We start from the raw sequence: 60948 nt of genomic DNA on the forward strand, positions 1-60948 counted from the left end.
ATTGTATCATATTTAATTGCTTAGAATATGTCTATATCTATCTCCATCAAACAATTGAAGTAATAAACATATCTTTCACCTCAAAAATTTTCCTTTTATAACTTTGTGCTTTGTTGTTGTTTATTTTCTTTATGGTAAGTATACTTACCAAGGACTATACTCAAAAAATCCATAGTCCATGATGCTGTTTTATTACCTATAAGCATAATTCTTTGCAGCAGATCTCTAGATGTTTCCATATGCATATCTAAATCATTATTCCCATTGAACAACTCCCCATAATTGCATATCCCCATAAGCTAATATCCCCATACTCTGGCACCTACCATTCCACTCTGCTTCTACAAGTTGGACTATCTTAGGTACTATATATATTGCACAGTATATGTATACAGTGAAATATTATTCAATCTTAATAGAGAAGGAAATCCTGCCATATATAACACCATAGATGAACCTGGAAGACATTATTTTAAGTGAAATAAGCCAATCACAAAAAATAAAAAAAAAACAATAATTTTCTTAAACATGTGGAGAAAGTATAAACACAGAAAAAGTATAACACAAACTCAAATGAACCAAAATAATCCTTGAGAACCCAGCTTGACTGGTCAAGAATAGCTAGCTTCAACAGGCTTCAAGTTTGTAGAATGCAAATTATGTAGATCAAAAGAACTTAGCCCCTTCCTCAGTCATTTTCATTATACTATGTATAAGTGTGCATCTGTGTGTGAATCTACAAAACCATCACATAGTCTAGACTAGAAAAACCCAAACAGACAATCCTCAGTAAATATTTAGCGTTAGTGCTGATATTACTTACGAGAAAAGTATTCTGTGGGTCTAGACAATGCAGTTCCAGCTAAGAAGAGATCAGTTGGGTGAATCAAGAGGGCTGTTCCAGGTCTGGCTCTTCCTCTGTGCTGTGGAGTAATGTGATTCCTGTCCCCCTCAACTGCTCACTATAGGGGGACAATTCTCTTTCCCTACCTACATTTGAATCACTGAGTCCAAAGCCCATATAAAAATAGCCTGAAAAGTCAGAATTTGCACTAAGAACTTGAAGAAACTCTGTGTTCCAAATCTTCTTTGTTGTGTCCTCTGATATGAGCCTGTCCTGCTTGGATGCTAGTTCTAGTCTGTTCCTACCTGCTTCCCTTGTGTCTATTTCTATTTCTATTTGATTCTTGGGAGACAAGGCTTGAGGTAGCTCATTAACACCCATAACTAGATATTACCTCTATATTCTACATATAGAAAAGTTATCTTACCTTCCACTTGTTTATGATCTTCTTCAGGGGTTGAATTCCTTATTTTTCTCATTTCTATGTTTTCCTTGTTTATATAACCTCATTATAACTATCCAAGTACCAAGTTTTAAAATTAGGCAGAAATTGCCTCTGAACCAATTATGAGATATTTCAAATAATGATGAAAAATGTGTATTATGAAAAACCATTTTGCATTTCAAATGTTTTATCACCAAAATAATCTTATTTTAATGCCATTTTCATTAACTTTTGAAGAGTGCTTACACATCAATATTAAAATTCCACTATGTCCTTTTCTTTTACATACAGCCATACTTGCATTGAGCTTATTAAAGATAGGTTTTAGGGGCCAGCTTGTGGTGCAGCCTGTTAAAGCCCTAGCCTGAAGCACTGGCATCCCATACAGGTGCTGTTTCGAGTCCTAGCTGCTCCACTTATGATCCAGCTCTCTGCTGTGCCCTGGGAAAGCAGTAAAAGATGGTCCAAGTCCTTAGGCTCCTGCATCCATGTGGGAGACCTAGAAGAAGCTCCTGGCTCCTGGCTTCAGATGGGCTCAGCTCCAGCTGTTGTGACCATTTGGGGAGTGAACCAGCAAATGAAGACCTCTCTCTCTCTCTCTCTCTCTCTCTCTCTCTCTCTCTTTCTCTATCCATCTCTACCTCTCTCTATAACTCTTTCAAATAAATAAAATTTAAAAATCTTATAAAAAATAAAATAGTAAATTTTGGGGGCTAGCACTGTGGCACAGATGATGTACTATCAACAAAAGTTCATATTAACTGATTCCCAATTGTAGCCAGCATATAATGAATGAATAAGAGTCATAGTAGTCCCCTAAACAAATAAATAGTTGATGTAAAGAGGGAAAAAATACTGTGGTTTACAGAAAATGAAAGAAAACTGAAGAACTTTTAAAATGGTTATTCCAAAAAGTAATGAAATACAAAATCTTAGTTACTGATCTATAAAATTTTTTCTAACACTAAATTGCATAGAAATACTTGCATGATTTTGTACATAGATGTACAGAAAAACAAGGGCATTAAGTGGAGTTTTCTTTTAGTGGCAATTGGAAGTAACAAATATCTTTCCTTTTGGAAATAATTAAATAAATTAGGATATATTTAAAGAAAGGGTATCTATTTAATAGCATGAAGTAGATCTCTATGTGCAATAATGATGAAAGGAGTCCATGAGCTAACAGGAATTTATTTTTCAAGCAAGTTGTTAACTTTAAATGACATGATTCTATTCTCTATATAATTCAGGTTTTTATACTCAGGAAAGTGCCTATGATTTTGAATTAATTAAAGATGAAGATGTTTTACAAAACAAAAGTAAAACATTCTTATATTTGGTGTAGGGTTAATGATTTTAACATTTCTTTAAATGTTGATATACATACACAGATTCTGAAGGCTATTCTTGAAAATGTTAAAAATGGATGTTCTAGGGAAAGTGGGAAGAAACTTAAGGAGATTTAATTTTCACTTTTTAAAACTCTAGTCCTCAAAGGCATTTCATTAAAAAGGAATACTGTAGATAAAGCAGCATTCTTTGAACACAGCTACAGTATCTCTCCCATCGATGACCTAGGAATACATTTCTCTTTATCTCTTTCTGCTTCATAGACCCTTTTTAATTCCTTGACTTATGAGACACACATAACAAGACAAGTAACTAGAATGCAATATATGTGTTACAGGACTGCAATTTGAATTCTAACTGTAGCTGGCATAGGACAAAATATAGCAAAATAATGCATTTCAGTTCTTTGTAGTTGCCTTCCATATGGTAGATAGAGATGTATAGGACACATGAGACTGCCAGATTTATGGCTGCAATGACTTAGACCCAAGCTTTGTCTGTCCCGGAAGAGTTGGTGTTATCCAAGTCACTTAGAGTCTATCAACATGGCTTAACAGCCTTGCGTTAAACCATTTCTATACAGAGCAGCTGTTTCTTCCAATTTGTCTCCCTTGATTCTAAATACATGTTCATATACACAGAGGTCCATGTGTTTTGACTTATCATTTAAGATGGACAAAGGTGTTGTACATATATAAAATATTATTTTCAAAAATTGTTTTAAGCTTAATACCTTGAACATGATTTAAACTGTAGATGCTTAGTGTTTTCAGTGGCTTAATGTGATAAAACCCACCTGTTATTTTTGGCTGCTTTATTTAGACCATCTGCTCCACAAAGAATGAAAAGCTCAACAGTGGATGGAGAATTGTCTATTCGTGATGTGTCAATAATTTATTTATTCTCTCTATCCAAGCCTTCAGGCCATTGCAAAACTGTTTATTCATTTTACAACACAAGGAAAAGCCAATACTTGGTGTTTGGCTTATTAAAAATCATCATAGGGAATTGTATTTTTTGTTAATTCATAGTTTCCTACTTTTGCCTATGTTCAAATAGCTTGCCAGATGCATTTATTTTAAGGACCCTGATTCACTGTTCCTTCTGTTTTAGGTTGGAATATCTGTTGAAGAGTTATTTTTGGTAATGCCAAAAAACTCACATATCATAAACAGCCCATGTGTTTAGAAGAGCATCACAGTTTCACTACTAAGTTAAAATGGAATCCTGAGTACAGATGGCAATTAGGAAACTCAGGTACTTTTGCCACCGACAACTTTTAATTGTTAAGATGATTTTGCAGTCTTTATCCTAATTTTTTGCAACGTAGGATACTGGAGGTTACCTCTTACCTTTTCTACTTCATAGCCACAACATTGCTCTCTTCAGGATTTCCTCTCACATTTTGACCATTTTTAACAATAATAATAACAACAGCTAGTATTTATCAAGTGCTCACTGTGATTCAGTAAGCCATTTAACACCTCTTTGTGGACAGTGGCTAACTGCATGTCTGGCTAGTAAACTTGAACTTGATTTCTAGCTCCTTGTTTCCAGTTCCCTGTGGGGTGTTTTAGGATTGCTTAAGTGGAAATGGATATAATATTTTTTAAAAAATTATTTATTTATTTGAAATACAAAGTTACAGAAAGAGGACACCCACCCCCCCCCCCACACACACACACCAGAGAAAGAGAAAGAGATAGAAAAGAGAGTAATCTTCCACTGGCATCACTTCCAAAAATGGCCACAATGGGCCAGGTCAAAGCCAGGAATCCAGAGCTCCAGCTGGGTCCACCTCATGCGTGGCAAGACTCCAACCAGTTGGGCCATCTTCTGCTGCTTTCTCAGGTGCATTAGCCTGGAGCTGGATAAGAGGTGGAGCAGCCGGGACTCTAACCAGTGCTCATATAGGATGTTGGTATCCCAGGCAGTGGCTTAAAACACCAGCCCCTGGAGCTAATACTTTTTGTGAGTACCTACTAAATGTCAGACACTTGTTGGGCATTTTACATGTTAGCTTGTAACAAATCCCCCCATAAACAACTTTATTCTCATTTTAGATTTAGAAAAACTTAGGTACAGTTAATGTAATAATTTTCTTAAGATATTTTTGGCAAGAAAAAAACTGGGATTACTTAAGTATAATTCTGGGACCCATACATTTTAGAAAATTTCATATAACTATCCAGTATAATTCTTTCTTCATATCATTGCCAAACTACATTTTCTAAGAATTTGAGGATATTATCCATGCATTGCCAGATCTTCCTTTTAATATGCCTCTACTTATCTCCTCTCCTCCACACTGCTGTGACACTTCCAAGTTCTTAGGAAACTCACCATCAGACCAGTCCAGTTATATCACTCCTTATTCTTCATTTCCAACAAAACCTACATTAAACTACCCAATTTGTCTATCTGAATATTTGTTTCCTAACTGTGATTTAGTAACAAAAGAATCTGTAGTATCATCCATGCTCTATCAACATCAAAGAATAGATTCAGAGTTTCTTCAACATGCTTCAAACTAACTATTCAAAAAAGATCATTATTTTGATAATTCATTTCAGTCACAATAATGCTTTGTGATTCCTTCACTCTGCCATTTGCAACTTCCTTTTTGCTTCCAGAAATCCCTTTCCTCTACTTCTTGGCCTATCTAACATTACTGTCATTTGAAATTGCCAATAAACTCCTTTCTTTCAATAAAACCATTTTATCTCTCTACAACCTAGTAGTATCTATTCTTCTGTGAGCTTCTGCAATATTTGCAGTATGTACTACCCCTTTTTTGCCTTGTATTTGACTTTTATAATTTCAGTTCCCACATATTAGATAGGTATTTTGAGGACAGAGGTCTCTGTGCTTTTTTTGGAGCTTGGCATATGTTCAATACACTAAGACTGGCATAACTTGTATACTCGAAGTGACAATAATTCTATCACAAGGAGCCCTTAGCTTCTCTGAAAACCTTGATTACATTCTATTTATCCCACAGGTGGATAGAACTCTCCAATTTTAATGTTGTAATTGTCCAACAGGGAACAAAAATTACTTTATTTAGCTTTTACCTATGTTTCATATCTCATATAGTCTCTTATGTAGAAAAAGAATCAGACTTATATGTTCCCAGCCTTCAAACCCTCACTATGATAACTTTGAAGATGGTAACACTTAATGGTTTAGCAAGAGAAAGCTGAGGTGAACCATAGTGTATCACTAGGTTTCTTATCTACAGTCACAATTCTTTTTTTTTTCTTTTTTTTGCTGAGGGCATGCTTACCAAATACTATTTTAAAAGCATGCTTTACTACTGAAATGTGATCTCTTATGAAACAGACTGGAAAGATTCTAAAGAGCAGAAAAGATATGATTTACTCCAAGTTCTTCTTGAGCTGAAACTAACACCTGAGGTATCTCCAAGATAGTGACCTCTACAGGGATATTTATTGCACTCTGATGAAGATGGATGATCTGACAATAAATAAGGAAACTCAGAGCTCAGATATCCTGATGACTCTTGAGTAGCAAATGATGCAGCTCAGCTAGTCTCCCTGTAATATGAGAACAAAGGACAGTGCCTCTGATGAGATTCAGCTCCTTAGCCAGAGTATGCATTGTTTGTGGGGAGAATAGGTTTACCCTTCCAATATTTTAAAACACCTTGGCGTCATTAGTGCAGGGCCATTTAAAGGTCTATAGAATTCCAATAGAAAAATCAATGACCAGTATAATCCAAAGGTGACATTAAAAAAGGCTATGAAGTGCTCAGATAATTCCTGGAGACTTGCTGTGTGATTTCAGTGGGGTATATAATAGAATGATTAAGTAGAATTAAAAACCAACAACAAGACTGTTGCTTTGTTTGTGCATTAAAATTAGGATTATGTTTTTGGTATGCCAAAGATATATTCTAAATTGGATAGAATCATGATGATACAAAATACATCTAAAAATTGGCCAAAATACTGCTTTAGAATTTGATCTTTTTTAATGCACTAATCAGTTTTGTGACATAGATATTTGTATTCTCATTTTACAGATAAGTGCATAATATTCTTGAAAGATTTCAATATTTTGCTCAAGGTCAAAGTGACTAAGGGACAGAGTTAATTCTCAATTAAGACTCAGAGCTCATTCACTACCCTCTCTTTCTTATTCAAAGTTTTGAGAAGTATTAGAGTAAATGAATCCATTCCACATAATTTAGAGGAAAGTGTGCTAAAGTCATTTAACCAGTGAGCACTGTTTTCCATGAAATGCTTTCTGAAAACTCAGGACACTAATGTTCCTCAACTCACACAAGGCAGATTGCTGCATTGGAAAGATGAGAAGTTTGACAGGAATATCACATCTCCCTAAACAGAAGAACTGTCAGGGTCACTGAGTTTAATACAGGACATGTCCAGACATGTGTGTACAAATCAGAGTGTGTGCCTTGGTGTAATGGATTCAAAAGAGGGACAAATATATTTTAGCATCTAAATCAGAATTTCAACATCTAGGCAAAAAGTAACCCTGCAGAAATTATTGGCCAAGTCAACAAATCAGTTTCTAGTCTCACCTAGGATCCTTATCAAATCAAGCAAGATAAATTGTGGGTGATACTTGCTTCTCTTGGTTAGTTGAGTCTAGACCTAATACTATTTGCAGTAGACAATAGCACTTGCTGGAAACCACAACTCTGGATAATTCCTACCAAACAGCCCAGATACTCAGTTGAAAGTTGCTTTTTTCTATTGAAGCCTATAAGTTTTAGGAAACTAAGAAAGTTTTCTGCTTACAATTTAATGTAGTTATTTATTTACATGTAGTTACATTGAAACAGTCATTTACAACATATTTGCATGCTTTAGTAACCAGCTATTACATTTTAATCTTTTTTTAAAAAGATTTATTTATTTATTTAAAAGTCAGAGTTACACAGAGAGAGGAGAGGCAGAGAGAGAGAGAGAGAGAGAGAGAGAGGTCTTCCATCTGATGGTTCACTCTCCAGATGGCCTCAACGGCCGGAGCTGCGCCGATCTAAAGCCAGGAGCCAGGAGCTTCTTCCAGGTCTCCCACGTGGGTGCAGGGGCCCAAGGACTTGGGCCATCTTCTGTATTCCCAGGCCATAGCAGAGAGCTGGATTGGAAGTGGAGCAGCTGGGACTCGAACCATATGGGATGCTGGCGCTTCAGGCCAGGGCGTTAACCTGCTGTGCCACAGCACCAGACCCATTTTAAGCTTTTAACAGTAAAAATAATTGCCATTCCCTCACTTTTGGCCCCATCTCATTTCTGAGTATGGAACAATGTGGAGTGGGAAGAGGATCAGAGGTTAGGATGGGTTTTATGGTGACCATTATTGCTACTTTGAGATAATCATTTCATATTTTGAAATAGCTGCATAACAAATGTCCTTCAAATCAAAATTCCCTTGATCATCAAAGTTTGGCTGGACAGATGTCTGGCCTAGCATTTAAGATAGCAGAGTGAAGGCCGGCGCCGCGGCTCACTAGGCTAATCCTCCGCCTAGCGGCGCCGGCACACCGGGTTCTAGTCCCGGTCGGGGCGCCGGATTCTGTCCCGGTTGCCCCTCTTCCAGGCCAGCCCTCTGCTGTGGCCCGGGAGTGCAGTGGAGGATGGCCCAGGTGCTTGGGCCCTGCACCCCATGGGAGACCAGGAAAAGCACCTGGCTCCTGGCTCCTGCCATCGGATCGGTGCGGTGCGCCGGCCGCAGCGCGCCGGCCGCGGCGGCCATTGGAGGGTGAACCAACGGCAAAGGAAGACCTTTCTCTCTGTCTCTCTCTCTCACTGTCCACTCTGCCTGTCAAAAAAAAAAAAAAAAAAAAAAAAAAAAAAAAAAAAAAGATAGCAGAGTGAAAACACTGGGGTAACTTGGTTCAGTTCCCTACTCTATCTCCTGATTTCAGCTTCCTGCTAGTACAGACCCTGGGAGGGAGCAGTGACGGTTCAAGTAGTTGGGTTCCTGCCACCAACATTGGAGATCCAGATTACATTTCTTTCTACCTTGCCCTCTCCCTAGCTGAGGTTTGGGAGTCATTGTGGGCATCTGGGGAGGGAGTCAGCTGATGCCTGGATAGGAGTGCCCTCTCTCCCAGCCTCTCAAATAATTTTTTGAAAAAGGAATGTCAAATCAATCAAGAAAATTTCACCACCTTTGGGATAATGACTGTATCTTGTTTATTCTGTGTTCCAAGGACCTAGCATGCTGCACCACACTATCTGGGAACAAGAAGGAAAGCTATTGCTGCATCCAGTAAAATCAAACCCTAAGCCTGATACCAGATCACTAGAGTCTTCTCTTGAAGGGGCAATAGAAACCAGTGTCCCCAACTCCAGTCCTCTGATCGACTTTTCCCTTGGGGAGCCCTCACTTTTTCTGCTATCAACACTCTGCTGGCCTCTGGGATCACAACTTCTTGAACTCTTCATTACAATTTTTTGTAGAAAACTGCGAAGAACCTGGATATTTAAAGAAGACTTTCACTGAAACACTTATTAATAATATCAAACTGATAAAAAAAAGAAACCCAGACATAAATTTACAATGACTTGGGAACACCTTCAGCGATTCTTGCTTCTCAGTTCTTAACCTGCTTCTACAATGTAGATGGCATCTTCCTTCACAACCTAGACAGCAACCTCAGCGTAGATTCATCAGAGACATTTCAGTTACCTTTCACAGCTGAAGGCTGCTTCACATGTTTTTAACAGCTGTCAGAAATATTGCTTCATTTCACAAAGACACTGGAAGAGCATAGCATGAACGGCAAGTACTCAGCACATGGGTCAGTCTGGCTCACAAATGTCCTTGGCTTAAACCACAAAAAGCTGCAAGTAGCAACTTAGCTGAAGACAATGAGTTCAACCTGGAGTTCAACTGCTCAGGAATGCTCGCCTCTGGCCTGCCTACAAAAGTATGCCTGAACATCTCCACCTCACTCTATTCTCTCTAACCATTCGTCTTCAGACTCTTGGGGGTGGCTTGTAAAGTTGCTTTAGTAGAAAACAGTAATAAACAACTTATGAGAAGATTTTTCTTTCACCTATAACTATAGTACTTTATCAGAAATAGTGTTCTGCAGTTTATGGTTTTCATAGACCGAGGGTACACAAGTATAAGGTTTTTACAAAAGTTTATAAAATAAACAGTATTTTAACAAACTCTTGTGTATTATTTATTCTTTCATCATATTAAAGTATGTAATTTTAAATTTTTATATTTTGAAAAATTTATTTGAAAGAGAGAGAGAGATTTCATCTGCTGGTTCATTCCCTAAATACTTACAATAGCCAGGCCTGCCAAACAGGAGCACAGAACTCAATCTGAGTCTTCCAAGTGGTTGGCAGGACCCCAACTACTTGAGCCGTCACCTGCTTTCTCCTAGAGTGCACATCAATAGGAAGCTGGAATTAGAAGTGGAGCCAGGATTCAAAACCAGGCCTCCCAATACGGAAAGCAGGCATCCTAGCAGCATCTTAACTGATGCCCCAAGTACCTGCCTCGAAGAGAATGGCCTCAAGTAATTATTGTCCATTGTTCAGTGGCTGTTAGTTTTTTATGTCAATTAATATTTAAAATATATACAATTCAGCTTTTTTAAATAATGAGAATATAAATGTATATATATATAGATGTACACATTTGTATATATACATATATAAACATTATTCATATGAAAAGCCAATATAGTGCCGGCGCCGCAGCTCAATAGGCTAATCCTCCACCTGCGGCGCTGGCATACTGGGTTCTAGTCCCAGTCGGGGCGCTGGATTCTGTCCCGGTCGCTCCTTTTCCTGTCCAGCTCTCCACTGTGGCCCGGGAGTGCAGTGGAGGATGGTCCAAGTGCTTGCGCCCTGCACCCGCGTGGGAGACCAGGAGAAGCACCTGGCTCCTGCCTTCGGATCAGCGTGGTGCGCTGGTCGCAGTGCACCGGCCACAGCAGCCTTTGGAGGGTGAACCAACGGAAAAGGAAGACCTTTCTCTCTGTCTCTCTCTCTCACCGTCTACTCTGCCTGTCAAAAAAAAAAAAAAAAAGAAGAAGAAGAAAGAAAAACCAATATAGTAAGTGTCATCATAGCTATCAAAATGTGCTCTATATCATAACTTCTTTTTATTTCTATTTAGTGATATGTTTGCTATATTTTATTAAAAATAGCTCTTTGAAGTTCAAAATCTCTTTTGGCAAGCTTCTGAGAAAGGACTTGGGGAAGGAAAGAATGAAGTTTTCTGGTAGAGAAATGAGATTTTTTTCAAGGAAGAGAATCGTTGGAGAAAGGTAGCGAATCATTCAGTAACACTGCCAAGGTCAATGTCAACTTCAGTTACCAAGTACATATTTTACAGTAAACACTGACTGTTCAAGTTAACACTGTCGGTGGTGGTTAAATGGAGGTACTAAATTATCCTCTTTCCTGGTTCATTTGGTAGAGATAACAAGAGAGAAGGCTGTGTATGAATCTGGCTCATTCCCCTTTCATCTTGCTCATGTTTTTTGTTTCCTTTCAGTCTTATTCCTGGAAACTAAAAGTCTATAAAACCATATCTGTGAGCTATTGCAAAAAGCCCCAAACTCCCCCTGTTTCTGCCACATTCACTCTTCTGTCACCCACACAAGATTTTCAGTATGAAATTTCCTCCTTGAGTTGTACCCCGCGGGCTCACTCCTGGCCTTTAAGCTCAGAACTACTCTTCTTGGATTGGTTTCAGCTGCCTGTATCAGCAGCAGTAGCTGACCCTGTGCATTCTGGAGGACTTGATAAGCCGTGGCTGACCACACCCATTTCCTGACACAGCTCTGAGGCTAGACTAGCTAAGAAGGCCTCCTTTGTTTATACGACCATTCCATATGGAAGAATTGTTGAAACTGTTGTTTCTTGGGGCCGGCGCTGTGGCACAGCAGATTAACGCCCTGGCCTGAAGTACTGACATCCTATATGGGTGCAGGTTCAAGACTCAGCTGCTCCACTTCTGATCCCACTCTCTGCTATGGCCTCGGAAAGCAATAGAAGATGGCCCAAGTCCTTGGGCCCTGCACCTGCATGGGACACCCAGAAGAAGCTCCTGGCTCCTGGCTTCAGATCAGCGCAGCTCCAGCCGTTGCGGCCAATTGGGGAGTGAACCAGCGGATGGAAGATCAATCCCTCCGTCCCTCCCTCCCTCTCTCCCTCTCTCTCTCTTTCTCTCTGCCTCTCCTCTCTCTGTATAACTCCGATTTTCAAATAAATAAATAAATCTTTTATAAAAAAAAAAAAAGAAACTGTTGTTTCTTTAGAGTTTGCTTTGGATTCGCCATTGGAAGTCTAGGATCACAGTGGTCCCAGTGGTCCAGGTGGGTCTGGAAAGAGGAATGCTGAGCAGGGAGTTATAAGACAAGAGATTGCAGGGAAAGGGGAAGGATGGATACTAGCTATGCTTTTGGTCATTTGTAAATGTCTGTCTTAAGCAGTTTAGGGTCTGGCCATCTCATGTTTCAGGATAACTTGTAGATAATGTTCAACCTATTTGAACAGCCTTAACAGACAGCTTTTTCATTTCTGGATTTCACTGGCTATCTCTCTTCTAGGTCACATCTCTGGGCTTACAGTCACGGGTACTAAAGGCCCCTGAAGTGACAGAGTCCTCTCCTTCATACTCACTTCCTTCTTTACTCCTTTTGTTGAGTTAAAATCTTGTATCTGGGATCCTGGTCTCCAGTTATCTATTGTGTTCTTTGGTAATGAAAAAGTCTTTTTTTTTTTTTAAGATTTATTTATTTACCTGAAAGTCAGAGTTACACAGAGAGAGGAAAAGCAGAGAGAGAGAGGTCTTCCATCCACTGGTTCACTCCCCAGTTGGCCACCACGGCCAGAGCTGTGCCAATCCAAAGCCGGGAGCCAGAGCTTCTTCTGGGTCTCCCACGTGGGTGCAGAGGCCCAAGGACTTGGGCCATCTTCTACTGCTTCCCCAGGCTATAGCAGAGAGATGGATGGGAAGTGGAGCTGCTGGGACTCAAACCAGCACCCATATGAGATGCCGGCACTGCAGGCGGTGGCTTTACCCACTATGCCACAGCACTTGCCCCATGAACGAGTCTTTTAACCCCTGCCCCTGTCATACCAGAATGCTGTAGTCCATACCTACTGATTCTGTTTATACGCTGAGCCCTACTGGGAAACACATTCATGTCAAGATCCCAAAAAATTCACACTCCATCCTGATCAGCAGATTCATTCTGTGTTACTTTAAACAAGGACAATTTTTTGGTTTAAAAATGTCAAAGGCTGGGCCAGTGCTGTGGCATAGCAGATAAAGACACCGCCTGCAATACTGGCATCCCATATGGGTGCCAGATCAAGTCCTGGCTGCTCTAATTCTGATCCAACTTTCTGCTATGGCCTGGGGAAGCAGTAGAAGATGGCTCAAGTCCTTGGGGCCCCACACCTATGTGGGAGACTGGAGGAAGTTCCTGGCTCCTGGCTTCAGATGGGCCATCACAGCCATTTGGGGAGAGAACCAGCAGATAGAAGACTCTCTCTCTCTCTCTCTCCCTCTCTCCCTCTCTCTCTCTTTCGATCGTTCTAGCTCTCTACTTCTGCCTCTCTGTAAATCTGCCTTTCAAATAAATAAATAAATCTTAAAAAACATTGTCAAGGGCCACTAGTTTGGTAGTTGAAAGAATTAGGGTTCCAATAACGGTGGGTATGAGTTCAAATCTAGTGTCAGATTGCAATATAGGATCTTTGGCTTTACAGTGTTGCCCAGAAGAGAAATACTATACCCCCATTTTCTTAATTGTCCATCATTCATCAAATATTTCATTGTCCAATGGGAACACAGAAGGATCAACAGCTTATGAAAAGATTCACAAAGGAAAAAATGCAAATTCTCTGTGTATGTGGATCACAGAAAGATTGATATTTCATGGAAGGAATACATACATAAGAAAGTACAGACAATGGGGAGTTTTTCATCATACATGCATAGAAAAATAGAGAGTAATCAATAATGCTATGTCATTATCGATCTGGGAACACTTGGCTAAAAGAAAATGCTCTTCTGATAAATGTAGCAAAGGAGTCAACCACCACAAATGAGAGATCTGACAAAAGAGCCCCATCTAGTTGTATCCATGTGTCTGAGCAGCTCAGAGGTGAAATGTGGCATGGACATGCTAAGCCAACCCTCCCCCTGAAGTCTACAGGCTCATGCTGTCCCACTTGATCATTCTTTTAACAATAATCTGCCCTCAGCTGCAGGAATGTGTCCCACCTTACAAATAGCTGAAATATTTTACTACCAGCTTCAAGAGAAGTGAAACCTCAGCTCCACGGAGAATCCACAGGAGTGGCACTGCACGAATTCATCAGAAGCTAGTCAGTCTCTTCCCCAACACCTTGAGCTCTCTTTCTTTCAGAGAAAGTTCCAAAGTTTTTGCCCCCTGGTAACCACAGTATTTCTCGTCTTCCACTTTGCTACTAAAACTGTCCAAATCAGGATTGCCTTGAGCTTGAGGGAGGGCATGATAAGTCTATAAAATGTGCTCTCTTTAGGTTCTATAATGGACTCAATATAACGGACAGGATATTTTTACCCAAAAAGAACATTCAATCTAGTAAGTTACCATATGTTTACCAGAGTGATGGCCCTTGGAGTGATCAGTGGTAGAATTCTCTGTGTATTTGCAGTTGTATGGTAGAGGGAAGGTTTGTGTTAAAGACTAATGACAAACTTGTGCTGCTCCTTCTTGCTGCTAAATAGCAGGTGTAACTAATAAAAGCACGAAATGACTAAATTCTGAGGTGGTGATGAAAGTTAAAAAATGTGCACCAAAAATCAATCCCCCAAGATTTCCTAGAGGCAGTGAGTTCTGAATCAGGTTTTAGAAAAAGATAATTTATGCTTTTGCTTAAAGATATAGCTCACTATGATATGCAAGGGACTATTCACATACCGTTAGGTAGAAATTTAATAGAAATACATAAACATGCCTTTTCAATCTTAGTCTTAAAATTGATTTTCAAATGTTTTTAAATCATTAGTTACATTAGCATAAAACTGAATAAGCTGTTAGTAGAAATGTATAAATTGCAAATTTAGGGACAGGAGAGACATGAAATTGGTAATGCCTTATTTTTGATTAAATATCTACTTTGCCTTTTTTGAGGAGGAAGAATAATGCAATGTTTGACTTAATGCAAACGATTTCTTTGAAATGTTACTGCATTTGATGTGGAGTACACATTTATAATGAGAGACAAAATAACATAATGTGGTAATTCAGAGAAAGTAAAAGTGTATTTCTATCAAGCTGTCTTGTCATTCAGTCTAACAAACCCATACAAAGTCTTAACACAGGAGAAAAAATGGGCAGGTCTTGGGACAATAAAAATTCTTATTCCAGATAATAAAACACTGGGTGAATTATAAAAAGCTTGGCCGAGTCTACAAAAAATACCTTAAATAAGCAAAAGATGCATGTTTGAATGACAGATAGGTGATAAATTTTATTTTTAAATCAAATACCTGCCCATATCAAGGATGAACTCACCCTCTAAGGCATGGTTTTTATTTCATCTTTAAATTCTCCTACTAAATCTGATCTAGAGTTTATATGAAATGTTCCAGTGACCACTGCATTCAGAATAAAATTCAAAGGTATTATCCTGCCCCACAAAAACTTTCCCAATATATGTCTTATTTAAATATTCAGCTTAATGTCCTGTTATAGTCACTAAGATGGCAATGTTTCATTAGAAAAGCTGACTTCACATTCTCTAATCTTGTTTATTTGGTCTACTCGGTCAAACTTGTCCTTGAATGTCTGCCTATAAAAATTTACCCTTTGTTCAAGACCAATTTCAAAATTCACCAACTTTAAATAGTCTTCACAAAGCTTCAAACTCAGGAGGAACTTCCTCTTTTCTCCCATTCCCCTAGCGGATCTTAGGTACTCTCCACTGCCAGTTAAGCTCTAAGTGCTATGATTTTTGCCTCTGAAAACATAGAACAATTGCTGGCATGGAGTGTGCATTCACTTAATATTTGAGTGACTAGCTCAGTAGTATTCAAGTTATGACTGTGACCATTCACAGTTATTCTTTGACCTAATCACAAAATTAGTCTGCTAATAGGCTACTTTGCCTTTAGTCTTATTTTCCACCATACCACTATCTTTATGATCTCTCTAAAACAGAAACTTGAATATGTCCCACTAAGTTGAAAGCTTCAAGTTAAATTCCACAGGCTTTATATACAAGGCTTTATATCCCACAGCATCAGGGAGATGCGTCTTATACAAATGACAAATTCCTGACTGCCCATGTAATTTAAAATTTGCATTACTTTAAATAAAATTCCCATGTTTATAGATCTAAACTTGGTGAGGCATTTTGGATCAGGTGAATTTTCCCTATGATAGGGTTTTTTTTTTTTTTTGTCTTTTGTATACTTCTACACAATCTTGCCTCTATTATTATTTCACACCATATATTGTCTCAGTTTTACAGAAAAACACATGATCATGGATTCTTGGATATCTCCATGGCATATTACTACATTTCAGCCTTGTTTTGAAGTCATGGTTCAGGTATCATCTCAGACCTGAATTTTAGAGTTAGCCCCAACAGCACTATTTAATGAAGACATCAATTATACTGTTATAGTATAATATATATATATATAATAGTATATATATAATAATATATATATAATAGTAAGATATAAGGAGAAATTAAAATTACAGAGTGGTGAATGCTAAAATCACAGCATGTAAGTATCCAAAAGTATTCTCAAAAGTTTGAATGCAAGTAAACAGTGGCCCAGATGCAATGAGTGGTGCTTCTATTTACAGCAAAAGTAGCCACATGGCAATAACAGAAACTGCTCTTCTCAGCAATGTTGAAATGAACCATCTTTTATATTTAGAGCTTTTTTAACTTTTTAATTTTTCTATATATGTCTACATAAATGATTAATACTTTTTAGATTTTATTACTTTAAATTTACACAACCGGATTTCTGTAAAATGAAATAACATCATGTCGACAGTTCTACAAACATGTTCAGTGGTTTCTTGTCATAGTGCTATTTACTACTACCTGGAATCTCATGTCTAGTTCCCTTTCCATTACACTCCATCCCACACAAATTTATTTACCTAATTCTTTCTATCATTCCAATCAGTTATCACTCCCATGCTAGGTCTGTTTGCTGTTCTTATATTTTATTGCCCTGTGCAAAACTTTGCCATTGGCCCTATTTACAACATGGACTAAGGATAGTTTTATTCACTCACTCTCTTGATCTCAGTAGTTAGTACACTGTTTTGTACATATATATTCAAGTAATATTTCAAAACAATGGAAGTCTCACATCATGGTTATTTTACACTTGCATTGGGGTTTCTGGAGAAAAGGAACTGTGTACTGCTCTACATATATAACAAAAAGCTTTGTACATAATCTATGTCCAATGGATGCTTCTGAAATTGAGTTAAATGTCATCTATCCTAAGAATTTGCTGTACTATCTCTATAAGATAATGTTCTATCTCTGATAGCTAATTTCTAATGTCTTATCTATGCCTTTATATAAACACCATTTTCCCTTAATTTCTTTTGACTATTTCATCATATTTTTCTGATCTGCCATTCAAGGCTGCACCTGAAAGTTTGCTAAAGCAATATTCAAATGTTATATGAAATTCAGTTATAAGGGCACATCCCCAGGAGCTACCTGCCATTCTTCAACAGCTTTATCCTTCCTTCTTGAACTGTGAGCACCTGCCTCTAAATCATTGATTTGATTTTCCTTTACTGGAACCAGGTGTCACTCCATGAACTTGCTCTTTATCTTTTCTATATTTTAAAGAAGTTCATACAAACCTTTCCAATTACACACTATAATTTTTCATTCAGTTCCATCCTACAGAGCTTCTTTATATTCATTATAACTGTCACCTCTGAACCTCTCTATGTTTTATAAAATCTAAGGCACTGTTTCTTAATGCAAGGGTATATAAGAATCATTGGGGTAGAATTTGATAAAAGAACCAACATTATTACTCTGGAAATTTGGGATAGTGTCCAGGAATTTTTATCTTAGCCAGTGAGATTGAAGATGCTGGTGCTAGTCCCTGTGGTCTGTAAACCTTAATCTGAAACTCTCCCCTCTAGGCTCTTGCAGGCTTACCATCTATTCTTTCTTTATTCCTGATCTACAATGCACAAAATTCTGTCCTTTAAAAACATTTTATTGAAGTATAGTATGCATACCAAGAAATGGGCATAGGTTTACATATAAATGAATTTTTGGTCATCTGATCACACTATAACTAACTACACAAATAAAGAACAAGGCATTTCTAGTATCCCAAGAGTCCTTACTCTTTCACCCATTTCTTTCAATATGTGTGGAATGAGTATATTGTTATTTACATGGTATGATTCAATGAAGCACTATTTATAACTAGATACTTAACAATATGACATCCACACAATTTATATACCCTCTCTTTATGTTAATTATCACAAATAAGAGGAAACATATGATATTTGTCTTTCTGAGTTTGGCTTATTTCATTTAGCATAAAGTTATCCAGTTACATCCATTTCTCTTTTTTAATATCCATAATGTATCTTTCAACTTTTTAACATTTACTCTCAATTTTGTCTGAAGTTGAAAATATCTATCTCAAATGTTTAATTTTTTTTGGTTGAGAATTTTCTCTATTTTATTGTTTTATGGCTGAGCAATGGCATGTTGAAAGGGTCTTGATTAATAACTTTATTATATTTTTAGGACATCCAAGTCTCTGAACAAACTGGTCATATCCTACTCTGCGACTACTCTATCCTACTCTATGACTGCAAAATAGTGTTTGAGATAGCCTCATGACCAGAAAAGTAACTTCGAATTTATATATCAGGAATTTCAAGTTCTCCCATGTACAAATCACCAGCTTTCTCTGGGGCCATTTCTATTCTGAATTATTATGATGTACATACAAATAAGTGACCCTCAATCCTGATAATTTTATGTGTTAGTTGTAAAAATTTTGTTCATAGATTACATTGTTCCAACTCATGCCTCTGTGATTGAAAATCCTGCTCATTCAAAATATTTAATTTTGTATAGACAGAGTATCCCTTATTTGAAGTGCTTGGGTCCAGGAATATTTTAGATTTAGGAAGTTTTTGCATTTTAGAATATTCACATGAATACAATGAGGTATCCAGGGAATGGGACTAAATTCTAAACACCAAACCCATTTTTGTTTGAAATAGATCTTATACACATAGCCTAATGGTAATTTTATAGACTATTCTAGTGGACCTCCATTTTGACTGCAACTCATCACGTAAGGTCAGTATGGAGTTTTCCACTTGTGGCTCATCCCAGTACTCAAAAAGAGGCAGATTTTTGGAATATTTTGGGTTTCAGATTTTTTTTTTTTTGACTAGTGTTCCTTAACCTGTATTAATCAAAATACTTAACACTTTTTTTTTTTAATTTGACAGGTAGAGTTATGGACAATGAGAGAGAGAGACAGAAAGAAAGGTCTTCCTTCCGTTGGTTCACCCCCTAAATGGCCACTATGGCCGGCGCTGCGCCAATCCGAAGCCGGGAGCCAGGTACTTCTTCCTGGTCTCCCATGCAGGTGCAGGAGCCCAAGCACTTGGGCCATCCTCCACTGCCTTCCTGGGCCACAGCAGAGAGCTGGACTGTAAGAGTAGCAACCGGGACTAGAACCCAGTGCCTATATGGAATGCTAGCGCTGCAGGTGGAGGATTAACCAAGTGAGCCACGGCGCTGGCCCCAACACTTATTTCTTAATGTGTTGAAAAGGAAGAGGTAGAGGCCATCGCCATGGCTCAATAGGCTAATTCTCCACCTGCGGCACCAGCATACCGGGTTCTAGTCCCGGTCAGGGCGCTGGATTCTGTCCCGGTTGCCCCTCTTCTAGGCCAGCTCTCTGCTGTGGCCAGGGAGTGCAGTGGAGGATGGCCAAGTCCTTGGGCCCTGCACCCCATGGGAGACCAGGAGAAGCACCTGGCTCCTGCCTTCGGATCAGCACGATGCGCCAGCTGCAGCGGCCATTGGAGGGTGAACCAACAGCAAAAGGAAGACCTTTCTCTCTCTGTCTCTCTCTCTCACTGTCCACTCTGCCTGTCAAAAAATAATAATAAAAAAAATAAAAATAAGAGAAGGGATCTCTCTCTCCAAAAAAAAAAAAAAGAAAGAAAAAAGAAAAGAAAAGGATGAGGTAGAGAAGTGGCAGAAAGTGCAACTGTATTCTCAATTGATATCTTTAATCATGTATCATCTAACATATGTATAGATCAATTTTGTTTTCCTTTTTTTTTTCTTATAGAAACTACAGGAATCTCCCTATATGGAAGCAAATGCTATGATTGCTATATTTGCACTTTAATACAATTTTTTTTTCACATTTGATACATTCTCCCAAATTTTGGGGACTTTTCATGCCTTCTGTACTATAAGTGCTATTTCTGAATTCATTTATTATTATCTGACAAAAAATCATGGTTTTCACTATAGCTAGAGGCACATATATCAGGAATTGTACTAGGCTACACTACATTTATTTTGTTATTAAATTTATATACATATATATTCCACATGCCTATGAATCTTTTGATTTAAACCAGTGACATTTAACCTTACATTTGTGTTCCCCCAAGTAATACTTACATCTCTAGAAGGAATCTAACAAGTAAAATATTTCACTTTATTTGATAAAATCTGTCTACATTTGTGTGCTTCTTTGTGGTTGCAAATGTTTTTGACCTATTCATCCTTGCTTGAATACCTGAATATTTGCCAGAATTTCTTAAAATGTAAAATCTTAGTTTAAGTATTATGCAGTAGGTTTCAAAATAGAGTATTTATTCAAAGAATTCTGATTCAAATTGAAGAATATCCAGTGATACTAATCCAAGTTCAAGGAAGCATCATTGTTACCATAAGATTAAGTAGAAGTCTAAAAGGTAACAGTTTACATAGATAAGTGAATGTTCTATTCATGTTCTTACTCTGTTACTAGGAAACACCTAGACATGGATTGCTCTAATTTTCCTCTCCTGGAAAACAGAACTGGAAGAACTGACTAGTAGTTTCCAAATGTGGCTGTCTCCAAATGACCTATGTGACTTAAAGTTCTACTCCATTATCAATGTTATGGGATGAATTTTCCACCTTCAACTCCCCCCGCCCCCCACCAAATATTGAGTGTGTGTGTGTGTGTTCCAGTCCTAACCACTAATTCCTGAGTGTGAGAACTTACTTGGAAATACAGTCTTCACAGATATAATTTAAGATAAGGTCACACTGGAGCAGAGTGGATCCTTGATCCAATTTAACTAGTATCTTCATAAGAAGAAGAAGGTATAAACATACATACACAAACACACAAACAAAGAAAAGCCATGTGAAGAGAGAGGCAAAGATTGGAGTGACGTGGCTACAGTCCAAAGAATATCACTGATAGCCAGAATCCTCTAGAATTGAAGAAGAGAAAATATGTTCTTGTTGTTTCAAGCCTAATTTATATGACTTTGTTATGGCAGCTTCTGGAAATGAATGTAACTACTAACTCTGGAAATAAGACAAGGAAATCTGTGTTTTGGAAGTTCCACTTTCCCTAGTGATTCTGCTATAAGCAAGGTTCAGGACCAATGGGTCTGTGAGGTTCTGTGAATCTCAGATTCTGTGACTCAAGGATATACACATGTTGCAAGCAATAAATCTACATATATTTGTATATCTCAGTGATAAAGTAAGATAGTAAGATTGAAAATGGCTAGCACTTCATGACAAAGTCAAGTTTCTCTCCTATTTATGATGATAAAGCCCTAAATGATGCTGTCTGTAGTTGCTACCCTAGAAGTACAAGGCACTTGAAGGTCAATCCAATTTTGTTTTGACAAACACATCTATTTGAACTTATTTGCTCTTAGAGATATGATGTTTATTCAGTTTTCGGTCGGTAAGTGTTGGGGTATTGTTTGTGATAAATTTGCCTCATAATGGCTAATATATCTTCTGTGTATGAACATCTAGTTCTTTTGCAATTGTCTGTAATGATTGATATTAAACTATCATTTCTTGGTCTGTGGCATCAAGTGCAAACTTATCTTTCATATTGCCAACTCCAGACATTCCTCTTTCCTGCCTGGGTGTGCCCTTGAGACACAATAATGTGTGGTGCAAGGCATTGCAGCAGCATCAGAGATTCACACTATGCCCAGAGCTGACAAAATGCCCTGAGTGATGGTGGCAGCCTTTCCAATACACGAGCAGGGCCTCCATCTATGGCTGCACCAGATGACAATGACCCCTACCTCCACAATACATCTTGTTCATCATCATTCATATAAGCTCTTCTTTTGCCTTTTTATCTTTATTGCATGTCTTCACTATGGACTACCAATGGGATTCTTGTAGGAAATCAACTCTATGAGGAAAAAAATGCAGAGGAAAAGAAGAAAAGCTCTTTAGCATTTTTCTCTGCTATAATATATTAGTGAACTGAATGGGATTAGAAATTAATCAAAATGATCGGGCACTGGGAAAACAGAAAAGGAAGCTGTCTTTCATAGTGCTCTCCACTGGAGCAGTTCTCAACACACCATGGGTGCCATCTGACTTCAGTCCTCATTAGCCACTCATATATATATATTTGATATATATTTGTGTTTGGGCTTATTATCCACATTCTTGTGTGATCTTTATTTAGCCTAACAGTAATTCTCACATGAAAGTTCTCCGTTATGGTCATGTAATAGCTATTCTTTCTCAATCCCTTGCCTGACAAATGAATAAGCTTGCTTATTTTTAGATCACTGTGGCATCTATATTACCTTCTATCTCCCCTACTGGAATTGACGTGTTTAGTGAATGTTGAGTTTTCATTACAGTATTAAAATAGTTTTATCAATATGTCACCTGCAGTATGTTGTAAGGCTTCCAAGTTTAAGATTAATTTCTAAAAGTATATTTGTTCTTCCATTCTTTAGCTGTGTACCTTGCAAAAACAGGAACTTAATTTTTGTTACTTGAATTTTTTCTTTGTAGGGATACTTATTCTGGCTTTCAAAAGTTGAGTGAAGGAGGAGCATACAAAATCCTGTGCCACAGTGGTACTCAATCCAAAGTAATTGGGAATAAATTTTCAGTTGGGGGTTCAATCACACATCATGCTTGTGTATAGAACTAGAACTTTGTAGATAAAGTATGAGTGTTCTGGATAGCTGAGTCTAAGAGGAACAGAAAGGGAGTCAAAATTGTTCCACACATATATAAAGGCATAGAACCACTGGAGAAAACTTGAGAGTGAACAAGACTATATAAGAAGCTGAAATATGAGCAAATAATTGAGTTGAAATTTAAATTAGGTGAAAGCATATTATAGCCAAACTCAAGGATCAGAGTAGATCTAAACAGGATTGGACAAGAGGAAGTTAGGAAACCCATTCCTTTTTCTTTCCCCAGATAAGGAAACTGAAAATCATGACTTGTTATTTTGAGTGGCAAAAAATAGATGATTTTTTTTCTCTAAAAGAGAAAAGTAAAGCATAGACTATTCTTTGTTTTTATGCACACATAATTTCCTTGAAATAATTCCAAGTTTCACATATTTACTAAAATGACTAACCATTGTATGAAAAAACAAAAGCTAAGGTTCATATTTAGTACCTGAATTGCTAGACTGTGTTGAAACAAAAAAATTATTCATTTGATTGCATTTATACCTGAGCTTTAACAGAACTCACATACCTTTTTAATTTAAACAATGCTTATTGAATATGCTGACATTTCTGCTGTAAGAAAAAGAATAAATACTATTATAACAGCTGTTAGTAGTATACCTACTCATGTCCATTAAATCTCTTGGTACACAGAGGGACAGTTATTACAATGAACAATATGGTTCCATATCAATGTGAAAATTACCACTGTGGTGTCTTAAATATTAAAAATCCAATCTTTATTGAATGGTAAGCAGTCCTTGGATCTGGAAATGAGCCACACGGCATATTTAACACATGCAAAAATCTGATGGATTCAGTGTTCATTTGACTAACTATTAGAAAATGCTAGGTAGAACAATTACTTGGTCACATAATATATGCTTATAAAAGCAAAAGGCTATTGAAAGCAACATTAAGATGAATGATTATGATATTAGTAGGCTTTATTGGAGTATAATTTTTATACAGTAAAATGTCAAATCTCAAATGGTCAACACAGTGATGTTTTTCATGTATATACCTCCATGAAACTACTACTTATTTTAAAATATAGAATATTTCCACTCCCTCAGAAAATTTTTTATCTTATGGTAACCAGTAGCAGGAGGAATTAAAGAGAGTCAATGGGGAAATATAATTCATCTTATAAGCATTTGAATTACTTTTAATTTTCAAAAATGTTTTTAATATTATAATGATGGTCTCCCACATACCTCAAAGTTACTGAAATACTATTTTCACTATAATTCATTGAAATACTTTTAAGATATTTTTGTGATTTTAAACAATGAAATGTTAATTGTTCCACTGTTGCTCAAATGCCTATATTTCTGTCAGTTGGCCTCAATTCTTTGAAAGTATGGATAATTGTAGTTGAGAGTATACTAGTGACACCTAGTGCTTATCCACTAAAAATGTCTGCATTAAAGAGAACATTTATTCTCTCTTATTTAGCTAATGTTAATCAAGTTTGTGTTTATGTGCAGAAAATGACAATGATAATATAAGTGCTGTTTCATGCTGTTTAAGACTAAATGGATAACCTTCCAACATAACCTCTTAGCATAATTAAAGCAAACAAATTTGACATTAACATTGCGCATTAAGAACAAGAGCAGAGAATGAAAAGATCACAGAAGAAGAAGACATATGTTTGAATTGCATTTTTATTATTCATAAGCAGATACGAATGCCAACAAGTAGTGGTACATTGGCTTAGTCCATTTGTTAGGACCTAGTAGGTGACATGGAGGACAAAAGTGGGACCTCTGATCACAATGAAAAGAATATATATCTAAGCCTCTTTGTTATTAATGAGCTGGCTCTGCAGAGATTTTCCATACTTTAGGTAGACCTTGAAATACAATAGAGCCCGGCAGGCAAACATAGCAAGATTTGTACTGCAAGACTTGTTGCTTATATTAGGAAGACAAGGCTCAGCATCTTCTCTGCTTAGAAAGAAAAATCTCAGCTGTCAGGCCAACTCTATATAGACCATTACCTTTGTGGAGTAATGAGAATAGAGCCAAGGAACTTCCAACACCCAGCCAAAATATTTTCCCATCTGCCTGTCATGCCTCTCATACTCCTGTTAAAGATTCCGTTCCCTTAATCTATCAAAACCATGCTGTGTTGTTATAAGATAAACTACACTATGGATGAATTAGCTGTTAATCTCTGATTAATGGTGGTAGACCAAAGTGACTCCAGGAGAGAGAAGGAAAATACTGAAGTCAAAGAGATAGAATGCTGAAGGAAAACAAAATCTTTATTGCACAACTTTGACAAAATTAGATCATGACATTACATTGTTGCTTTCTCTCAGAATTTCCACTATCAACAAATGTTATTAAATATCAAGGATGTTCAGGGTGTTGTGCTGGGTGATAAAACATTACATACATAATTTGCACCCTGCTACCAGCAGCTTCTGCTTTGCAGAGCTTCAGTCTCAGGAGGTTTCCACTTGCCAACATAGACTGAGAATATTAGAAAAAAATGGATATTTATTGAAAATGAAAAGGTTTCTTGCCCTCTTCCCTGTCTACTAAGCAATACAATATAATGATTATTTACATAGAACTGATTTTTTTTTAGTTAATGTAAGAATTTAGAGATGACTTAAAAGTGCACAGAAACATGGCATAAAGGATATGCAAAGACTATGTTATGTTATGGAAGGGTCTATGCAATTATGTGGATTTTGTTAGCTTTGAGAATGTACTGAAACTACTTCCCTGTGGGCACTGAGGTACCACTGTGTATAAAATACTACAATAGGATATATATTTTATATTATCTCCCATGCTAGGTTCTAGATTCAGGAGTTCTGAAGCAGGATAGATAATGTGTCTTTCCTTATGGAACATATGTACAAGCACAACACACAGAACTACTGTAATAACAAATATAATTTAGATAATGATAAGTACTAAAAAGAAGAAAAGAAGGTGAGATAACATGATGGTGATGAGAGAAGAGTAGGCTAGGGACAATGTCTGTGAGGAAGGGATACTTGGATTAAGACCAAAATGATACAGAATATGAAGACATGGGTAAATAGTAGACGAAACAAGTACAAAGGCCAAGATATAGAAATATTCTTGTCTTTTAAGTAACAGGAAAAGGACCAGTGTTCCAGGAGCTGGGTGTCCACTAACATGGAAGGAAAGTTGTAGATCAGGTCTTAGGCAAAGGCTGCAGTGAAATCTTACAGTGAAATAATAAACTTATTATGGGCTGCATTTAAAAAGAAAACTTACTTATTTGAAAGACAGAGTTATAGAAAGAGAGGCAGAGGGGAAGAGAGAGAGAGAGAGCAAGCTTCCATTTGCTGGTTCACTCCCCAGATGGCTGCAATGGCTGGGGCTCAGCAAGTAAGAAGCCAGGAGGCTGGAACTCCATGTGGGTCTCCCACATGGGTGGCAGGGGTCCAAGCACTTGGGCCATCCTCTGCTGCCCTCTCAGGTGCATTAGCAGGGAACTGCATTGGAAGCAGAGCAGCTGTAACTAGAACTGGTGCTGAAATGGGATGCCTGTATTATCTGTGTCAGTTTAAATGGCTGCTGTACAGTGCAGACCCTGGGATGCATTTTTGTTCCTCTGAAAATTCATGTATTGTCCTAGCTTCTAGCAATGATATTTGGAGATAGGGCCTTTGGTAGGTGATCAGATTTAAGTGAGGACATGAAGGTAAGGACCTCAGGGCTATTGTCGTGGCACAGCAGGTGAAACTGCCACCAGTGATGCCAGCATCTCATATTAGTGCTTGGTCAAATCTTGGCTGCTCCACTTCCAATCCAGCTCCCATCTGGGAAAGCAGCAGAAAGTGGCCAAAGTATTTGGGCCCCTACTGCCCATATGGAAGGCCTGGATGTAGTTCTATCCTCCTGGCTTCTGGCTTTGGCTTGGCACATTCCAAAGCTATTACAGTCATGTGGGAAGTGAACCAGTGGATGGAAGAATTCTCTCTCTCCCTTTCACATGTGTGTGCACACGCTCTCACTCTTACTCTCTCCTCATCACTCAGTCTTTCAAATAAATAATTTTTTTAAAAATCGGACCCTCATGATGGTACTCAGTGCAGTGACCTTATTCATGTTATACTAAATACATATGTTTATTTAAGAGCACCATGGCTACCATGTAGATAATATATAATGGACAAAGGGAGCAAAGAATAGGAGCAAGATGACTTCAGGCCCATGGTTATCTATTTGTGAAGGTGGGACAAATAGATAACAAAAGTTAATAATCATAAACAGTATAGCTTAATGATGTACAAACATTATTCCATATTCTTGATACTAATAGAGATTTTCCAGTAGGTGCATGGATTGCAAATGTAGAATGTCTTTAAGAAGGGGACCATGATATGTTAGTGGGCTTGTAAAAGCTATATCCTGTATTTATACTGTTTTGGGAGAATTTACACCTTTCAACTGCTTGCGGTCTCATATATCAAGTCACTTGAAGTGTCACCTTACATGATTTAAGGCTGCAAAAGACAAACCCACTCCCTCTTTCTAAACACCACATATTGGATGTTTGAAGGGCAGGCCAATAGTTGTTTATTTATCTGAATATCTCCATGACCAGAGACATATGAGAAATACCCCTAGAAACTCTTTGGAAAAACTAACAAAAACTCCCATGCAGCATCAAAACTGGCTTTCTAGAATTTTTGTACTTTTATGTCTCAAATTGAACTTTACATAAGAACACAGAATCTAGTTTTTGTTTTTGTTACAGCTTTTGTTTTCATATAATGTATCATTTTGCAATGTTTAGGAACATAATCATGCCTTCTCATTGTTCAGTTTAAATTTAGTATTTCAATGATTACTGCTGCTTTCTAAACAAGCACATGCACTGTTATAGGTATGCAGGTTCCAACAGCACCTCACTGTTTTGTCATGTACTAGCTCATCTTTATTTTTACTCTATCTAATTAAATGTGAACCCACTGATGTTACATAATAAGGTTTAAAATGAGAAAGTAGTTATAAACTTCCATTCAGAATTCTAGATAGCAAGATCTATAACTCTTTTTGATTATTTACTCAACATTGAGTGCTCAACGTGCGATAGATATTTCACTTTGCATGGATGACAAAACCTGATATAGCACAATCATCATTCAGATGGTGTGTTGTCATGGAAAAGCTTACTAAGACTTGGTTCAGCTATCCCCTTACCTACATACAGAAGGTGTATGAGGGTATAAACAGTGGTGATGAGGTGTTTAAGGATATTTAAATAGGAGTTGTATGCATGAAAAAGGACTGGGATAGGCTAAAACCAGGAGCCTGGAATTCAAAGCAGGTTTCCTACATGGATAGTAGGGACCCACATACTTGGGCCATCATCTGCTGCCTCCCAGGGTCATCATTAGTTGGAAATTGAACGGTAAGTGGAGTAGCTAGGACTGGAGCTATATGGGATATGAGTGCCCCAAGTGGCGACTTAACTGCTGCACAAGCAGCCACTCTCAAGGACTTTCTCTGAATATTTACATCCTCCTATATTATGACATACTTGAAACCAAGGATGTTGCTTTCTTCCTTTCTCCACACCACAAAACTGGATATGAAGCACAATCAATACGAGTATGTGTAACATTTCTTAAGTGAAACACAGACTTCTAATAGGAGTCAGTATCCAGGAAGATATATGAATGATACTTCCAACGATCTGATTTCCTAGTAATAGCAAAGAATTTATTTGTTCAAATAGTGGCTTGATACATTATTTTGAATTATTTAATAAATATTTATATGAATCTTACTATATACTGTTCAACACACTGTAGAATACCAGATTAGTTAAGGCCCACTAAGATCCAATGATACCAGTTTAATCATGTCTTCCATCAGCAGGTGATACTAGGAATGGAGAGGTTAGGAAGATTCTGCATGGTCACATAACTGATCAGAGCAGAGTCCAGTTTTGAATCTAGTCGATCTGATTCCAAAGCCTATGTTCTTGACCACCATGTTATACATGTTGAGCTTCTTCTTTTCTTTGACTCTTGAGTCCACATAGTCATGCATTTGCTCAACAAGTGTAGCCTTGTCTATACACAGTGCCACCATCCTGGTCAAGCTCGCCACTTCACAGATTCACATTTATGGAACAGTCTCCTCTTCCTTCCTTCCAGCCTTTAATTGTACGTGGTCCTCAGCTTTTACTGGTTTACATTGTTTCACTTGGAGATATCCTTCCTTCTTTCTACCTACAACTCTCATATTATTATTTACTTGATTGCTTTCTCTCCAAAGTGCCCCATCTTTTGGTTCAAACTATCTTTGTGGGGTAAGCATTGTGGCATAGCAGACTAAACCACCACTTGTGATGTCCACATTTTATATTAGAGTGCCAGTTTAAGTCCTCACTACTCTGCTTCCAATCCACCTTCCTGCTAATGGATCCTGGGAAGCAGCAGAAGACAGCTCAACTACTTGAGTCCCGTCACTGCCACCAATGTGGAAGACCTCGATGGTGTTTCTGATTCCTAACTTCAGCCTGGCTCAACCCTGGCTTTGGCGAGCATTTAAGGTGTGATTCAGGGAGGAAATACCCTCCCACCCAATGTGTGTGTGTGTGTGTGTGTGTGTGTGTGAGAGAGAGAGAGAGAGAGAGATTCTGCCTTTCAAGCAGATGAAAATAAATTAATTAAAACTTAAAAGATATCTTCTCAACCTCCTGTCTCAGCTTCTCTTTTCAAATATTCTGTTTCAAACATGCATTGCAAACAAGGCCTGGTCCTCGCTCACCTGGACTCTGTTCTTGTTTCTGCTGTAACTAAGCCACTGCCTCCACTGTCCACCTATGAAAATGCTAACTTTATCTCTAGGGACATGGAACAACCTCCAAGAAAGCCTTTCCAGCACCTCCCTGCCCATGGTCACTTCTCCCTCTCTCCCTTAGATGTTGCCTGTAATTAACTATATACTTCAATACCCCTTATCTGGTGTCATGGCAGTACCTTAAAATAATTAAGAAAACAAACTGAAATTAAGCTGTTGGACTCATATCCTAGCTTTGAAGCCTATTTGTTGTAAACTCCAACAAATTATTATGCTTCATCAACAAAATAGGAATAGTAACAGAAAATTCATGAAATAGACACTAGTATTATTAAACTAACTAATGCCTTAATAGTTTAGGCCATGATTAAGATCAGAAACTTTCTGGCACATAGGATTTAGCATATTAGCTACTCCTATTAATTAATCACACACAGAAACTTGTAACTTCTCTGCTGATGATATTTAACTCCTATGCTGTTTCCTATTTCACTCCTCATACCTTTACATCCTATTCTGTGACCACATAGCTCTTACTAGTTTTTCTCTCTGTGTTGGAATTTCCTGATCCTAATACTAGAACCAGATCTGAAATTGAACCTGAAAGATTATAGACTTCCTATCTGGCTTTCCTGAGGTTTTTGCTTGTGCTACGTTCAAACTAGATCTGTTTCTCTGTACTTTTCCATTCATACAACTCATTCTTTTTCCCTGGAATGACCCCTAACAAGCTCTTCTCTATCATATCATATCCTGGCATCTATCCAACTAGATGTTAAGTACATTAAAAAGGGAAACTACAAGTTGCATTCCACACAGCATTAAGCACATAGCAGATGCTCCAAAAATGTTTATTGAATAAATTAATTACATGGAAGTACAGATAGTCACGGTTTATTATTATTTTTAGTTTATAAGAAAAGGCGATTTATATCAGTGAAATCTAACACATATCTGTGAGAGTTGTGTTGTGGGTTCAAAGAGATAATCAGAACATTTCAGTTGGCTTGATGAATAACTAAGAATTTTCCCTCCTACAGCAGTAACACTTAAAAGACCCTCTATTTCATTAGTGAGGTTTATTCGTTTATGGCTCCTGGAAGACAGGGATTTGATATTTATTCTCAGGCAATTGGAAAATTGATTTGACCCATTTAGGAGTTTAACAATGGATTCATAATAACTCTTCTCAAAGAATACAAAGGAACAAGTACATCAATTGATCAATAGTACATTTAAGAAGAAAAAGAACTCAAGATCAAGGGACTATAAAGACATCACTGAAGAGCTCCTTCTATTCAGAAAATTAAATCATAAAATATTGCAGAGGGTACAAAACAAATAAATTTGGAAGTATTTCCTTAAATTAGAGACACCAAGTGCAGGGAAGAGGGGCTTCAAACTCCTTTGTGTCAGTGCAAAATCAATGTGACCATCTCACTGAAGACCTGTGGTTCATTGAAAATGTTTAATTTAACCCTGTGGTCAGTCTCTGATGTCTTTTTCAAGCCACTCTGAGATCCCACAAAGTCTGCGCTCTTACTCTTCTCTTGGGAACAACAAGATTCACAGATGGATGGACAAACCCCAGGAAAGCCCTCATGGAAAGGCTTTTGAAAGGAAGAGGTTGAGCGGCTGCTGTTCTCTATGAGCTGCCCAGGGAAAATGCCTGCCTTCTGCTTTCCTGCAGAAGAAACATAAGCAGCCTGGGAGAATATCTTTTGCATCATTCATTTTTGTGACTTCCCTCTGATCAATAGGCAGAAAATGCTAATTATTCTAACAGTTTGGGTTTTGATTTTTTTTCCCAAGCTTCTTGGCTTCATTTTCTTTCTTTAATCACTCTAGCCCCTAGGATGTAGTCACCTTTGTGCTGTGAGGTGTGCACCTATGCACCCTGCAGTTCTGCTCCCTTAAGAGCCATCATTTCCCTATACCACCTGCTCTGACGCCAGACCCGGATGACTGGAACCGTGAGAGTATTGTCTGCTTGACAAGACTAGGCACTAATGGTCAGAGCAGCCCTGTGCCTGTGTAATAAGCATTGTCTCCAGCTAGGCTGGAGAGGGCAACACACACTGAGACCACCTCTGTTCAAATGGCCACGGCCCCTGCTGCTGCCCCTTGGCCAGGACACTTCAAGGATGTTGCTTACTACTTACTACCATCTCAAAGAGGGCCTCAAGTCCTTTTCTTTGCCTTAATAAGAAACCCTGAAGTCTCAATTTGAGAATAAGCCTTGACAAATAGCACCTCTCTTGTGGGCCTCCTTCCCCCTCAAAGTGTTTCCCTCTCACAGTGAATGCTAGGAAATATGGTGTTGTTAATATAAAACTAAATACGGCCAGTGCTGCGGCTCAATAGGCTAATCCTCTGCCTGCGGCGCCGGCACACCGGGTTCTAGTCCCGGTCGGGGCACCGGATTCTGTCCCAGTTGCCCCTCATCCAGTCCAGTTCTCTGCTGTGGCCTGGGAGTGCAGTGAGGGATGGCCAAAGTCCTTGGGCCCTGCACCCGCATGGGAGACCAGGAGAAGCACCTGGCTCCTGGCTTCGGATCAGCGTGGTGCACAGGCCGCAGCAGCCATTGTGGGGTGAATCAACGGGAAAAAAAGAAAGACCTTTCTCTCTGTCTCTCTCTCTCACTGTCCACTCTGCCTGTCAAAAAAAGTATATAAAACTAAATACTAGAGTCAAGCACTATAGATTTAGCTCTAGCATAGAGTTAAACTCTCTAAGTTTCATTTTGTTCTCTGAAGAATGAGGATAACGGTATCACCATCCTCTCAAGGGGTGTGAGATTTAAAGTCCAACTTCTTCATGGTCTTCTATCTCTGGGAAATGAAGATATGGAACAGCAGATCTCTGTGACTACCCTGGTGGGCAAGACCACTGCCCTGGAGGTCTAACCCAGTGATTCCACAAGAAGGATATCCGGCCTGACCCAGGGTCTGATTTTTGCAGGCAGACAACTGGGGGATGACCACCTTTTTGTAAATGCCCAGAAAGAGTCCATAAGTCCTTGGTTCTTTTCTGTGGGGCTAGGTACAGTATTCCTTCTGCCAGCTTACTCAGAGGTACACCCATGCCAAATGATACGTGCATGCCTTTCGTCTCACTCCCCATGCCCTGAGGGGCAGCTTCCTTCTTAAACTCCATCTCCATGGAACTTCAATACTGTTTCCTTTTCCTTGACTGGGAAAAAAAAAGTTGCTCTTGTGTAGGAGTTATCACATGGTCTGCTCATGGTAGGACCCACATAAATGATTGTGGTGATGATGATAGTAATGATGTTGATGTTGATGGTGGTGGGGAACCTTTCCAGATGTTTTCCCAGAGATGAACACACTTATATTTATCATGACTGAACTCTCCACTGATGTGGGGGCATAGCCATGACAACATACTCCTTCTAGTCTTGTGAAGCCTTGATTCTCAATGTGTTCCAAACAGAAAGGTCCTTTATGCTGTGTTATACCACTGGTCACTTATTTATGTGTTGCATTATTTCCACAGGCTCTGCTAACCATTTTCTGACTATTACTAAGAATTCAGTGAGATAGATAGATAATGTAGTTCCCCATAGCAAAATCCTGCACCACAAGGATACATTTGTTAAAATTAAGGAGTCTATATTAACATATTATTATCATCCAAATTATGCCCAGATTCTTATCTTTCTTTTTCTTATGGTAACCAAATGTTTAGCCACAGATTAGCCATGAATAATAAAGATTATGTTTTTCCAGCCTCTCTTGCTGCTAGGTATGTTCAAATGACTCAAACATGACCACAAAATAGAAAATAATGTGACTTGCACTCAGATTCCAAGGCCCTCCCTCAAGAGACAGATTCAAGGTGCCCTTAATGTTTTCCTTCTTTAGCCTATATTTTTTCTCACTTTTTGGGACCATCTTAGTCCCCAAGGTCAAGGCCATGAGTAATAAAACAACAGTATAAAAATAACTTGTATCTTGGAAGGCTTTATACAGCATAGCTACAATTCTAAACATGTTTAGGAAAAAATAACAGTAATTTTTTATCTTATTTAAACTCCTGTTATTTGGGATATTTTGATACCCACAACCACAATTGTTATGAACTCATATAAGACAGCAAAGGTCTAGCCCATGTGTGCATCATACTTCCAATCTACTACAGGAAGTAAGATACAGAAATGAATGAGCGGGCTATAAAAGTGGTGGAAATTGAGTGTTAGAGAGTACAGAAGAGGGAAAAATAATTTATTGTGGTGAAATAGGGGAACCTTACAAACAGAGGAATGTGAAGTTTGTGTCAACAGGTGGTATGAGGAGGGGAAGAATTTAATATTTGGGGAACAGATTGAATTCACATGAACAATAGAAGGACATTTGAGAAAACAGATTGTGTCCTGGTTTGACTAGAGAGACATGAGAGGCAAAAGAAACCTGGGCAAATAGACTGGGGTTCTTTTTGAAAATAATCTCAGGCAAACAATGATGACTTCAGCTGAGAGGAAATAGGATTCATTGAAATCTTACATAAGGAAAATTAACTTGGCTCTAATATCTGAAGAGGTAAGATAAGAAGGCTGTGAAAGAAGTGGAGGAAGGATAGTGTTTCTGTCCCTGCAGTTAGAGTGAAGGCATCAAAAGAGACGGAGACGAATGTTTAGGAAAGTGTTGAAAATGCACAATCTTTCAGACCAGACAACTGAATATCAAATGTGAAGGGAGCAGAGAGATGCATTAAAAAAGTCTGAGTTTTAAACTAGTTGATAGCTCAAGGAATAGTCCATTAACTGAAGAAGGGTAGTTAGAAGCAGGAAGCTGTTTGATGGAGTGGATATGATAAGAAAGGTTGGCTGGCGGCATGCCGTGTGTGAGGTGCTGTAAGGAGGGCACGTTCATCAAGCCATTAGAAATATGCTTAAGGCAGGAGAAAGTTTCAGCCTAAAATACAGACACTGTAATCATTCCCAAAGAGGTGAAAGTTATAATACATTGATAACATGAGAGGTGGGAGGGAAACAAGCCCAGACAGGAGCTTGATGTTTAATGCCTTCCTAGGTGGAAGGAGAAGAGGTATCTCAGTCACACGAGGGTCTCTTAGGAAGTGTGAAGAGAGAAGAAACTTCTGAATCAAAAGTGGTGTTGATCTGCATCAAATGCTCTTGGGTGGTAAAAGGTGGGAGTGCTAATGAAAGCCATTCAATGTGATGGCGGGAAGCTAATTACTAAGTGGCAAGAGCATTTTTCATGGTTATGAAAACAAATGCAGTATTTCAGGAGGTGGTTAATGAGTGGTGCAGGAGCAGAAGGATATGTATTGTCTGCTTAGCCGTAATAGACAGCAAGTTGTTAGGAGATAGATATGGATGGATACAGGCTTCCTGGGAGTAGGAGAGAAAATAAATTCAGAAGGGTAAGCTGTTGCTCACACTCTGATTGCCCGCTTGACTTAGGAAATTTAGCCATCTTTCACGGGGAATATTCTAGGATTTTGCATCAGAATCTGAGAGGATCAAATGATACCTTTTAGGAAGTTGGCTAAGGCCAGGATGAGGGACATGGGGAAAGTGAATGCTAGTGTTTAGGGAGGTTCTTTTCTTTCTTCCTTTTTCTTTCTTCTCCTTCTTTTTTTTTTTTTTTTTTAGGTTGAGAAAATAATAAAGTATGCTGGTATCTTGGACATTTTGGATAACAGTAGCCAAAAAATACGAACACACTGGGGTTGAGGTGACAGAGGCTGTTAGGTCGTCTTGGTCCTGTTACACATAGGACTGGGTGGTGACAGCTGCCCCTCCCCTCCGTGTCAGGAGGGCACAGGAGTCGTCGCCAGGGGGCGCAGGGCTGCTCTGCACAGGCTGCCGTGGAAACCAGGGGGACGGGTCCAGGCTGGTAGGAGCTGCTCTGATTCTGTGGAGGCTTGCGACTATCTGGTGTCATGAACGTCGCTGGTGATGCAGCCTTCGGCCTGTGCCTTGTCAGGGAGCACACTTCGATTTCACGGAGTGGGATTGGCAGCAAGCTATTCGGCCTGCGGGTGTCTGGCCGCAGCTGTGCAGTTTGGTAAATAGGCACTCTGCAGCAGGGATGTGCCATCGTAGGGGGCCAGAGGAGCACGGGGCCAGTCTGTGGACAGATGTTCTAAAATTAGCCGGTGTGGAAATTGTACAACTTGGTGAATACAACAACTGTTGAATTACTCACTCTAAGGGGTAAATGTTACCATGAATTATGTTTTAATAAAACTCTTTTTAGAACAAAATATGTGTTGGCATTAAAATAGCTTTAAGTAAATTACGGGACATATAAACACTCTCATCTCAAAACGCAGCACAATTATCCTTGTGTCCCACTGGACTTGCCTCTAAACACCAGCGTAACAGTTCTCTTGGAACCTCTGGCTATCCCCTCAGAGACTTGATTCAATTTTCAGTGTCTTACTTTTATTCTCTTGCTCATTTGTTTTCCTTTCATAGATTTATTAAATGTTACTAATTCCAACAAGTCATTTAAAGTTGACTTAGTATTTTTGATCCAAAAGAATCTTTGTTGTGAAAATTCCTGCAGTTCTGGGGACACTGGTGAGCAGCCTTTCAGCACACAGCTCTGAAGTAGCGTCAAAACAAACAAATGAGAATGACAAAAAGAGCGGCCAGTGCTGGTGCAGCAGGTTAAAGGCCCAGCCTGCAGTGCGGGCATCCCATGTGGGCTCCAGTTCTAGTCCTGGCTTGTTCCCCTTCCTATCCAGCTCTCTGCTATGACCTGGGAATACAGAAGATGGCCCAAGTCCTTGGGCTCCTACATCCCCGTGGGAGACCCGGAAGAAGCTCCTGGCTCCTGGCTTCAGCTCAGCTCAGCTCTGGCCATGGCGGTCACTTGGGGAGTGAACCAGCAGATGGAAGACCACCCCCCCTCTGGCTTTACCTCTCTCTGTTACTCTGTCCTTCAAACAAATAAAATAAATATTAAAAAAAGAATGACAAAAACAAAAGTGAATTTAGCACTGATGTACTGGTAACAATAAAGCTTTCTAACAGTTCAGTGGCTTCATTAGTTTCTATGGAATGAGAAAGCTATCAAAAAAAAAAAAAAAAACTAAGATCACTCCTACAAGTAATAGAAAGCAGGATGGGTAGAGGAGTTTTTTTTATGTGTATTTTTTTTTATTATTATTTAAGACCTTTATTAGCAGGTGCTTGCAGTTTGTTGACTTTTTTGAAAAAATCAAGTTGTAAACTTTTATTACAAATTAAAAATGAAGTTCTTAAAAATCTCAACTTGACCAGATATGAAACAATTTAAAAACCTTTAAAGGTGTATTGAGAAAAACCAGGCTTTTTTAAAAAACACATTTGTCGTTACCAAAAAGAGACATCTTTAGGTAAAAATAATAAAAACCCCATGCTGCATAGATAATGCAGATAGTTCTAGTAATCTGGTCAACGGGCAAAAAGCAAGCACTTAAGGTCTTCAGCTCCAATCTTTTGTTCATTTCTTATTGCTGGAATTTCATATTCATTTCTTCTTGTTGGATGACTAAACCGGATGATGGTAGAGATGTTAAGCCGGCATTTACTCAGCCCCGCCCTGCTCAGCCTCGGGAGCGGACGAATTCTCAGCTGGTGGATCGGCTGCTTTTGTCTCTTTGCCATCTTGTGGTTTAGGGTTATCTGGGCGTCTGCGTCGGTTGTTGAAGTTGCGGCGGTACCGACGCTGAGGTGGCTGCTGACCCTGGGTCTCATCTCCTTGGTTTTCCTTGTCTTCTTCATTGCCGTCCTCTCTAGGCTGTCTTTGGTGAGGAGGACCTCTGCGGAATCGTGGTCTATAACCCCGATACATATTCTGTCTCACTGGTCTACCTTGTTCTCCTGCACCCTGGTTGTCAGCACCTTCCATCACTTCTCCCTGCACAGGAGGGTTGGAATACTGTGGTCGACGCCCATAGGGTCTCCGCATGTAGTAAGGTGGGAACCTTCGCCTGCGGTAGGGCCGGCGTTGTTGGGCCTGGCCTTCGGGAGCGCTCTCCGATCCCTCATTCTTTTCCCCACTCTCACTATTCTGGTAATTCTGCTGGTAATTGCGTGGAGGACCCCTACGACGTGGGTAGCGTCTATAATGGTTACGGTCTGCTGCATATTTACTGCCTTGCACTGGAACTCCACCAGGACCTGTAACATTTGCTGCCTCCGCACCCTTTTCTCCTTCAACAACATCAAACTCCACAGTCTCTCCATCTCCTACACTGCGAAGGTACTTCCTGGGGTTATTCTTCTTTATGGCAGTCTGGTGTACAAATACATCTTCCTTGGTGTCATTCCTGTTGATGAAACCATATCCGTTCCTTACATTGAACCACTTTACTGTTCCCAAAACCTTCGTTGCGATGACCTTCTTGTCCCCGCCGGCGGGTGCCGCCGATGTGAGGCCGCCCGGGCCACCGCTCCCTGCGCCGCTGCGCGTGGTGCCGGGCTTGGTTTCGGCGGCGCTGAGGGCGGGGGCACCAGGGGGGGGCGGCGGGCGGCTGCTGGGTCTCGGCCTCGCTGCTCATAGTTGCGGTGATGGTGATTGGGGCCAGCTGCGGCAGCTGCGGCTCCTCCCGGGGTGTGATGGTAACTAGGCCGGTGGCGGCGGTGGGGCTGCTCAGGGCTCTCTGGGGTCCGCTCTCCGCTCCCGCTACCGATCGAACTGTATTATGTGTATTTATAACGAAGTTCTGGAATGGATAGTTAAAATTAAAGTTAGCATAACACTGATTGTGTTAATAGCTTTAAAGATTAGAATGAACATATCTTGTTTTTTCCTGAAACATATCTGTAATATCTTTTTGGACTGAGAACTAGAACCATCTTAGAAAGGAAAAGGAAAATGTGGGCCGGCGCCACGGCTCACTAGGCTAATCCTCCACCTAGCGGCGCCGGCACACTGGGTTCTAGTCCCAGTCAGGGCGCCGGATTCTGTCCCGGTTGCCCCTCTTCCAGGCCAGCTCTCTGCTGTGGCCAGGGAGTGCAGTGGAGGATGGCCCAAGTCCTTGGGCCCTGCACCCCATGGGAGACCAGGAGAAGTACCTGACTCCTGCCATCGGATCAGCGCGGTGTGCCAGCCGCGGCGGCCATTGGAGGGTGAACCAACGGCAAAAGGAAGACCTTTCTGTCTCTCTCTCTCTCACTGTCCACTCTGCCTGTCAAAAAAAAAAAAAAAAAAAAAAGGAAAACGTGAGTGTGACATTTTAGTCATTCAGAATGATGTGTGTATATGTGTGTGTGTGTGTTAGCAAATATTCCTTGTTATCCAATACAATCCTGCCTCTTGAATATGTCCCTGCCAACATTAGAATTAAACTGTATCTTTGAACTCCCATAGACTATAAAACATCTTTGGGACTTTGATGAACCTATTCACAGTTGTACCTCCTTCTTGAGTTTGGAAATTTTCTTATTTTTTTTTTCTCCAAAATTCACTCCTAAGCCCTCTTCTACTTGATTCTCTCTCCTTAAGTAATCATAACTACTCCCAGGGCTTCAATCACCATCCAAGCATCAACAAAGCCAAGCATCTACATTCCAGTCCTGATGTCCTGTCTGTTATTCAAAAGAGTACTCAGCATCTCCACTTAGATTTCTCAAAGACCCCAAAAACTCAACATGTAAAAACAACTGAATCCATGACTTGTGTACTAAACTTTTTCTTGATTGATATTTCCCCATCTCAGCACGTGATCCAGGGCTTGCAGTTATTCTTGATCCTTCCTACTTTTTGCTCCCCAAATCCCATGGCTTCTACTTTCCAAATATCTTTAGAACCCATCTCTTGTCTCCATCTCCCTGCAACATCCCTTGTGCCATCCACCATCATCCAACACTAAGCACACTCAAAGACACTCTTAAATTGTTTACCCTCACCCATTATCAACTTATTCCAGTTCAGTCTCCATAATGTAGCTTCATTTTAGAGAGCAAGAGCTTGTCATGTCTTCTCGTTAAATAGTTTTCAGTGATTTCTCATTTCTCTTACGAAAGGAAAGACACAGCCCATGATCTTTAATATGTCCCTTGAAAGCCTGCATAAACAGGCTGCCTTCCACCTCTTCTGCCTTAGCTTGCTCTTCTCTACACTCCTGCATTATTGGTCTTGAGAAAAATTTACTCTGATGGGCCATTCTCTTTCTTGTACCAGGGCCCATATATATGCTGTCAAATAATTTTTCTGTCTCTCCTACTTACTCAGCCTTTCCTTATCTAATGCCTCCTTTATGGCCAACACAAATTTCGCTTCCTTAGAGAAGTATTTCTGGACTCTACAGTACAATTTCCTCTCATATGCTTCCACAAAACATTTCTCCTACACAGAACTCAATAAAATTGCTTGATGACTCTGTTCCTTACCAGGCTGCAATCTGTCTTGCTCAATGTTATGCAGCCAGCAACCAGCACATTTTCAGGAACAAAAAGTTGAATGAATGAATACATGTTTTTGGTGAAACTACTGCAGGCTTGAGTTAAAATTCCTAATTTATTCTTTTCTGTTGGTGGAGCAGCAATTATCATCAAATACCAGCTCAGCTCAAACTTGTTTATCAAATTAACAGAAAGAATAACACTAGAGATGATATATTTGTGTGTGTGTGTGTGTGTGTGTGTAGCAGAGTGAGAAGTAAATATTAGAAACTGAAGACACTATCCTGGAGGGCTGGCTTCATGGAATAGTAGCTTAAGCCTCTGCCTGTGGTGCTGGCTTCCCATATGGGCACTGGTTCGAGTTCCAGCTGCTCCACTTTTGATCCAGATCCCTGCTAATGGCCTGGGAAATCAGTGGAAGATGGGCCTAAGTGCTTGGGCCCCTGCACCCACATGGGTATTAGGAAGAAGCTTCTGGCTCCTAGCTTTGGATCAGCCCAGCTCCAGCCGTTGTGGCCATTTGGGGAGTTAACCAGCAGATGGAAGACCTCTCCCTCTATTTCTCCTTCTGTCTATAGCTCTGCCTCTCAAATGAATAAATAGATAAATCTTTAAAAAACAAAACATAACAAAAAACATTTGGCATGATTGAAAAAAAAAAAAAAAGACACTCTGCTGGGAGGAAACTAGTGGATTCAATCAAGCCTAGACAGAAAATATCTGGAAGGGTGAAAAAGTGTGCCTGTGCACTGAACATGAACAGACTTTTTTCTTGCCATTATTCCCTAAATAATAGTATAGTGTTCAGGGAATTTAAATTTAACATTAGGGAATTTAAATCTAACATTAAATTTAAATTTAAACACCATTTAGATAGTGTTTATATTGTGATAGGCGTTCTAAATTGTCTAGAGATGATTTGAAGTATATGATAGGTAGTAGAAGGGCTATATGCAAATACTATGCCATTTCATTACAGGAGTTGACTCTTCATAGTGGTGGGTATTCACAGGGGTTGTGGAAACAATCCTCTACAAATACTGAGGGATGACTGTATATTTGATGTATACATCAACAGTTACTAGAGGATTGTCACTAATCTAATAACAGTGAATACTTATTTGGGATAAGGAGTGGAAATAAGACGAAATTCTTTCTCTGTTTATAGCTCATTAATGTTGAAGTCATTTACACACCAATGCCATGTCTTTCAAGCTTGTTTTATTTCCATCATTCTATGAAATACAGTGCGATGGGAAACCAAGACATAGTGGCGAAAACAGTTCTGCATGAAAGATCTCTGTGAGTGAGACCCCAATGGAATGAATAGGCCATCCAAGAAGGATCTACTTTTCTCTGAAGGGAGGAGAGAACTTCTACTTTGCATATGGCCCTGCTAAAAACCGAGTTTTTGGACTCAGAAGGCTTCCATAGCCTTGGAAGCTCATGTCAAGAACCTTTGGTGATTATTGACATCATAAATAAGAGTGTCAGTTGTTAATTCAACAACAGGAGTCACTCTGCACTTGCTCCTCAAGTTGGACCTCTATACTTAATGAATATACTACGAGAATTAATGGTAAAACTTGGCTTCAAACTGTACTTTATACTTTGTGTGTCTGTGTGGGTGCAAATAGTTAAAATCCCTACTTAATATAGAGTTGGTCTCCTGCATATGAAGTCAATTAGAAATGAATTTTAATGGAAAATGGAACGAGAGAAGGAGTAGGAGGTGAGATCGGAGTGGAGATGGGACGGCGAATGGGGGGAAGAAACACTATATCCTTAAAAGCATACATGTGGCCGGTGCTGCGGCTCACTTGGCTAATCCTCCACCTGCGGAGCTGGCATACTGGGTTCTAGTCCTGGTTGGGGCGCCAGATTCTGTCCCAGTTGCTCCTCTTACAGTCCAGCTCTCTGCTGTGGCCCAGGAAGGCAGTGGAGGATGGCCCAAGTGCTTGGGCCCTTCACCCGCATGGGAGACCAGGAGGAAGCACCTGGCTCCTGGCTTCGGATCAGTACAGCGCAGCGCACTGGCCGTAGTGGCCATTTGGGGGGTGAACCAACGGAAAGAAGACCTTTCTCTCTGTCTCTCTCTCTCTCTCACTGTCTAACTCTGCCTGTCAAAAAAAAAAAAAAAAAAAAAAAAAAACAACCTGTACATGTAAAAATTGCATTCATTAAATAAAAACCAAAAAATAAAATACTGTCTGAAGCACAAAGATTGAAACTGCTATTATGTGTAAGTGCTCCTACGTCAGTCTGATGATGTTTTGCCTTCATAGGACTCTTCTGTTGGTGGTAGAATCTGTTTGGTAACAGGGCTCTATTGAATCCCATTCCATTACCGTCTTTGCCATTTGTGCCCAGCACTTGCCTGTTTCACTGGGATCCAGTCCCAGCTTTTCCTCTCTGTGTTTGCAGTCTCAGAGGTCTGAGTCTGCAGCCAGCACTTCACAGGAACTGCTGCCCACCGTGCTGCAGGTGGGCTGTGCCCATAGAAGCTACTGGAAGGAGATTTGGAGGAGGAGAAATAAAGACATCAGGTTGATGTCTTCCCCTTCTCTCTGCTCTGAAGTACTCTTGAGTGGACACCAATGCTTTCCTCTTGGCATCCTCTCCCTCCATGGTCCATAGTGAATCCATGTGATTCACTAGCAACTTTGTTCCAGGGTTCAAGTGTCTCTCTGATTCTCCAGCATGAGGGCCGAGAGCAACTTCCTATCTCTGCTAGTGTTTTCGCTGTCTCTTCTTCTCTGTTTACACAGTCAACCCTCACTATTTGGGGGCGGTTGGTTCCAAGACTTCAGTGGATATCAAAATCTGCCAGTGCTCAAATTCCTCCCATAAAAGAATGAAGCATTTTCACATAACCTGTAGATGTCTTCCTGTATACCTTATTCCTTAAATTTAATTTAATTGAGAGGCAGAGAGCTCTTATCCACTGGTTCATTCCCATAATGTTCACAATGGCAAGGGATGGTCAGCCTCAAGACAGGAGCCAGCAACCCAATCCAGATCTCCACCTGGAGGAGTGGGGAGCAGGGACTCAAATACTTGAGCCATCTCTGGGTACCTCCCAGGATGCACATTAGCAAGAAGCTTGACTTGGTAACAGAGCAAAGACTCAACAGAATCTAGACATTGTGATCTGGAATGTGGGATATGGGCATCCTAAGCAGCATCATAACACCTAGGCCAAATAGTTACCACTCCTTTATACATTAAACAATCTCTAGATGACTTTTAATGCGGAATAAAACATAAATGCTATGTAAGTAGTTGTTATATTGAATTGTTTAGGGAAGAGTGACAAGAAAAGAATACCAGTGTACATTCAGTAAAGATGCAGGCCTCAGTGTATGGTCCAGGAACAAGATGTGAAGCAAATGAACAAGGCTCAAACAACAGTGCTGCAGAGGGCCTGGGGAGCTGTGAGCTGGAAGGAGGACATAGCATGGTGTGCCCACACATGACTTCACTGGAGTGGATTCAGTGTAATGTTCAATGTGTGGCAAATTCAAGTTTTGGTTTAGGAACTTTCTGGAATCTGAAAACATTTTCCATTTTAAAATATAGTTTTGTCATCTTCACATATCATATATACAATTTTGTCTGATTACTTTTAATAACTGCAGAGTATCCTACTGTACACTTAGATTATAATTCACTTAACCAATTCCCTATTGGGAGTCACTTGCAGTGTTTCTAATTTTTTTCTACCATAAATAAGGTTGAAACAAATTGTTTGTATAAATACCTGCAGGGTAAAGTTCTAAAAGTGGAATTGCTGGGTCAGAGAGTAAGATGTCATAAATTTTAATATGTATTACTAAGAGGCATTCTGAAATGAGTCACAATTTACATTGTTATCATGAGTGGATGGAGAATTTTTTTCATATATCATTGGCAACACAGTATTTTGTGCCATCTGAAACACACATACATATAAAAAAACCCACTTCACCTTGTATTATTTTTCTTCTGCAAACTTCTAACCCATATCCTATGCATTTTTTTGTTAGATGATTTTTAAAATCTGCTTACTACTTTATAAAATATAATAATAATAAATTATATTCTATGTTGTTTAGTGTTATAAAGTTTTAATTATTTGTCTTCAGTACTCTGAATACCTATGTTTTTTGCCATGTAGAAACTCACTACTTGCAAACAGTAGAGACTACGGCAAGTAAATTAGATTTAATTAGCCTCTAATTCATTCATCTGAAAAAGAAATAATATGCTCTCCTCATTCATGTTTGTTTTGAGGATCTCTGAGATTGCATGTACAATTTTTCTTTGCTTAGACCATAGATAGCTATTTTTTTGCTATATTTTCTGTCATGCCACATCACCACAGTTGAACTATGCGATAATTTCTGAAGTGGGTAGGTCAGGCCTTAATAAGCTCTTTTTAAAGATTAAAAAGCTGAGATTGTGGGTGCGCATTTGGCCTGACTATTAGGACACTACCATCCTCTACGGGGGTTCCTGGGTTTGCATCCCAACTCTGGTACCCAGTTCCAGCTTCCCATTCATGCAGACCCAGGCATCCACATGGTAGACCTGGATTGAGTTCTGGGCTGCAGTTCCTGGTTCCAGGCTTCTGCCTGGCTTAGCTCTGGGGTGTTTCAGACATTTGAGGAGTGAACCAACAAATGGGAGCTCTCCCCCACCCCAGTTTGCCATCCCCTTTCCTCTTTATCTCTCTCTGTCTATCATTGCTCTCTCTTTCTGTCTCTCTGCCTCTGACATTAAAAAAGCTATGCTCAGAAAGTTTTCCTGAATTTATTGCAGACACCTGTAATGATTTAAGATTCAACTCTTGATCTCTATAAAAAATAAATGCACTTACCACTTTATTATTCTGCTTCCTAGTGGTTCCTAGTTTGTTGAGAACAAAACCAGAGAGTTTCTTCTATGAATGAAAAGGAAAGACTCTAGCAGAACTAAATTAATAGGTAGTTCAGATGGACTCAAAGCAGACTTTGTGGGATATTCTGCAAATTTGTTTCAAATTAACATATCAACTAAGGGACAAAAAGGTATAAGTGTGGTGAGAGAAGGGAGGTGTGCTTATGAGCTATTTTTAAAATCATTTTATAGCATAATTTTTTCAGCTTCAAAACAATAGCCCAGTCCTCAAATATACAAAAAGATATTTATTGTGCATAAATCTATTCAGACAAACAATGCATAAATGCAACTCTATAAAACAGAATATTTAAATACAAAGAAAAAAAGATACTTTCCAGAAATATCATATTGCAATATGCAATAGTATATTCACAGCTTTTCATCTACTATTCTTGGAAAGAAACTTGTGACATGAAAGAAAATGCAGCAATGAAAGATGATCACAGAGAAAAAGTAAACATATAAATAAAAATGGAAATATCCAGCACACAGAACATAATCAGTAGGCCAGATGAAAGTTTAAACATTTCAAATATCCTGGGGACTTCATTTGTTCTAATAAAATGGAAATAATTCCAGCCAAATGCTTAGAGATATTTGCAAGGTTTATATAGATGCAAAGCATTTTAGTTTTAGAGGCAAGAATGGGAGCCTAAGTCCGAGAAGACTAATAGCACGTTCACCACTTCTGAAACCTAGCACAGGCACTCCATATTTTTCACAATATTAGAAGGTCAGCCCTGTGGCTTTTTACTGAACAGAGACGCTGCTATATGAGTATCTGAATGGTAGGCAATGCATGGCACAAGCCATTAAAAGGAGGAGCCAGCGGCAGCAGGCACAAGATGTTTCCCAGAACATCTTTGGAGGCCATGGCACAAATCTATTACAGTCTAGTACACTAACTCTTCCAAAGAAGCACCACTCAGGAATACCACTCTGAGAGGTAGACTTTACCACTATTGCTAGAGACTAGAAATGTATATTTGATTGGAAATAAATTTTAAACAGTAAAATACATGCAGTCCTTCAGTCAAGAATGCACTAATATATTTCAGAAGTACATTTCTCCGACCAAACATTACATTGAGTTTGCCAAGAGGCAGGGATAGCTTAAGGCGGGGTAAGCGTAGGTGCTTCAGCTTTGACCTGGCCCACAGAAATATACAGCTGATTCTATTCAGTCTACACGGGGGCAGACCCCAGGAGCTTTTGCTTCAATGCCACCGCCATACCACTTGAGGATATAGTTAATGTACTGAGCTGCTAGATAGAGTGTTATTCGCAAAAGATAAAACAAAACACAGACTCTCAGCCTTAAAGAGGGATCACTTCTTGGATGTCAAGCTGTCAAAGACGAGTGGGGACTCCCCTTCGATGTCAAGGGAAGCCACGTGTAGCCCGGCACTTTGGTAACCAATTGAGGTTTCCTTATCCAAAATGCTTGGAAGCAAAAGCGTTGCAGATTTCATGGGGCTGGTATTGTACTGCAGTGGGTAAAGCTGCTGTTTGTGATGCTAGCATCCCACATGGGCACCAGTTCATGTTCCATCTGCTCTGCTTCCAGGCCAGCTCCCTGCTAATGGCCTGGGAAAAGCAACAGAAGATGGCTCAAGTGCTTGGGCCCCAGCCACTGAAATGGGAGACCTGTGAAGCTCTTGGCTCCTGGCTCCTGGCTTCAGCCTGGCCCTACCATGGCCGTTGTACCTATCCAGGGGAGTGAATGAGTAGATGGAAGATCTCTCACTCTCGGTCTCTCTCTTTCTCTCTATCTGTCTCTTCTTCTCTCTCTGCAACTCTGACTTTTAAATAAATAAATAATTTTTTAAGTGGTACAGATTTTTTTTCATGTTTTGAAATATTCATATATACAAAGTTAGCTATCTTGGGGTTGGGATCCAAGTCTAAACATGAAATTCATTTCATATGTGAGTACTTCAAAAGGTTTGTGAAAAAATGGAATTAAAAGACAAGTTTATTTAGGTGCAAAAGATAAAATCTATGAATAGTTTTTTTTCATAATATGCATTCTCCATGAACTTTTGAAGAACACTTATATGCATAGACTTCATTTTTTGCTCAAATTACCTTTTTAATTCAATTTTCCATGAAAATTTTGAAGTTCCTCAAACACTTTATACTCATATTCTGAAGTAATTTTATACAACATTTTTAGGGCACTTGTATTTTGACTGCAACCTGTCAATCACATGAGGTCAAGTGTGGAATTTTGCACTTGTGGGGTCATGTTGGTGCTCAGATTGTGGTTCATTGTCAATTGCAGATTTTTGAATTAGGGATGCACAACCTGTACAAAATCCACTTAACTGCCTTCAATATAATGTGATGACTTTTGGTGATTTGTTGGTTTCTGTGTTGCTTTGGCGAACTGTTGAGGACTGTGCTTCTCAGGTGCAGAGAGACACTTCCCAGATTTTGATGCTCTTCCTGTCACTTGATCACTCAGATCTCTTTGTCTAGTCCTACAAAGTTTGGGGAGTGTCTGGCCCATGTGTTGTATGAGGCCCTCAAAATCATTTGATCTGGTCCTGTCAAGGCAACTACACAACTACAGGCAGGACTCAATTAAATAAATGTATAGCAGGCTATTTTTAAATTGATGATTTTGTACAGCCCACAAATGATGTTATAAATATCTAAATGGCATTTGGCAGGCAAAAGGGTCCCTTCCTCATTGACCTGTGCTCACAACTTGGTCTTCTGTGTTGTATATTCTACCTCTGGACTCCCCATGTAGAAGAGTCCTGTTCAGGCTAACCAGGATCTTCAGCTATCCAAAAATCTGTCCCTTATGTCCTCACCTACTCACTGTATCTAAAAGGCAAGAATTTGATAGCTTGTTTTTTTTTTTTTTTTTAATTTCTTCTATGTTCTTTTCCCTAATGCAGTAGCCATAAGATATGGAATTATGAAATGGTAAGGTTTCCTGAAGATCACAGGAAACAGAAAAATACAAAGACTGGAAACCCAATGGCTAATACATAAAAATATCATTCTGTTTCATAACCATTTTCAGAATTTGACACTGTTTCTGTAGTTCAAACTTAGAGAAATCTGTAGGCTACAGATCTCCCCAGTTTAGCTTTGAGTTTTTAACAGGTTCTACTTCAAAAGGAGCGTGGAGTAACAGTAACACTGCAAACCTATAAACATCCTCATGTGAACTGTCAGAAAGAGTTGGACGGAACTAGCTCTGTCACATGGTTTTTGTTACAATAAAGCAGTAAAAGAAGAGAGAGTTCTATACTCTGGATGCACTGTGCTTTTGAAATGAAACAGGAAAGGTGTCTGTAATAGGCATTTCCACCAGAGAGCAATCACAATGCCCCACTGGTTCTCATACCTTTGATAGTGCTTGACTGTATCTAACTCTCCCGCTGAGTTCCTGTCTCAAGGCTCACAGATTAATATTAACTCAGGCTGCAATGAGGCAGATTTCTCTTAGTGAGACGGCGCTGTTTTGATCTGTGCACTTTATCATTAACACGTTTCCTGAAAGCCTATCTTGCAGCATTTCCCCAATCATGCTCCATAGAATCCTGGTATTCAGTGAGATAAAATGCATTTCCTAGATAAAAGGGATCTGCAGTCAAACTACTCAGGATAGTCTGCAAACTTTACCTCTTATCATAAAGATTCAAAATCCAATTAGCATATAAAAGGTTCAGAATAAAACCTACATAAAAGAAATCTAACTTTGATAAACTCCAGGATTTCCAAAATTCTGCAAACACAATCTTCATTTTATTCATCTAGAATCAATGAATATCATACAGGCCATATTCTGAAAAGGCTGCTGTATAAACATGCCATAATTTCTTCAGGTATTTGATTCTATACACCCCTCCCAATGAAGATAGAATCCACTTCCACTTAGGAAAATCATAAAATATTCAGAGGCATAAAAATACTTTTTACTTGGGGAAACTTTTCTGCACACTAAATTCAGAACTTCAAGTGGTCCTGGAACAAACTGTACTACTGAAGTTTGAAGACTGAGTGAGCACTAAAATTTATTGTATGGGCATTAGTTTCATTAAATAAGCCATCAATCAGCCTGCCCCGTGGCTCACTAGGCTAATCCTCTGCCTGCGGCGCCAGCATACCGGGTTCTAATCCCGGTTAGGGTGCTGGATTCTGTCCCGGTTGCTCCTCTTCCAGTCCAGCTTTCTGCTGTGGCCCAAGTGCTTGGGCCCTGCACCTGCATGGGAGACCAGGAGAAGCACCTGGCTCCTGGCTTCGGATCAGCGCAGTGCGCTGGCCGCAGCGGCCATTTGGGGGTGAACGAACACTAAAGGAAGACCTTTCTCTCTGTCTCTCTCTCACTGTCCACTCTGCCTGTCCAAAAAAAAAAAAAAAAATAAGCCATCAATCCCCTATAAGGCAAGGGTCTCAAACATGAGTCAGATTCACCACACAAAAAGCAAGATTGTGGCGATTTTGATGGTCTTACTCAGGAACATAATAGGCCATTAGACAAATCTAGCAGGCAGTAAGGAACTAGGAGAGTTTGGCCACTGCAAAACAAATTAGGGCAACAGATCAAATTCCAGGATCCTGGAAAGTAGAAATACTAGATTAGGCAAGGTTGGGGAGAAGAAGAGGCACACAGAAGCAAAGGTGCAGGAACACAAGCTGGGGTGCAGTCACGTGCACTCATAAGATAGATCCTGCAGCGCATGTTTGGCTGTGATAATGACTGACTTCCAAAAGAAAACCTGCCAGGGACAGGCCATGATCCCTAGGGGAGCTACTCCAGATCAAAGGGCTGCAGCAGATAAGGAGGTCATTCAGCTGAAGAGGGGACAAGAGAAGCAAAGACAAAGGCACTAATTTTATATAATAACGCAGAAACTATCTAAATGTTCACCTGAGGTTGGAGGCAGAAGACTGGTTATTTTTGATGGTTGAATCATTATTTGAATTATCACTTACAATAACAGATCAAATTGTACCTTTTTCATTTACAGAATAATAAAGGGTTATATGATAGAAATATCAATATCTGTGAATTGGCCAAACATGCCCTCATAGATATATCCTTTCTGACAGATGACAAAATATCAGCATGTTAATAAATGCCAAATGTCAACAAACACAAATTCCAATTATTTTTGAAGAGCCAGAATTTGAGTTAACAGCATTGTGCACAAGAATTGTATATAAAATAATAAAAAATGTATTATATATTTATAAATGTAGTATAATTGATTTCATTGAGTCATACCTTTTAGATTTTTTAAATTTTATTTTTTATTTTATCAAGTTATTTTTAAGAACTTTGGTTATAATCCACAGGTAATTATTAATACAAATTTAGAAAATTTATTTGCCATGTTACCTTTCAGACAACTTGAAAGAGTTGCACAAAGATCATTGTAATGGTTTTTGTTTTAGCCTATGGGGATATATTGAGTAGTATTTGGCAGGGATTGATCCTAGGGACTCTCCTAATCAATAACTGTATTGGTTACCTGTCTAAAAAGTTTACAATGTGCTAATGGTACAACTGAAAAGCTTATATTGGAGTATTATTACAATTTTAGAATTAGCAAATAAAGACTGATTAGCAAATATATCACAGTGAAATTAAACAGAAACAAATGCAGGCTGGTATAGGCAAAAATAATAGAATCTGAGAAATGAATATAGGGTATGGAACTAGTAACTAATCATGTGTGCAGAAAAAATGACCCATGTCAACCTGTTACCACATATATTATTAGTATGATTAATTTATAAAAATGATCCCACAGTCACTGAAAGAGGATTGAGCTCCAGCTCTCTGCTGTGGCCTGGGAAACAGTGGAAGGTGGCCCAAATGCTTGGGCCCCTGCACCCACATGGGAGACCGGGAAGAAGCTCCTGGCTCCAGGCACAGTTCCAACTGTTGCAGCCATTGGGGAGTGAACCAATGGAGGGAAGACCTCTCTCTCTGTCTCTCCCTCTCACTATCTGTAACTCTACCTCTCAAATAAATAAATAAAATCTTAAAAAAAAAAAAAAAAAAAACAGAGGATTGAGCATGTTTTGTGAACAAATGTGGAAGAGTGTGGTCAAATGTGTGAATCCAGATAAAATGGAAAACCTTAAAGGAATGGAGAACAAGGCCAACCTGAGAACCCTGTTTATACTGATAGACACATAGCACTTCCTCAGCTTATGTCTGTTGACACTGTGTCCATCAGGGTTTAGTCAGGAAGACAAGGCCCATTCCATGCATCCCAGACATAAAGGATATTAATGTAGGCAATGTGGACTTTCAAATTTCAGAATAGCTGGGAAGGTAGGTCAGGAAATTTCATCCTGGTGTGTTCAGCCAGAAGCACTGAAGAGGATGATTCTCAGGACTGGCTAGGATCTTGCATGGAATCTCTTGTTTGCCTTCCCCTTGGCCTGCAACTGCTTTCTGAGATGAATGGTCCTTCCTTCTCTTCCACCTTCCAGTTCTTACCGGACTGTTTTTCATCGTCAGATTCTGTTGCAGAGCCATGTGAGGAAAAGGATTGTGGGCAAGGTAATTCCCACTCTAGAAAAAGATGGTAGTGATGTAGGGTTCACAACATTCCTGCACAACTTTATCAATGAAGCTGTTCTGAAGACAGGATCCAATCATTTGCATGTTTAGCCTAAGGTAGAGAAGCTATGATACAGTTTTACAAAATTTTTGGTCTTTTCTAAAAGGAAATTAAAATTCTTCATTGATTCTATTTGTTGATGATTCAGTCAATTGTTCCCACAATAATAACAACTCCAGCATTTCAGTAACTGTGAAAGCACACATTCCAGTGTGTCTGCAGGTCAGCTCGGGCCATTCTGCCTAATAGCTGGGTTTGGTCAAGCCTAATATTTAGAGTAAAGATTTTTACACATACCTCTCATTTTAGGAGCTACCTGCAATAGATAGAATAAGGGTCTCCCAAAGATGTCCGTGGCCTACTCCCCAGAAGCTCTGAAAAGCTCAGGTTACTCGGAACAGAGGAATTGCAGATGCAGAAGAAAGTAAGGTGGCTAATTAAGTGATCTTGAAATGAGATTGTCTTGAATTATCCTGGATTATGTGGGAGGACCCATTATAATCTGAGTCTTTAGAAGTAGAATTCAGAAGCAAGAAAGATAAAGAACCTGAGGGAAGGGGCCAGCATTGTGGCATAGTGGGTAACACTGCTGCTTGCAGTGCCAGTATCCCGTATGGGCACCATTTCAAGTCCTGGCTGCTCCACTTCCGATCCAGCTCCCTGATAATGTGCCTGGGAAAGCAGTAGAAGATGGCCCAAGTCCTTGGGCCCCTGCACCCACATGGGAGACCTGGAGGAAGATCCTGGCTCCTGGTTTCAGATTTACACAGCTCCTGCTGTTTGGTCAATTGGAGAGTGAACCAGCAGATGGAGGACTTTCTCTCTCCTTCCCTCCCTCTCTCTCTCTCTGTCTCTCCTTCTCTCTCCATGTGGCTCTGCCTTTCAAATAAATAAATAATAATAAAGAAGCTGAGGGAGAACCAGAGAAAGAAGAGGGTGAGAAGAATTCAGCCAGTTGTTGCTGGCTTGGAGACAGAAAGAGGGGTCCCAAGGCAAGGGACATGGGTGCCCAACAGAAGAAGCAAAGCAAGAAAAGCCAATGAGACTGATCATCCCTGGAGTCTGCAGAAAGAATGCATTTCTGCTGACACCTTGACTTTAGTTCAGTGAGATTCATTTTTGAATTCTGATCTGTAGAATAGTAAAGAGTAAATTGGTGTTTTTTTAGTCACTGAGTTTATGGTGATTTTTATGTCACTTATAGTGTAATGGAAACTCAAATACACTATCCGCAGTCCATTATTCTCCTGGTAAAGGCAGCAATGCAATGGAGTGAGCACAACACTCAATGTCCTTAAAGCCTAGGCCTAGAACTACCATTGTGTCACTTCTGCCCAGCTTACCAGCAGGGAGACAAAAACTATTACCTGTCCTGGATGGATATTCAAAGTCAAATGGCTAAAGATGTGAATATGGTGTGTGGCGGGAGAGGGAGAAAGGAGGGTAATTCATGGGCACAGAAATGCATCTACTACATTGGGCATCTTGCAGCCATGACAAGAACCCAAGAGCTCCTATGAAAATGAACTAACTACTCTATGTTCCATAACTTAAAATATAATTCAGGAATTCCATTCTCTAAAGTGAAATACCATTTTGCACACATTATGTTTGCAAATCATGAAAGCTGTACAATTTTACATGCTACAAAGAAGTGCGGAAAAGAGTAACATGGAAACGTCTACATTGCTACAGCCATTACAGAGGGCAATACAATGGTACTGACTGAAATCAAGAATGCACATATCCTGGCTCCCTTCAAGGCCGGTCTGTCTATCCTTCATGTAGGTCTATGACAAGACAGACACAGGTGAATGGATATGTACTGAAGTATAAGTGTTGCAAAGAGTTCCTGATATGATTTGAATATGTTTCCCAAATCCATGTACTGGAAACTTAATCCCCAAGGCAATGCTGTTGGGAGATGGGGTCTAATAAAAGGTGACTTGGTCATGAGGGCTGATTGTTGTTTTCACGTAGTAGGTTAGCTATTTCAGGACTGAGCTGCTATGTGACTCCAGCTCTTGGGCTTTCTTTTTCACATGATTCTGCTCTCTTGCCCTGTGATGCCTTCTGCCATGTTATGATGCAGCAAGAAGACCTTCAACAAATGTAGCCCCTGGGTGTGAATAGTCCAGTCTCTGGAACTGTGAGAAATGACTTTGCTTTTCCTCAATGAATTATCCAGTCTCTGGCATTCTGTTGTGACAACACAAAACAGACCATGCTGGTACACAATGGTAGGAGAATGAAGCATAAAATATGACACAGTCATATTATGGCCTATGTGATATGCTATAGAGCAGTCAAAAACAATGAGTTGGTTTTACATACAGAAACACAGGCAGATTACAGAAACATGTGTTGGAGAAAAACAATGGGAGATCCCAGAGTACAATGCCACCTATGCAAAATTAAATGCTCACACAGCACTGTGTATTTTTCAAGTATATGAAATTACTTACATAAACATGTAGCAGGTGGTTTGGAAGAATATATGTTAAATAGACTAATGGATGCCTATGGGAGGGTGTAACTAACAGGAATGAGAAAAATCAGACAAAGGGCACAATCACAAGCTTATTAGAAACAGAGACCCTGACCCTCAGGTGATGATAATCGTAATTCATAAACTAAGATGGTTTGGCTAAAGCAAATTCTGCACACCTGATCTTAGGATGCAAGCGTGGCAGGGGCAGAGAAGAAGGAAGGGAGAGTAGGAACATAGAGGAAAACCAGAGACGCCAGGGAAGAGATAGAGAGGGTGTTTGACAGTTAGGAAAAGCTTCAGCAAGCAGCTGAGTTTCTGTATCACTGTCCTTTCATTCTGTTGCTTTATGTATGCGTGGAGAAATAAATGTTTTCATGTCTTCCTAATAGCAATGTACGCACACACTCCTATTAGAAACTTTTTAGTGAAATTTATAGCTATTTCATTTCTCTTTCCTTAACTATTCTCAGTAACTAAGGTTTCTGAGAACTATTTGACTTCGATGGTTAATTTTTAAAGCTACTTTTCAAGGTTCCCTTCTTAAAAATGCATCTTCCTTGGGAATCAACTGTGCAGAATGAGACAGCTGACGTGATCAGTTCCCTTGGGTGTGTCTTCAATCATGGAACCTTTTCTCTGCTGGATGGAAATTGCCTCATCTTTCAAAGTGAAACAATGAAGAGCAGGCTGGACCAGCCCTTTGATGTATTAGGGAAATCCCAGACTCTAATGAGAGGCACAATTTAAGTTGTTTCCCAGGTTGCATCCTGGCCCAGCCCTGGTTATTGCAGGAAATTGGGTGTGAACTAACAGAGGGAAGATTTCTCTCTCACTTGCTCTCTCTTTCAAATATATACATTTTTAAAATGTAAATTTTGGTGCAAAAAATGAAATCTGTGTATAATTTTTTCATAATACACAATTTCCATCAACATTTTTAAAGATTTATTTATTTATTTGAAAGTCAGAGTTAGAGAGAGAGAGACAGAGACAGAGAGAGAATCTTCCATCAGCTGGTTCACTCTCCAATGCCCACATCAGCCAAAACTTGGCCAGGCTGAAGCCAGGAGCCTGGAACTCCTTCTGGGCCTCCAACTTGGGTGCAGGGGCCCAAGCACTTGGGCCATCTTCAGTGCATTCCCAGGCACATTAGCATGGAGATGGATCAGAAGTGGGGCAGCCAGACTTCAACCTGCACTCATATGGGATACTGGTATTTATTGCGAGTGTTGGCTTAAACGGCTGCTCCACAACACCAGCCCCTCCATGAACATTTTGAAGACCACTCGTATGCATGCATATGTGTGTGTTACGCACCATAACAAACTTACCTTTTATTTTACTTTTTTTCATGAACTTTTGGAAGCACCCTTATATTCTGTAAAAGTATATGTAAGACAGCTCTGAGATTCTTTCATCATGACAACCTCACAGAGTGCCATCTGTGTGCAGCAACAGGGTTCTTATCAGCTAAAAGGTTAAACAGTAAGCAGCTGAAGAGGCTGCTTCTTTAAACTTAGCTCCGAGTGGAGAATTTTTTAGGCAGTCATGATCTCATTTCGTATGCAGGGTAAATAGGCTCGTTAAGAATATAATGTGAAGGAGACTCACGTCTCCTCTAACAGGGGCAGAGAGGTCAGCTAAGGAAGAGGGGGAAGCCGGTATCAGGAATAGGCCTCTGACTAGCTGTTGCCATTTTTGTCCTGTTTTCGTTCCTATAAATGTAGTTGTTTTAAGAATGATCTCAGTCAGAAAAAGGAGAAAAGGCCCTATTACAAGGTTAAGACCCAAAAAGCCCTCCAGGGTTTTTTCCAAGAGGCCATTAGTATGATCCAGTAACAGACAGCTAGCTGAAAAAGTTTGCAAAGCAACAATGAGAGAGCAGAGCGAGATGTAACCTTCTCTTCTATTGATGGAGCCTGCCTTTAACCCTGAGCTGGCCCTCAGCACAGCCAGAAAGCACAAAAAGGATGTTTTCATCGTTTCACTCTCTTTTCTTTGACCTATAAGAAGCCTCTTTTGTTACTCATCACCAAACTAACTTCTATCCTGAATGCCTTAAATCTGAACTTTCAGCATAAGGATTTTTCTGAATCATCCCTGATGGCCTAGGACCACTTTTCTAGAAGAGCTTGACCTTTCCAGCCCTCCAGACAATGCCTGCTGCCTCTAGGACAGGCAGCAATGAGCCTTCTGGCTCCCTTCTCCTTCCTCCTATTGGAATTTACCCGACCCTTCCCTCCTCACCACTTGCAGGCCCTGCTTGACAAGGTGACATTAAATAACAGGGTCTAACCTCTGCAGATGAGCAAGAGAGAGACCCAGCCCACAGAGTGTCCTCCAGCTCAGAAATGCAGGCTACCAGTGGTCTTGTGGAGGCAGCTCTCTCTCTGTGCTTTCTCCCACCAAAGAATGGTCTTGACACATCTGTCTGAGCAGGTGAACTCCATGCAGGTAAGAGAGAACAAAGCTTAATTCTTTGGGCATTAGATTAAAAGGTCAAGTGCAGAAGCAGTCCTTCTAGGTTAGGAATGACCTTCATAGGGCATGGAGAAGACACAGTTTAAAAGCCCTAAGATACTCAAGAAACCAGTAGATATAAAAAATAATAATGTCTTCCCTCAGAACACATATTACAAAAATGGTCAAATTTCCCTTAGAAAGGGGTATGCAATGATTTCGGATATAAATCTCTAGTGTACCAATATTTTGAAATAATTGTACCAATTTCACTGTATGATCACATAATATTGATTTTGAAAGATGATGAGGAGATTTTTCAGGGACTGGTTAATTTTACTCAGCTGTTTCTTTGATTCTGGATTGTACATTCTATTCCATAATTTTAAAAAGAAGAGAGGTAAAAATCTCTCACATTCACATTCCATTAACCATTGTAATAGAGTAAGAATGAACTCAGGGAGTTCGTAGACTGCAGAGTTACTGTTTTGCATGTAGACATGGAACCATAAAAATGCCATTGCTGATTAAAAATGAGTGGGACTTTGGTTCCAACTCTCTTGTGGAAGTTTGTCATTGTAACTCCAGTGTCATGATTTTTAAAGGAGAGTAAATGAAAGGGTCTTAAGATTTAATTCATTTCTCCATTTTTGGACATTCAGATATTCTACAGTACTTCATTTGTATCATGCACTTTTGGTATGTGATGAATAAAATATGTGATATACACAAAAATAAAAATGAGGCACATCCAAGTCTGAGGACTCTGTCCATAAAGACCATCATGTGGTCTCCACTGGAACTTGATCACTACCAGAGAATCTCTACTGATTCTGTAGAGAGAGAAAAAAAAAGTCACAGAGGAGAAGAGATGATGATAATAAGAATTATAAAAATTACCTCCTGAATCTAATACTAAATATATTAATTCCCACTATGAAGATCAGAGTCACTGGCTAATGCTTATTTTGTGTCACAGCAAATTTTATTCTCTAAAATAAGATACACAGAATCTCATTCTAGAAGAAGTGGATAAAGTCATAGATATGTAAATGTTTCTATCAGTGATGAAAACAATGGAAATTTTGAACAAACCAATAATGAAAAAGAAATTGAATCACTACTAAAAAGTGTATCAACAAAGTGAAATTCAGTACCTGATACTTTTGCTGTTGAATTCTATCAAACATTAAAAAAAAAAAAACACAACAAATTAATACCAATTCTTCTCAAATGCTTCTAAAAACAGAGGTCTCATTGGATGAGACCAGCATTATCTTGATTCCCCAGTCAGACAAGGATTCTACAAGAAAAGGATACTGTAGACCACATATCCCTGATAAACGTGTATGTAAAAGTCCTCGGCCAAATAATAGGCAACTGTATTTAACAGCATTTCAAAAAGATTCACTCACCATGATCAAATGGAAGTTATCCCAGGGATGTAAAGATGGTTCAGCATACACAAATCCATAAATGTGACAAGCCACACAGGCAGAACAAAGGGGAACAAACATGAGCATCTCAGTGGATGCCAAAAAGACATCTGGCAAAATTCATCATCCTTTTGTGAGAGAAACTAAACGCATAAGTTATATAAGGAAAGTACCTCGAACAGCAAAGGCTGTCTATAACAAGCTCACAGCTAAGATCATACTCAACAGTGAAAAGCTGAAAGCTTTTCCTCCGAGATCAGGAACCAGACAAGGGTGCCCACTGTAATCACTTCTATTCAACAAAATATAGGAAGTTAGTCCTTGTGGAAGCAATCAATTAAGATAAAGAAATGAAAGCATCTGAATTGTAGAGGAAGAAGTTTAAATTGTCCCTATTTGCAGATGACACGTACATATATATATAGAAAATCCTATGCTAAAGACTCCACCAAAGAATTATTAGAACTAATTCAGTAAAATTGCAAAATATAAAATCAACACACAGAAACCGGTAGCATTTCTGTACCCTAACAATAAGCAATTCAAAAGAGAAATCAGGAAATCAATTCCATTTACAATACTTAAAATACTTGAGAATAAATTTAACCAAGGAGGTGAAAGATTTGTACATTGAAAAGACAAAAAAAGACAGAACCTCTTCTTCCTCTGCCAAACCCAGTATTTTTGAAAAAAAAGTTAAATGCCACAGTTAATGCTAAATTTTCAGGATTTTAGTAGCCATAAATGTTAGAGATTTTACATATTTGTTCTTGATCAACTCACTTCCACAGGTGAGGAATGAGATACTACCTGAATTCAACGCAGCTGTGCCACATGGCAACTCTTTAGGTACACAATAAAATCATTCCTGGGTGGCCTTCTCCATGACCTGTTTCGTCTCTGTCTCCCCCAGTGTCCCTATACATAGTATGATTGCTTCCTTCTTTTCTAGTTAGGGTTAGTAATCCAGGCAAGAAGAAGGGCCAATGAATCATTGAGTTTATTATAACTACTAGAATTTCATACTCTTCTTTTATTTTATCATTGCTAAATCCTCATCCTTTCCAAAATCTTGAATATGAGCATTTTAATATCATCCTCCTGCTTCAAAGTGAACTTGACCTTTGCAACAGGAAAGAAAATGTATTGTTTATAAGATGTGTTGATTTGGGTAAAATACAAACCTCTCTAGATTTTGTGTTCTGTAAAATGGCAGATAATTTGACATAGCCATATCACAAAAAGTAAATGAGATAAAGCACTTAGCAATGCCACTTTATATAGAGTGAAATCCAAGTAAATCAGTGATTTTTCTTATTAAAATAAAACAGACTATGAATAATAATTTGATATTACTCAAAGCAGTAGATAATTAAATGCTTTAAACATATTTTAGTATTTAACAATACAAGGAATAGAAACAAGCTAAGGTTACACTGAAGAAGCTAGAAAATATATCACTAAGATCAAAGAAAATTAATGATTGAAAATATTCCATGAGAAAACAGAGAAACTATAAAGTTAATGTAGCTTCTGTGCCAATCCTTTGAAACATTTCATTAAGTGGAGACAATACTTTCAAGTCTCATCAATCAAACCCAGAAAACTAAAATGCACATTAGCATAAAAAAGTTATGTAAACACAAGTTCTGAGGAAATTGACTATAGGAGAATAAAATAATACTTAACATTAAACTGCAGAGTACCATTGGTATAATTTCCTAGAAAAATATTACAACACTATAACTGACTTAAGAAGCAGAATTTTTGACTAATCTAATAAGCATCCCAAGCTCTGTTGATTTCCTCCATTCTTCCTTTAGTCCAGGGTTGGGAGGCTATTTCTGCAGAGGTCCAGGGAGTGAATATTGTAGGCACTGTGCATCGCACAGTCTTTAGTACAACTGTTCAGTTATTGTAGCAGGAAAGCAGCCATAGACACATAAATGAATGGCTTGGTGGGGTTTCTACAATACCTGATTCACAAAGCAAAGGGGGAGGGAGCACAATTTGCAGATTTTTCTATCCAGTACTGCTTACTAATATCACTCCCCCAGATTATATCCAGCCTCCAACTATGTTACTTCCATCTACTTTGCAAACCCATCTCCCTACCCAATCTTCTACACAGGGAATGAAGGCATTCTAACCAAATAATAACACTGAATTTTGCCCTTAACATATTTTCATATATTTGCTCTTCGAATAAAGACAGAAGTTCATTGGAAAATTCGGCCCCCATCTGCTCTGCACACTGGCTTCCTCTCAGTGGCTCTGTGCCCCATGTCCCTGATTTCTTCTACCACAGGACTTTTGTATATGCTTGTTTCTCAGTTTGAATGTTTCTACTCTTCCTCTTCCCTAATAAGCTCCTCATAATTTATCCTTCAGCTCACATATTACTCTGTTAGGTAATTATTCTCTGATGTAACCAACGATTCCAATGGCCCTGGATCTCCTGAGCACCATGTTGTCTGAGCTATAATTTCATACATATTTATTATTGTTAGATCATTATATATCTCCTCACCAGATTATACAAGGGTTCTTCAAGAATCAAAAGAGAAATTCATTTTGGGGCAAAAAAGTTAAATCAATGTAAAAAAATTCCCATAATATACATTTCTGTGAATTTTTGAAGACCTCCTATACCCTCAAAAGACAAAAGATATTTCCAGTCTTCTTACCATTTGTCTTCAGAATCAGGTATTGTACATAACAGGACTTCAGTAATTATTTGTTGAATGAGCAAGTAAAATAAAGAATGCATAAACAATTGAGTGAACCATGGAACAAATTCAACAGTCATAAAATAAATACCTCTATGAAACATTCCAGGGCCAATTATAAAAACATTTGTAACAACTTCCTAGTTTTCAGGCTTCACTAGAAGTTCCAGAACATAAAATGGAAAGCCTATGCAATTTATTTGAAAAACTAGCATCAACTGATA

The 60948-nt window shown here is 39.2% G+C and overlaps 1 long non-coding RNA gene and 1 pseudogene across 3 annotated transcripts in view; one reads left to right on the forward strand and one right to left on the reverse strand.

Annotated features, from left to right (window-relative positions):
- The window catches only part of LOC127492300 (uncharacterized), a 76159-nt gene extending 66411 nt beyond the window's left edge, over positions 1-9748 (forward strand). For 2 of the 3 annotated variants that reach the window (XR_007921499.2, XR_007921500.2), the window contains 2 exons: positions 3753-3896; positions 8845-9748. This is a non-coding gene — a long non-coding RNA (uncharacterized lncRNA). The remainder of the gene's footprint in view (positions 1-3752; positions 3897-8844) is intronic. The other variant, XR_011379196.1, reaches the window with a different exon arrangement.
- Positions 9749-36836: 27088 nt separating this feature from the next.
- LOC127482565 (Y-box-binding protein 1 pseudogene) lies at positions 36837-38258 on the reverse strand (annotated as a pseudogene).
- Positions 38259-60948: the final 22690 nt, after the last annotated feature.

The sequence above is a fragment of the Oryctolagus cuniculus genome, chromosome 10 (genome assembly GCF_964237555.1).
Source record: "Oryctolagus cuniculus chromosome 10, mOryCun1.1, whole genome shotgun sequence".
In the NCBI taxonomy this organism is placed as follows: Eukaryota; Metazoa; Chordata; class Mammalia; order Lagomorpha; family Leporidae; genus Oryctolagus; species Oryctolagus cuniculus.